We start from the raw sequence: 60948 nt of genomic DNA on the forward strand, positions 1-60948 counted from the left end.
AATCGGCCAAGTTTTCATCCATTGGTGGATGAGGGGGTGAGAAAAGGTGGTGTGTGCAACAATGAGAGGTTGGCCAGCCGAAAAATGGGGGTCTGCCATTTGTGGCAACATGGGTGGGACTGGAGGGTGTCAGGTAAGTGAAATAAGATACACGTGTTCTCACCACGGGAAGCTTCAGAAGCTGATTTCATAGAAAGCAGAGTAGTGCTCAGTAGTGGGAGGAAGCATGGCCAGAGATGGACACCAAAATGCCACTAGATGGGAGGAGTGAGGAGGAGAAGTGAGTTCCAGTGTCCACAGCATGGGACAACTGGTCGGCAATGACATATATTTTGCAAAGGGCTCGAAGAGAGCTGTTTGAAGGTTCCAACACAAAAACGTGATACATCCTGCCTGGCCAGGTTCGGGGGGCAAGTCACCAAACCCTTTGAGCCTCCATTTCCTTATGCATTAAATGGGATTCTTAATACCTGTCTCATAAAACTTACGATCCAATGTATAGAAGGCACTTTATTTTCCTTTCTTTTTTTCTTTCCACATTTTTTATTGGTGCCTTATGGACGTGCAAAATGATGTGATTTGTTGTTACAGATCCATGCATATCCAGATATGCTCACAGGACAACAGCGTGATTTGGACTTTTATTACCATGCCTTACTAAGGTAGGCTGGTCAAACTGGGACAGTTGTCAATGCTGGAATGACACAGTAACTGCTGCCCAATCAGCTTCCAGAGAGGACACTTGAAAGGGATGATCAGCCCAAGGCTGGGGGTAAACCATCTGTCATTGACAGCACTTAACCACTTCAAGTTGAGAGGTCAGAGGACAGCAGGTCAGCCATGTTATTCAGAAACGTGGGGTCAGTGCCAAAAGACACAGCAGGATAGTGGAGTAGTAGCCTTGGGGATCAGGGTCCTGGGGTGGGAGGTAGGCCTCAGCATGGTAGCATTGGTCTTTAGAACTGTGCACGTCTTGTTAACAAACATGAAATATTGAGGAGAGGGGCTGGGGTTGTGGTTCAGCAGTAGAGCGTGCGTTTGCCTAGCACATGCGAGGCCCTGAGTTTGATCCTCAGCACCACATAAAAACAAACAAATAAATAAATGAATAAATAAAGGTATTTTTAAAAGTTTTAAAAAAATATTGAGGAGAAAAACTGAAAACAAAATGAGACATTGAAAATCCCATGAGAATTAGAAAGCCCCAGGCAATGTTTATTTGGCAAATATTTTCTTAAATGACTGGCCATATGCCCAGCATAGGATGTCTGTTAGGGACCAACAGCCGGGTCACCCATCTTAGAAGCTCAGCCTACCAGGGAGACGGACATGAATATCCACAGCTGCAACAGGTGTCACAGACGACTCAGGAAGACAGCTCTGTCTGGGAGGCCTCTGCAATGGGAAGTGACACCCAAATTGAGCCTTTTTTCTCCTGAGTTCAGCAGTGAGGGAGGAAATGTGTGCTCCCTGCAGAGCCAGGGGTGTCAATCTCCTATCACCCCATCCTCTGCAAGAACGCACTGTTAGTCCCGCAGGCGTGAGCCGCCAGGTCCCTGTCCTGTGCAGTTGTCTAGTGTTCTGGAATGTTATTTAACTATTTTCCTCCCTGCACCCCCTCACCTCCCCTAGCAGTTAAGAGTCTGTTCCATGTTCAAAATTTGGTGAAATAAGACCCGGGGTTGTGGCTCAGCGGTAGAGCGCTCGCCTAGCCTGTGTGAGGCCCTGGGTTCCATCCTCAGCACCACATACAAATAAATTTTTTTTAAAAAAATTTAAAAATTGGTGAAATACATAAAATGTCTTGGAGAAGTTAGGAGGGAGGAGGACTTACTACTTCCCACTGCCATTGTCCCTTCCCTGGAAAGACTTGCTCTGGTTGGGGGAGGGGGGAGAGAAGGGAGAGCAGAGACAGGAGAGAGATCTGTGTTCAGGGGATCAGAGGCCACTATCCCCTGTGGCAGTGATCTGGGGGTCTGACACTTCCCCAGAAAGGAAATGGTTTCATGCAGAGCCTTGGGAGATGGGACCACAGACAGTCCAAGCCAGGTGGACCTGGAGGAAGCCCAGGGACAGGGACAGTACTGCTTGGCAGCAGCTCCGCCAGGGGCTAAGAGTCTGCTGCCCTCCCATGCTTGGCACCACTTCAGGTCCTGGAGCCCTTGGCAACATCCTGGGATGGGCCAGAGGGGGAAGAACGGTGAGGTTAAGTTCTCCTGCAGCCTGGAGAGGCCCGGAATTGGAAATCAGGAGGTCCCAGAAAATAAGGTTGTGTTTCTTATTCCAAAACAAATTAAAATGGAAAGCAGACTTCATAGATGTGTTTTTAAAGCTTACTGTCAATCATCCTCTCTAACATATTCATACCAGGCAGCAGAGGGTGGCTTTAGATCACATCTGCACATCAGCCTGCAAAACCTAGCCTGGGACCAACACCTTCACAGTTTGATGCACTTGACCTTGTCCTAAGAAGATGTGAGAGGTGGCCAGTAACCTTGGTCTGAGGTCACAGAGCTGCTCTAAGTCTCTCTTCTTCACCCCTTCCTCCATCCTCCTTGTGGCCTAGTCCGGCAGATCTGGCACTCTCGGCTCGCTCTTCCTATCTGTACCGTCCCTGCTCAGGTATCCTGAACTCTGACCCCGTAACTGTCCCCATCATCCAGGACATCCAGTGGCAGAGTAACCTGCATCGAGCACAGACTTGAGCAAGTCATCCTGAGCTCTTAAAGTTCTATAGCATAGAATAACGTCTGTAAATACTTTGGCCTGCTATTTAAGGGCAGGAGTTTATTCTTTCATCAACAAGCATTTATCTATGCTCCTGTGCTGTGTTCAGGACATGCTCAAAATGCCGAGGAAATAGAGACAAATAAGAGGCTGCCCACAAGAAATGCGTGCTCTGGTGGGAGACGAAACAAAACTCTGGGTTTGTTGAACCTGAGGAGCTGAAGGGCAGAGCCTGGTGTTGGGGCTGAGAGTCTGGACGGCAGCCAGCTTGCCTGGGATGCATTTGTGACCAGACTGTCCTGGGCACGTTATTTTCTCTGTAACAGGGAGTGGTGGTGATGACGTATCTGTCTAAAAAACCTAATGCAGAACCGCCGTGACTCTGAGACCAGGCCTGGCACACAGCAAGGGCTGCACTGGTGCTGGTTGATCAGCCACCGACGACTCCCTCCTGAGCATTCTGGGCCACCGCTCACACTGTTCCCTTGGTTTGCATCGTCCCTGATGGCTGAAATGTCACACAGTCATTAGGCTTCTCCGTGACGTTCTCACTCCGACTCCCCCTTGGACTTGGTCCTCCCTGTCTGCTTCGTGGCACCTGTCACGTGTCCTGCCCGCCGCCTTCTTTGTACGTGTCTCTCGCTTTCTTTAGACTTTGCATCTCTTGGGAGTCAACACACAAGGGAGATAGTGGGAGAATGGCATTTGGAGCCAAAGTCCCCTAAGTTCAAGTATCTGTTTTGCCATTTTCTGGTTGGGTGGAATCAGCGTTGACCTTTTTGAGCCTCATATTTGAGATCTTTCAGAAAGAATAAATACCCTGATGTTGGCTGTCTACCAAGGAGTACACCGACAGCTCCTGGGTAGAGGGTGCTCTGGAGACATCTCCAGTTCTGAAATGTTAGTGATGTATCATGAAAGTCGTTGTCGACACCTTGATTTTGACCCTCATAAATTAAGGTAAGCTTTTTAAAACTCCCTTTTATGTCTGGTTTTTTATTTTTTATTTTTTTGGTTCTGGGAATTGGATCCAGGGGCACTCTACCACTGAGCCACATCCCCAGCCATTTTTAATAAGTTTTATTTTTAGAGAGGACCTCACTAAGTTGCCAAGGTTGGCCTTGAACCTGTGATCCTCCTGCCCCAGCCTCCTGAGTAGCTGGGATCAGAGGTGTGTGCCATTGTGCCTGGATTGTGTCTGGTTTTACTGTTACCCTCGTCCCAGAAGCACTGTGGGACCAAGACTGAGGAGGGTGGACCGTGCCAGTCTCTAAGGTGCAAAGCTTGTTTTTCACGTTTGCCTCTTCCACTCTGCTTCCTGTTCCTTTGACATGCCTCTCGATGTCCCCTTTCTTCCTGCTCCCAGATTCTCTTCGCCTTGAGATTCAGTGGTTAGTCTCCCCCTGTTGGACTTTGTGTCAGGGTCATTTGCTTGGGAACTCTCTCTGTATCCCACCCTAGGTCGCCACTGCTGGTCAGGCCAAGATGGCACCCACTCCACCTTCCCATCCACCCAGTTCACCTCTGACGACTAAGGGCCTTCACATACCAGTCTCATGAGGTCACCGCTGCCTGCATGTCCTGTGCAGCAAGCCTCTGTCCCCACCCTGCTGCAGGGCTGCTGCTGCCCAGGGCCAGCCCTTCGCTGCTCTGGGGTCAGTTGGCTATGGCTCGTCAAGGCCAGAGGACTTGTTTTAGGTCAGCTCCTTGTTTGTAGGATTTCCTCACCCACACGCCTTTCCCCCGTCCCTCATCTGAGCCCTGCTCGTCTCAAGTGCCACATCCTCTGAGAATCCTTCAACAGAGAATTTCCAGGGAGTCTCTTCCAGGGACTCCGTATGGCACTTGGTTCTTCTGTTAACCATTTGGGAACTTAATTATGTACACAGTTTATTGAGCAGCATAATATGTTCCCTTTTTCCCATTCCTTTTTTTTTTTTAAAGAGAGAGTGAGAGAGAGAGAGAGAGAATTTTTAATATTTATTTTTTAGTTCTCGGTGGACACAACATCTTTGTTGGTATGTGGTGCTGAGGATCGAACCCGGGCCGCACGCATGCCAGGCGAGTGCGCTGCCGCTTGAGCCACATCCCCAGCCCCCCTTTTTCCCATTCCTTAATGGAAATGGGAATGACTCCAAAATGTTATAGTCACTTTTGAGGCTGAAAATTCAGTCTTAGGAGGCTGAGGGTGTAGCTCAGTGGCAGAGCATTGCTTAGCATGTGCAGGGCCTGGGTTCACAGTACCAAAACAAAACAACCAACCAAAAAACCCGAGACTCGGTCTAAGAAAAATTACAATATAATCTGTCTCCTCTCCCCCGCTCTCTGTCTCTCGCCCTCGCTCTCTCTCATGTCTCTGATCTCCTGGAGAGCTCCAGGTGTCCTACGTGGTTCAGAGCTCCTCTCCTGTTCCCCCTTGCTGCCAAACCAGAGCTACAACCCTCTCAGCTGCAGGTAGGGATGGGGAGACAGGGATGAGATGAGGGGAGTTTGGGGAGATGAGGGAGCAAGGGAGGGGGCGGCAAGATCATGGCCAGTCAGGATAACTCTGCCCCTCTTTCTTTCCTTCTGTGGCGTTGGCTGGGATGGAGCCCGGGGCCTTGCAGGTGCTGGGCCAATGCTCTACCTCTGGGCGAAGGCCCGGGCTGCCACCTCTGTCAAGGCTCAGCTCTTCTGACCTTGGCCTTATTACTTGAGTGCCCACCTGCTGGTGTGTGTTGGGGAGGTGTCTCTGCTCACCCCGAGGCTCCGTCAGCCTCTGTTTGATGGCAGGGACCTGCTGACCTGGTCTCACTGTCAGTAAGCATGGCTTTTCTCCAGGAGGGGCCTTCCTGGCCTGACCCCTGCTGCCCCTGGCAGCCATCAGCATTTCCACACGTTTCCTGGGGTGAGTGGTCTCATTACTTGGCTCCAGAAAGTAGCCGGGCAGTTTCAAGGCTCTGATCCCCATCCCTGTAGCACACGTGCCACAGGAATGACTGGGATGGGCAGTGTGGCTCCGTCATCTTCCCCACACATCACCCTGCCCAGAGTCACAGTGGCCTTTGGCCTTCAGAAACCTCTAGAGCAGACATCTCCTGGCCACTAACCTCTGTCCTTTAACTCCTGGAGAAGGTGGCCAGGAGCCCTGTCACCAGCGGCCGTTCATCTGCAGGCCAGTGTCACCTTGCAGGGCTCCCCAGGAGAGCTGTGCTGCTTTAGCATCTCCTCCCCTCACTATCCTACTTAAGCTTGATGGATTTGGGTTTTGCTGATAAAAATCAAGAGTCCTGGAGAATGTTCATGTTCATGTTCAATTCTGCAGGATTAACTTATTCAACATAAAGGGGGAAATGCAGGAATATTAGTAGAAAATTAAAAAGAAAACTTGTATGATTTTGGGGTAGGACTTGTTTTCCTAAAAATTGCACAAAAAAGGGCTGGGGATGTGGCTCAAGCGGTAGCGCGCTCGCCTGGCATGTGTGCGGCCCGGGTTCGATCCTCGGCACCACATACCAACAAGGATGTTGTGTCCGCCGAGAACTTAAAAAAAAAAAATTAAAAAAAAATATGCCATTTGTTAAAAAAAAAAAATTGCACAAAAAGCCCAGTGACCATAAAGGAAAAGATTTATCTACATAAATATTACTTCTGTATGAGGTACAATATCACAAACACGGAATAAACATTGGGCCAAAGGAAACATTTGAAGCATTGTAACATATAAGTCAGAAAAGAGTTAATATGCCCAATACACGGGAATCTCTTACAAATAGGAAAAAGAAATAATTTACTTAAAAAAAAGAGCAAACGATATGAACAGAGCATTCATGGAAAAATACAAATGATTCTGCTACTCGGGAGACTGAGGCAGGAGGATCGCAAATTCAAAGTCAGCCTCAGCAACTTAGCAATACCCTGTCTTTAAATTAACTTTTAAAAAAAGCGGGGGCCGTTAGAGGCGGTGGCCGGGACTGTGGCCCAGAGGTAAAGCACCTCTGGGTTCAATCCCTGGTACCAAAAAAGAAAACAGAAAAGTACAAATGGTTAACATCTTTAAAAAGAGCCTTAGCTTCCCCAATAAACTGGTAAATGAAAATTTAAAAAAGAAGCACACTTTTGACTATAGAATGGAAACCCCCAAAGCATTAAAGCTCTCCGGGGTTGCCACATCTGGCGGAGAGCTGACCTTCTCGCCCCCTAGTGTTGCCTTTGGGGAAAATGCTTTGACGTCTCCATTAACATTTCTTATGTCTGTAATCATTGTCTTGGCAATCCAATTGCAAGAAATCCCTCTACAGAAACGCTACGGAAATGTACAAAAGGAAGTGAAAAATAAGTGACAATCCGGTTGCCCACCCCTATGTCCAATACCCCTGTGCTAATCAATAGGGCTTGGCTAAAGAAACCCTATCAGTTCTGCAAAATGCTATGCAGCTATGAAAAAGAAGGGAGTGGGAGTGGGGCTGGGTATTATCTCAAGGCAGAGCGCTTGCCCAGCATGCATGAGGTCCTGGGTTCCATCTCAGCACCACAAAATTAATTAATTAATTAATTAATGATAATAATAAATAGTAGTCTGTGAATCAATAACATGGAAAAATGTCTACCATAATCGTGATTTTAAAATTTCCCTGTAGCCAGGCCTTGAATGCCTGTAATGCAGCTACTTAGGAGGCCAAGGCAGAAGGATCAAAAGTGTGAAACCAGCCTGGGTAACATAGCGAGATCCTGTCTCAAAATCAAAAGGGCTGGGGAAGTGGCTCAGTGGTAGAGCACCGGGGTTTAGTCCTCAGTACTGAAAAAAATAATTGTCCTGTGGCACAGTAAGTGTGGTGGGATACATAGATGAAGGTGTTACATAGCATAAAGGAGACATACTTGGGATACAGGATCAGAATACCTGGGTTTAAATCCTGGCCCTGAGATGTTATTTAGGTGACTCAGCTTAGCTCTCGGTGTCTCAGCATCCTCATAATAATGAGAATTAGTTAATGAACATAAAGCATTTAGCACAGGGCCTGGCACACAGTAATGCTGTGGAAGTGTGAGCTGTAATTGTAATACCAACATATGAACAGTGATCAGATGTGGGGTGTCACGGAGTGACCTTCACTTCCTGCCTCTCTTCTCTGTATTATTTTTAACTCTATGCAAAACCAAAAGAAGAAAAAAAAATTTGAGTCTGGAAGGAAAAGGGCCTCTCACTGCCAGAGGGTATTTATTTTCTAAGAAAAATGACTCTTTTTGGAGGACTAACTTGGGGCACAGAATCAGAGCTGCCTCCCTCAGTGGAAGCTCCGTTTCACTGACAGACTTCTGGGGGTGGCATGGTTTTAAACAAATGGAACAGCTGGGACGCGTCTTTGGCTCTAGGCCTGTGAGAGCCAACGCTGAGGCTGCTGGCCTTACTCACGGTCCGAGAGCGGAGCTCATCCCATTTCCACCTGTGCTCTCTGCTGACCGCTCCCTGCCCCACAGGAGCCGGGTGGCGTCCCTGGACTTTGGTTCTCCCACTGCCACTATCTCCTCCATCTCCCTAGGGTCCATTTCCCTCGGGTTTCCCAACCAGTGGTTCTTGACATCTCTGATCTGACACCTTCACAAGTGGCTCAGCGGTCCCAAGGCTCCCTGGGCTACAGTTTTCAGTCCCCCTCAGGGGACAGGAGGAACCTGGAAGGGTGCGACTCTTACCTGGAAGGCTTCATGCTGGGCTCCTTAATGAAGGAAGGCAGGGTGAGGAGGAAGAAGATCAGCGCGGCCACAAGCAAGGGCCACACTTGGCCCAGGCGACTGAGTCGACTGAGTCTCCGTGGGCAGGACCTCATGCTGGTGAGTGGGGCCCTATAGAAGATTTCTCCATATCCTGGGGCTGGATGTGAACAGGGACGGGCTCCCGCCCAGGCCTCCAGTCAGGGAGTGTGCACCCTGTCTTCACCGGGAGCCACTGTGGTGAGTGCGGAGGCTATCAGTCTCTGCCAGGGGAAGAGGAACCGCCTTCTCTGCTTTATGAAGGCTTATAGGCTGGCGTGGCTGCAAGGAAGAGAAACTCCTTTTGTTCAAACAAGTTCACCTTCCTTTGCTGTCTCTGAAGCCAATTTCTGAATGCAGAGCTTCAAGAGGACTACATCCATGAGAAGCAAGCGCACTTTATCAAGTTCCTTGATCTGATCGCCTCATTCCCAAATGGGAAAAGCAGAGGCCCGAGCCTCTGGGCTGTCCCAAGGACACTGTGAAATCACCACATGCAGTAGTGCCTTGTTTATGGGAGGCACCGGCTCTCGGTCACCGTGGCCTTTCCACCTTCCTCCTCCTCTTCTGAAACCTTGTGCACTCCGCCAGGCACCCACCGTGCATGGAACCCACCGTGTGAGGCTTCATGGGCCCCAGGGTGACTTGCGCAGCCACAGGAGGGACCATGGCCCTCCCCATTTCACAGTTAAGGAGACTGCCTCTGCCAGCCAGCGGTCACCCAAGACCACAGTGCGCTGCTGGCTCCGGGTCCCCATCTGCCCAACCCAGAGGTTGCATTCTCCACCGCTGCCCAGCAGCCCTCTGAGAAATTAGCACCGCCTTGATTTTAGAAAAAAAAAAAAAAAAGAAAGAAAGAAAAACAACATATTACTCTTGAGTGAAAATTACAACCCAGATCAGTGGGGTGGAATAATCCACAGTTCACTTCCCGGTTCTCAGGTTCCAGCCCCATGCTGCCAGGCGTGTGAGGTCCAGGAAAAGACATGTTTTAGGGGAACTGACTCTAGGCATCATAATTCTTATGTTTGATAAATCTACTTTTATCTCTCTCCTTTTTAAACTAAAACTTTCGACTTTGGTCTTGTTTGTAAACCATCCAGCAGGGCGTGTGAGAACTTCTATGCAGATAAGAGTTGTCAAAAGGTCATTTGCAGTGAAAAGTGAAGCAAGAAGATGATTGTCATTTCCTTTCACTCATGAGAGAGGCAGACCAAGAGAGAATGGTCGAGAGAGAGTGCAGAAGCTCAGGTTAGAGTAAGAACTGTTAAAAGGCATTGCAAACTGGGGCAAAACTGGTTTTTCCACATCTTCTGTAACTTTTTTCAAGCTGAGTTGGGTGTGAAGGGCTCTGGAGGGGAGTGGGACTTTCCCTGGAGGACCTTAAGCAGAGCTGGCTGTTTCACCCGAGTGGCCACCGCTCGGCACTTCACGGCCTCCCATCTTCACCTACAGACAGAGAGTATGTGTGTGTCTACGGCACCCACAATTTTGAGTTGTAAATCTCCGAAAGGCCAGAGGAGAGCAGCTCCTCTGGAGGGTTGCCCTGCACCAGCAAGTGTGCCTTGGAGTCATTCAGGGTGGGACTTCTTGAAAAGCGTCAGCCATTGGATCCTCTCTGCTCTGAGGGATATTCGATGGCTTAGAGGAATCCTGGATTAAGTGAAAGGCATTTCAACTTTTGGAAGGTTGAAAGCCCCACACTGGAGCTGGTGGGGTAGAGGAAGAAAATTACTTTTCCTCTGCCTTTCTAAGTTCTTGGAGGGGACCCCTGTCACAGGTGGCCTGTGACAACTCCAGCTTGTGTAGGATTGTCAACTCACATGGAAAATAGGTGCTGGGGAGAGGCGGGCAGAGGGGAGGCAGGGGGGAAATGCGTGGGTGCAGCCGTCACCTGCGGCTGGAGCTCCCTCCACCTGTCACCATTCTTTTTCTTTATAAATGTAATTTTCCCTTGAAAAGGACAACTTCAACTCTGCTCTTAGACCTTTTTCTGGGCCTGCTGTTTCTCAAAATAATCAGTGGAAAATAATTCTGATGCCAAAGAGGCATATTTTGAGGGGTGGGGTGGCATATTTTGGTCTTCTACCTTGAGGGGCTGTGCTCAGTGCCCTTCTTATGTACCTGATCTTCTCAAATTCTGTACTCAACCTCCTGAGCCGCTGGGATTACAGGCGTGCCCCACAGAGCCCAGCAAGAGCCTACTTTTAAAGATGATATCACAAGCAGATGTGTTCGATGTTTATCATTGTGTCTGGGCATCAGATGAGACACTATCTCAAAAAGGATGCAGCCCTATGTAAGCATCCAAATAAAGGCACCGATAAAAACTGTAAGAACCCAGAAAGAAGTCAGAGCCAGCAGTGTCTAAATAAGTGGTGTAGGAACCCGGCTCCTTTCTCAGTGGCTCTGTGGACCTAGACAGACCACAGGAACAAGAATAACCTGGGATCGGGGCTGGGGCTATAGCTCAGCGACAAAGTGCTCACTTAGTACATGAAGGGCCCTGAGTCCGGTCCTCAGCACCACATAAAAATAAATAAATAAATAAATAGATAGATTGTGTACAACTACAACTAAAAAAATAAATACTAAAAAAAATGATAATAACCTGGGATCAGTGAACACAGTAGCTTTCTCTTCCTGACCTTGGTGGAGGCCCGTGTCGGAGCTGTGAGCACGTCCTCTGTGCAGAGGTGACTGAGGGAAGCACCTCTGTCCTTGGTGTCCTTGCTTGGGGAGGGGGATACCGTCACATAACCAGCTTCACATTTTTCTTGGTCTGTAAATTGTCCCTGTCTGTGTGCGGTGTCAAGATCTGGATCTTCTTTAGGAGCAGTTGTGTTAGGTCACAGACTTCAGGTGCTGATGGGTCTTCTGTGATGGCTATTATCAGGCCCTCCTATGTCAGACTCTCCCTTCAGAGCCTCTCGGCTTGATTTTTCAGTGGGACTGACACAGGTGACTGCATCTTGCTTCTGATCACTCCATGAGCGCCTCACATTCCTGCCTTGTGAGTCTTTCTCAGGATGTCACCCATTAGTGTTGGGACTGTAAAATCAGGGTGTGACAATTATGCTGTGAAACACAATGTCTTGTTGGTGGAATGACGCTTTTGCCAATGTGAAATGTCCCTCTTTATCTCCAGGAGAAGATTTCATCTTAAAGTCTGTTTTGCCCGGTGCGGTTGCCATATGCACAGTAGGGTTTCATCCTTTTACTTGTAACCTATTTGTATCTGAATCTGAAAAGAGCACATCACGGGGGCTTCTTTCTGTGCCAGTCTGACGGCCTCTGACTTTGGGTCATTCAGACCGCTCCGTTTACGAAGCAGTGATATGGTGGGCTGACTTGTGCTGTTTTCCTTCCTTTCCCCCTCCCTCCCTCTTTTTTCTTCTCTCTTTCCTACTGGGGATTAAACCTGAGGTGGTCCACAACTGAGCTATGCCCCCAGCCCTTTTTATTTTTTGACCCATGGTCTTGCTACATTGTCCAGGCCGGCCTGAACTTGCAGTCCTCCTGCCTCAGCCTCCTAGTCACTGGAATTATAGGTGTGTGCCACCACACCCAGCTGCAATTGACTTTTATTATTTTTCTTTCTTTCTTCTTTTTGTACCAGGAATTGAACCCAGGGGTGCTCAACCACTGAGCCATGTAACCAGCCCTTTTATTTTGAGACAGGGTCTTGCTAAGTTGCTCAGGGCCTCGCTAAGTTTTGGGGGCTGGCTTTGAACTCACAATTCTCTTGCCTCAGCTTCCCAAGCTGCTGGGATTTTAGGCATGCACCACCACACCTGGTTTATTATTTTTTTAATTTCATATTTCTACACTGTTGGGGATTGAACCCAGTGGTATCCTACCACTGAGCTACATCCCCAACCTTATTTAGTTTGTATTTTGAGAGGGAGTCTCAGTAAGATACTGAGGTTGACCTTCAACTTGAGCTCCTCCTGGCTGTCATCCTCTCAGTCACTTGGATTACAGGTACGTGCCATTGCTGCAGTTGCTTTTCAAATCAGTTGAAAGAAGAACTGAGCACATATGTGAGCACGCTGTTGCTTGGCATCCCCTGCATGGTCGCCTCTACTGAAGTAGCATCTTTTCACATGGATCTGAATCACCATCTTGGATAAGTGTGTTCTGCCTGAAGAACTTCTTTTAGTATTTCTTATACACCAAGTCTGCCAGCAATTAATTCTCTTAGTTTCTGCTTAATCTGTGATGTCTTTGTTTTGCCTTCACTTTCAAATCATAGCTTGGCCTGATTTAGGGTTTTTGGTAGACTTTGCTGTGTTTTAAAAACATGTTTATATTGTCCTTAAAGCAAAGGGAGACAGTAAAACACCAAGTCCCTGAATGGCCCCCTTTCTGTCTCCAAAAACTCAGCCAAGTAAAGGGAACCCGAGAGCAAGGCTGGGCCAGCGTGTCAGGTACATTTGATCTTGAAGGACACTGGCTTTCTCTGTGCACAAGGGAACCAGAGTGAGTTGGGGCTGTCTGAGGACAGCTGCTTTCTTGCATCTATATCAGGACCCTTGCTCCTTGGGACGCTGGTCAGACAAGCAAGCTAAGCAAGTGGATGCTGATGACGTTACTACTTCTGCACCCTGACCTTGAAACACACATCTCAGTGGTGATGGCGCAGAACCGAGGGCCCTGTGGATGGATGTGGCTGCCACTGGGCCAGGCGCTGTGCGGGAGAGGCCGCTGCTGGAGGAGGTGCCAGGAGGGCAGCGGTGCCGTCCGTTCCTTCACCTCCTCCGATAGCCCCGACCTCTTGTAAGCCTTCCCAGATAAACCAAGCGTCTTGCTCGACGTCTCCAGGCTCTTATTTTGGCCTTTTAGCAACTGACCGCACTGCCCTGGCACAGTTGGGCTGTGGAATACCATGCTTGCAGCTGCTCAGGGCATCTTCGTTAATGTATTCAACACCTGGGTGCCTGCAACAGCAGTCTCCGGGCTGGGTTCTTCCCCTGCGTGTGGCCAAGCTCCTACTTCTTTGCGTGTCTTGTAATTTTTCAATGAAAACCTGTCATTTTAACTTATTATTTATTGTTTTGGTGCTGGGGACTGAACCCCCAGGGGTGCTCTGTCACCAAGCTACACCTCCAGCCCTGTTTTAGTTTTTGAGATGGGGTTTCGCTAAATTGCTGAGGCTAACCTCAAACTTGGGATCTGCCTGCCTCAGCCTCCCAAATTGCTGTATTACAGGTGTATGTCACTGTGCCCAGCTAAACAGTTTAGATGGCATGTTGCAGCAGCTCTAGACACTGCACCCTACCCTGTTCTGTGGTTCGCTATTATAACTGCTGTTTACTCGAGCATTTGTTTATTTAATTCTAAATAAATCCTGTGAAGTCTAATTTCTAGTTTGTGCGGAGGGTGCAGTTGCTTATGTGTCTGCTGGGATTTCTACCTGCTGAAGCTGGTGTAGAATTTCCACCCTACAAGGTGGCTCTGGGTGGGGAAGGGCTCCCCAGTTCTCTTGGCCACACCTGAATGAAGTGGAGTTTTTGCAACAGAGCTGGGAGGATGAGAGATACAGTGACCTTCCTTCCTCCAGGTATTGAAACTGTTGCCCTCCATTGGAGTTGAAGCGGGGGTGGGGGTGGGGGGGGCGGGGGAGCGGGGAGGTGGGGGGGTGGGGGACACATTATATTCTTGGCCTTACCAGCCTGGGGAGAAGGATGGGAATGGGTCATGGCTCAAATGTCACAGATATAGTCTCACTGAAATTCAGTGGATTTTCTCCACTTTTAGGACAATTGAAATGCTTTTTTAAATTTACATATTTTTTTACCAGAGGAGTGGGGTTTGTCAGGCACAATCTATAAACCTCTCACAGAGCTATTGCAAGTATTCCATTTTAACTGTGTGTGTGTGTGTGTGTGTGTGTGTGTGTGTGTGTGTGGTGCTGGGGATTGAACCCAGGGCTTTGTGTTTGCGAGGCATGCACTCTACCAACTGAGCTATATCTCCAACCCTCCATTTTACTTTTGTGGGGCCTGGCAAGGGTACAAAGGAGGGGTCAGATATCATGTTTGAACCCTTAAAAGGTTTCCATCACATTTTAGTCAAAAAATTTCAAATAAAGCAGAATTTAAAATGATTTTGAAAATGTAATTAAATCTGGTAAAAGTATTTTCATCAAAATGAAACTCTTCACAGCTTCAGTGTTTCCTGCCTGTCTGGTTGCCAAAACAATGAGACCTACCATTTGTATGTTATCTAGATCTAATGTAGCTGTGCTATTGTTTACTGAGGCCAAATGTTCCTTACAACTTACTGTGCCGATGCAGGGGCCCCTCCAGAGCCAGGCCTGGCCCATGTGGTGCACAGAGGCTACCAAGGGAAGATGCCACAGTCCGGCTGCAGCAAAGTAAGGCGGGGGGGGGGGGGGGGGGGGGTGACGAACAACTTCTGTACTTTGATACAGCAGGAGTGGGAGCTGTTTATTGTAGGACAGGAGAGTTATTTATACATTCCACACAGCTTATCTTAATTAGCATAAACTAGATACATCAGTCAACCAATAAGGAATCTCCACACTTAATGGCTCGCTGGCTTACTTCACAAACCACTCCCTCTGGCAAAATGCCAGGCACCATCCAGACTTGTTTACAGACCCTAACATTTCCCCCTTTTGTTTAATTTAAATAATGACCATAGTGGTTTTTACACAAACACCATAAATAATCTGCTACAAACAGAAGGGGAGGATACAAAATGCCACAATACCAAGCCAATTGATGGCTCCATGCAAGAAGCCCTTGGAAAAATTATACCAGCAATGACACCGTTAGCAAAGATACCAAGTTACAATTTGTTGTAGATTACAGTTTGTTGTCTTAGTCCAGGTAAAGCAGTATCTTAATAGATTAACTCACAGTCCAGGTAAAGCAGTATCTCAATAGATTAACTCACAGTCCAGGTAAGTTCTGCAGGCAGCTAGCTTAGATCACAGTCCAGGTAAGTTCTGCAGGCAGCTAGCTTGATCCGAAGTCTCGGTTCTCAGCAACACTGGAAATTCTTCCACCTTTGTCTTCACTGGCACTGGGACAAAGGCAGGAACTCCGGATGGCTAAAGAGAATCCTGTAGTATTCCACTAAGAAAACAACCTTCTGAACAATTTAGTACATTATCTCAAGGTTTTTTACATTTGAAATAAGCCTTAATAGTGCTCACTACTCATTAGCTTCCAGGTGTGGGAGAACCATTGTAGTTTAGATATTGGCATTGAAAATGACCAAACATCAGGGATGCCATGTGCGTCCTCGTCCTCGGGGGGAGCGTCCCGGACTCAAATTGCTTCCGGGCACAGGTTTGGATTTGGGCTCTTGAAGTGGTGTCTGGCTCCCCAGGCGGGGTGGGAGCCAGTTGTTGCCGCTTGGAAAGCCCTTGCTGCGCCATGACCGGCTCGCGCATGTGGCAGCTGCTGCTGAGCCGATTGATGCACCCTCTGGTAACGAAAAGTATTTAGTAATAGCCTTTTGCTTAACTTTTTTCCTGATAATCCTTCCTCCTCTGAACTTTCTTCTTTCTGACTAGAGTTCCTGGGCTTCCATCAACACATGCCCTAACTGCTCTTGGTTCCACTGGGATGCCTTCTTCCCTTAGTAATTTACTTCTCACCCCTTCCATATTTTCGTCACAAAGACAATGCAACATTTCAAGACAAAACAAGACACAAACATACTGTATCAATCTTTTCCATTTTCTCAAAATGACCATTTTTCCTCTCGTCCTATCTGCCTAGGGATGAGCAGATTTGCTCCTGTCCTATCTATGGACGGGCAGCTTTTTCTCGTCACTTACCCCCGAGTGTCCCGGGGCTCCCCGTACAGGCCACCATCTGCCGAAGTCCGGCTGCAGCAAAATGCCAGGCGCCATCCAGACTTGTTTACAGACCCTAACATGAAGATGGGTTTTGTTGTGTGGGTCAGTGGTGCTTCTGGTCTCAGAGGAAGGACTGAGAAGTCAAGTGGTCAGCCCTGCTGCTAGCTCTGCGGTGCTGGTCTCTGGAGATCCTGCAGGTCTTGAGCACCCAGACCTTCACCTTTGAGTTTCTGGACACAGGGCCGGAGGCCTGGAGGAGCCTTTGCCCTGGCGCCTGGAAAGTGTTAGTCACCAAAGCCCGTGATGAAGGTTCTAGATCAGCCTGCGCTGACGTCCAGCACTGGATCCAAGTAGCATAGATGCCTGATGTGCGTCAGATGTTTGTGATATGGGGCCTCCTACGTGAGGGGTGCAGGGAAGGAGTCTTCCTGCCCAAGTGTCAAGGTGATACGGTGCTAACCCCTTTTGGCATTTCCCTTTTCCCTAGCTAGAATGCCCCCATTCCTAAGACTATGGTATTTGTTTTTATCCTTGTAACAGACTCAGCTGGCATATGTAGATCCTAGAAGTTTCTCACAGTAACTCAAAGGCAAAATTAATGCCCTTTGGTAAAAAGAAAGTGAATTCATTGTGCCTCTTTGTTGTTTAAAGAGGGACCAGATGATTAAGGCTGCCCCAGGCAAGGATTCGATATTAAGTCAGCTGCCTGGTGTTTCTTCCATACAGAATGTTCTCCCTCCTGGGTGGAGATGGTCACAGGTGCAGCTCTTGGAAGACCAAGTCTAGGTGCAGCAACCCGTTGAGATCCCTTTGGGCTGCTGCGGCAGTTCTTAATGTAGATGGTCTCAGAGGCAGGAACTGAGAAGCTAAGTGGTCAGCTCTGTACCCAAGCGCCCCCCTGCTCGCATCCACAGTGCTGGCCTTCAAAGGCCTCTGGAAAGGTCAGGAAGGTCCTAGAAGACTTATTTGACAACATTTCCTCAGTCTCTGGTTGTTGTTGTAACTTGTTCTAAAGAATCCAATGATGACAAAAGAATCCAAGTTCACTTTCTGAGATTGTAGCTTACTTGCTTCTGGAACAGGGAGGCCATTCCACCTTCTCTAGGAGTTAATCTAATAGGAAGGTGGGTGTGCACACAGCTCAGCACTGTGGTAACAAGTTCTGTCTAAAAGAACCATGGCAATCAAAGCCTTTGCTTGTGAATTGATTCATTTCACATTTATTAAGAGATCACCACGTGGCTTCCTGGGTTAAGTACTATGAACTAGTGTGCAAATGTTACAGCAGAAAATACCCAGGGCCTCTCGAGCCGCACAGGAGGGGCAGCTACAGCTCAAGTGTAGAGACTCTGCATTCAGTGTTCCCAGGGCGGCCACTCATGGAATAATGTGGGCATCAGCACACGGGAGGCAGAGGGTGCCGAGCAAGCAGGAAAACTGCCCTGGCCACATCATCCAGCCCAGTCCCCACCAGTACCCAGAGAGGAGGGGTTGGAAATAGAAGCCAACCCCTGGTGTTAACCATCACAATGCCGGAGGTGCCTTTGTGGAGAGGTGTTCTGTGTTGGCAAGGGACTTATGTAACTCTATTTCCCCAGTAACAGGCACCTCGGATGCTGTGGACACAGTGATGAACCACACTGACCAGTCCTGCCCTATTGGGGCTTTTAGAACAGAGACAGGAGAATCACTGAACAGTTTGTGCAGGGGAAGAGCTGTGGTAGGGAAGCTGACCAGGAGGCAAGCCATGAGAAGCCCATGGGCAGGAACTGGGCTGAACCCAAAGGATCAAGAAATATCAGGCCCCGAGTTAAGAATGTGTTTCCTGCATTTTAAAACAAATACAAAGTCATTGTGTTTGGAGTGGGGCAGATGAGGAGAGAGGGTGGAGGAGGGTAGCTAGTGTTCCGGAAATAGAATGGAAAATCCAAGTCTCCTCCTAGCCCAGGAAACCTCTCCACAAAGGTGGGAGAGAAAGAAGACAATGGATTACTGAACACCTTGAACCCAGAATGCCAGGAGCCTCTGAGGCAGCCCTTGGAGAGACTGCAAAGACACAGGAACCCATCCCTTTCCATAGGCTCCGACTCGGCTCCTTACAGACATGCTTCTGAGGTGTGTGACTGAGACCCCCTGGTCAAGGGTGACCACAGTGACAGTGCTATCCAAGCCAAGGGAGGAAGATGGCCACCTATGCTTTGTCACCATTGGGGTGACATTGGCTTCAAATGTGCCTATAGCACACAAGAAAGCAAGCAGAGAAGGGGGAAGTGCTGGAGCCCCGCGGGCCTCTGTCTGGGCGGCCGGGCCTCTGCCACATGGCCCCAGGACATCAGCTCAGGTTCTGCTCCGTGGCCTTGGAGGGCACCGTTGGGCATGCTCTGGTCTCGCAGGTGTTAGCTACGTGAGGCCACGTTCCCCTCACCTGGCCCGTTGCCTGTCCCTCTCCACTCCCAGGGAAATAACTTCATTGTTTTTCTTGGCTTTAAAGTGAAATATTACTTTTAATTTTTCTTCTGTGGGCTGGGGATGTGGCTCAAGCGGTAATGCACTCATCTGGCATGCACGGGGCGCTGGGTTCGATCCTCAGCACCACATAAAATAAAGATGTTGTGTCCACCGAAAACTGAAAAATAAATATTAAAAAAATCTCTCTCTCTCTCTCTTCTCTCTCTCTTAAAAAAAATTATTTTGTAGTGGATGTGCAGCAACTGTACATATTTATGGGTGGGGCGCAGTGGTGGTACCTGAATACAGTGTATTTAAAAAAAAAATTTTTTTGATGATTCAGTGACTTTATTGATTGTTCAAAACATTAAGGAGCTCATGATATATCGTCTTTCATACATTAGACTCAACCGGGTTTTGAACTCCCATTTTTACCCCCAGATACAGATTGCAGAATCACAACTGTTACATACTCACAATGTTACATAATGGCATATTAGTGACTGTTGTATTCTGCTACCTTTCCTATCCCCTACTATCCCCCCTCCCCTCCCCTCCCCTCCCATCTTCCCTCTCTACCTCCTCTGCTGTTGTTCAATTCTCTCCCCCTTTTTCCCCCCCTCCCCCTTGCCCCTCATAACCTCTTATAATTTTGTGTATCATTGAAGGTCTCCTACCATTTCCATATGCTTTCCCTTCTCTCTCCCTTTCTCTCCCCCCATTCGTCTTTGTTTACTATTAGTCTTTTCCTCATGCTCTTCCTTCCTGTTCTGTTCTTAGTTGCTCTCTTTATACCAAAGAAGACATTTGGCATTTGTTTTTTAGGGCTTGGCTAGCTTCACTTAGCATAATCTGCTCTAATGCCATCCATTTCCCTGAAAATTCTATGATTTTGTCATTTCTTAGTGCTGCATAATACTCCATTGTGTATAGATGCCACATTTTTTTTTATCCATTCATCTATTGAAGGGCATCTAGGTTGGTTCCACAGTCTAGCTATTGTGAATTGTGCCGCTATAATCATTGATGTGGCCATATCCCTATAGTGCGCTCTTTTAAGGTCCTCAGGGAATAGTCCGAGAAGGGCGATAGCTGGGTCTAATGGTGGATCCATTCCCAGCTTACCCAGGAATCTCCATACTGCTTTCCAAATTGGCCTCACCATTTTGCAGTCGCACCAGCAGTGTACAAGTGTACCCTTTTCCCCACATCCCCGCCAACACTTATTGTTGTTTGACTTCATAATGGCTGCCAATCTTACTGGAGTGAGATGGTATCTTAGGGTGGTTTTGATTTGCATTTCTCTGATTGCTAGAGATGGTGAGCATTTTTTCATGTACTTGTTGATTCATTGTATGTCCTCCTCTGAGAAGTGTCTGTTCAGGTCCTTGGCCCATTTGTTGATAAAAAAAATTTTTAAATATTCTTTTAATAGACCTTTATTTTATGTATTTATATGTGGTGCTGAGAATCGAACCCAGGGCCTCACACAAGCTAGGCCAGCGCTCTGCCACTGAGCCACAACCCCAGCCCAATATATGTATTTTATGCAGTAATTGAAACAGAGTAGTATATCCATGACCTCAAATGTTGCCATTTCTTTGTGAGAATTTCCATAATCCCCTCTTCTAGCTAGTTTGGAGTATATATTTCATTATGGTTAACTGCAGACCCAGTGCTGTGTAATCTAACATCAGAATTTACTTTCTTTTCTTTTTTCCTTTTCGGTACCAGGGATTGAACTCAGGAGCACTTAACCACTGCACATCCCCAGTCCTCCCCCCCCATTTTTATTATTTTTAATTTTGAGACAGGGTCTTGCTAAGTTGCTTAGGACTGGCTTTGAACTTGCAATCCTCCTGCCTCAGCCTTCTAAGTGGCTGGGATTACCACTGTGTACCACCTGCATCGGCTTAGAATTTACTCTTCTTACCTAATTGTAACCTTGTTTCCATTGATTTATATCTCATCCTCCTTGCCCCAGTACCCTCCCTGGCAAAACTAATTAATTAATTAATGTTCTGAGCAAGCATCAAATAAGGGTAGGTGTTGGGTGAATACTGGTAGCACCTGGGAGCGCTGTTCTGGGCAGCGAGGGGAGGACTTGAGCACTTGCCCAGCAGGCACCCGGTCCTGTTTCCATCTGCAGCATCCCGGGAAGAAAGAGAAAGGTCTGGGCTCTGAAAGCGCCGAGTGAGCTTCTGTCTTACCAGAGAGGCGAGGCCGATTCCCCGCTCCCCTGGTGGAGTTAAAGAGCACCCACCAGAACCAGGAGGAGGCCCGCGCTTGAGTGAGACCTTGCTTTCAGCTCTGCTTGCTGGGAACTGAGGCTGCCTCTGCATCACCGCTCGTCACTCAGGAGAAAAGCAGCCCAGGATGGCCAGATAAGAGCGCAGAAGCCTGGTGTTCTGTTTTTTTTCCCATGATTTTGTTAAAATATCTAATTCTTTCTGAAAACGTTGTTTCGATGCCCCTACTTTTCCGTGGTCCGGGTCGTGCCAGCTTCTCACTGATTTTAGGGGATGTCCCTGTGTTTTTATAAGGCTTGCTTTGTTCTGCCTCAAAGCACAGACCAAGTATGGCCGGTGGTGTCTTGTGGAATGCTGCCTTTGTCAGTGGGGCTGGGGAGGCTTCTTGGGAGGACAGTCCAACATGAGGAGGACACCTGACCTGAGGAAGGAGGACAGCCCCACACGAGGAGCACGGTCCCTTCCCTGGCATTTACTTACGGATCGTGGACCAAGGCACCATTCAGAGCACCAGTTGCAAAGGAATCGCTTCCGCGGGAATCAGACCAGAGGGGTCTTTCCCTTCACTTTTCCGTGGCCTGCTGTCCCTGTGTCTCCCTCTGTGTAGCTGTTGGTAGGTCTGTGGAAAGAAGCAAACCCATGACATGCAGCTTTTTCTGTCTGTGATCTGGAATCACAAGTGGGCGTGCACACTGACGGCTGTGGGCTGACGCGGAGAGCCTGCTACCTGGCCATGCTGACACAGGGACAGTGCCATGTGCTTTGAGGAGCATGATGGGGCACCCTGTGCCATTTCTTGTGGCCCTGGCAAGTTACAAAAGCCTGGGTGTTTCCCCAGTTTCCTTAGGAGTAAGCATAAAGGTTAAAAGAGGGGCAAGACCCTCAGGCCGTCCAGTGGCTTCTGAACCAAAGTGTGGGGTTTTCTCCCTGGAGGTTGGGTGGTGGGCTGTTGTGGGGCCAGGGAAAATCAGGGACACCATCTGTCTAGGGCAGAGACCAACCCCTCATGAGATGCTGAAGTCCTCCGCCTTGGACCCACAGCCAGCTCCATGAGAGGATTTCCTTACCCTCCCTGGCCTGCCCTTCCCACGTCCTGCTCTCCACAGCAGGGCACTAGGAACTAGCCAGGCCTTGGCAAGAGGGGGAGCAGTGGGTACCCCAGAGCAAGGCCCTGCCCACCCCAGCCGTCCCTTTCTCTCAGCAGCAGCCGTCCCTTTCTCTCAGCAGCAGGCGGGGCCCAGCGAGGCTGGGAAGAGGTCTGATTTAGACGCACAGTGTGTTTGGAGCCCAACAGGTGTGTTTTAGCAGCCTGAAGTGACAAAGCTGTCCAAGACTCTGTCCAGGGACTGAGGGAGCTGGCGTGGAATGATTGGACGGAGCGGTTAGAGGACAGGAAGTGCTTCACACTTTGCCCCGGTGAGCTGAGGATTCTCGGTGAGGAACTTGGGTTCTTGTCTGGTCTCTCCTAACCTCTGTCCTCTGATGCCCCGTCCTCTTCTCCAATGCTGAAGTTCTGTTCTTAGGCCCTCTTCTCAGACAGCTCTGTAGTATCATCTAGAAAACTGAGAAGCCAAAAGGTGGGGGTTCCTTGGCACCACAAAGTGGCGCATACCTCTTCTGGACTTTTAGAAGCAAATGTCCTGTTCCCCTGGGAGTTGTGGCCCCAGGAATCCAGGACCCAAGACTGACTATCACCAAGTAAGTTTGTTCTGTTAGAGAATTCACAAAACAGGAGGGAGGATCAGTGACAGAGCAGCCACTCCCCAGGAGTCAGGAGCCTCTGCCCTACATCATGCGTAGCAGGAAGGACCTGCCAGCAGATGCTGCAGAGCTGGGCAGGCACACCGGACTGCCTGGACAGAGCATGTCCTCTGCAGCACTGAGTATTTACTGCTTCATTATAATCTGGTGGTTTTACCAGCTATCTTGTGTTAAACTTGGATCTGGCACTTCTCGGACGAACTGCTGACTCCCCAATTCTCACTATCAGTGACTGCAGCAAATTAAGAACATTAGGGGGCTGGGCGCAGTGGCACACGCCTGTAATCCCACGGTTTGGGAGATTGAGACAGGAGGATTGTGGCAAAGCAGCCTCAACAGCAAGGTGCTAAGCAACTCAGTGAGACCCTGTCTCTAAATAAATACAAAATAGGGCTGGGGATGTGGCTCAGGGGTTGAGTGCCCCTGAGTTCAATCCCTGGTACCAAAAAGAAAAAAAAAAAAGAATATTAGGTAAGAAAGAATGAATAATCCTCCTGACCATAAGATGAAATAGTCTGTTATTTAAAAAAAAATAGTAGGAAAAAAATCAGAGATTATGTCATAAGAATGGACAAGGTCCACAAGTCTCCCTCATTGACCTTTGTGTTGCCCAGGCATCTGAAAAACTGATCCTCACCAGCCTGACCGCTCTTCCCCCAGTGAGGAGGCTCAGGCACAGTGGAAGAGTCCCTCCTGGGTGTTTGCTGGCCCCTGCCAACTGCTGCTCCAGCTGAACCCGGCTCTGTCTCTGAGCTCCGTTTCCTACTGGGGAAGACAGGTCTTTTTTGGAGAAAAAGCCCAAGAGGACGGAGAACAGGAAGTGCACGCCAAGTGTGGGGTAGCGCTTATCCCAGAAAACAAGGAAGCCTTTGAAGACTAAGCCTATTAAGAGCTCACAGAATCAATAAACAACTGGTCTGTACCCTCCAAAATGCCAAGATCATGAATGACAAATCTGGTGGAAGGTTCCAGACTGAGGGAGGTTGGAGAGAGCCAAGTGAAGTGTAAACCGGGATCGGTTCCTGGAGAAGATTGTTTTTTCAACTAAGAACACTGGCAAAGTCTTCCCCACGATTAGATAACAGACTTCTGCATGTTGATTTCTGAATGTTGTTCACTGTGGTGAGGTCCCATTCTTAGGCACACAGGCCACAGCACTTCCAGGCAAAGGGGCACCATCTCAGGTCACTTAGTGCTGCATGAACAGAATTTATAAACAAGGTCTGGAGGCTACAAAGTTCTGGATGTGTGGAGGGGCCACACCTAGTGAGGGCTGCTTATCCATTGTAGCATGGTGAGAGAGCATGCATGTGCGTGAGAAGGGGCCCAGATTAACTCCAGCATCTACTAACCCAGTCCTGGATGGTGACCTTAATCCAATGAGGGCAGAGCCCTTCTGCCCTAATCTCTTCTGAAAGGCCCCCGCCCCTCCCACCCAGGGGTGGAGGATGAGGCTTCCAGCTCTGCACCTCAGGAGTAAGTTCAGCCATCTCAGGCACTCTTGGATGCTTAGATCTCAGCACGGATTGTACACATGGGAGAGGAAATGGTGAGACCAAGGTGGAGTGCGAATGGTCGAGGAACCGGTGGGAGCTGCACGGGAGTCCTTCACACTGTGCTTGCGACTTTTCTGTCTAAATAAGGTCCAACATTGTTTTCACATTTAAAAAATCACCAGGGGAGAAAAGAAGTCCATGGGAACCCACTTAAAATCCTATTCTTTTCCTTTACAGATAGCTTTGTAAGACCCCATAACTGATAAGGGAAAGTTCTTCATATAATTCCAGCTAAAAGCAGCAGGAATAAGAGCTAGCCATTGTCCCACCAACCATGGCTGTCAGGAATGCTGACGAGGAGATGGAGCTGTATTCTAAGGAGGGAACTGGCTGGCATCGCAGACTCCCCAAGCCAATCCTGGGTCACTGAATTCGGTACACCAGTGGGGCCCTCTTTTTGTGAATATGCCATTAATACAGACCACACACTTTTGTGTCTTTCTAAAATTCCAGAGTTTACTGAATAAATCACAGACTATACCACTTTCATTGGTGGCAGTTCTTCAAATACTGGTGTGTCACCTGGTAGTCACAAACTGGGCAAACACAGGTTCTTTTACTCCAATCTTAATTTCTAATATCTGTAACTTAAACCACACTTTACACCGATAGATAGATAGATGAGGATGTCACTGGATCTTGGTTAGAGAAAGGCTGGGAAGGGCTCAGGCAGCCCCAGGGTCCAGGAGGCTGGAGGAAGAGCAAGGCACAGAGCAGATATGGATGCAAAAAGTTACACAGTTGGGCTGGGGCTGGGGCTGGGGCTTAGCAGTAGAGCGCTCGCCTAGCACGTGCCAAGCGTTGGGTTCGATCCTCAGCACCACATAAAAATAAAAAATAAAGGTATTGTGTCCAACTAAAACAAATATTAAAAAAAAAATCACTGCAGCTGGATGTGGTGGCACATGCCTGGAATACCAGTAGCTTGGGAGGCTGTGGCAGGAGGGTTGAAAGTTCAGAGGCAGCCTCAGCAACTTAGCGAGACACTAAGCAACTCAGTGAGACCCTGTCTCTAAATAAAAAAATACAAAATAGGGCTGGGGATGTGGCTCAGTGTTTGAGTGTCCCTGAGTTCAATCCCTGGTACCAAAAAAAAAAAAAAAAAAAAGAAAAGAAAGAAAGAAAAGAAAAGCCACAGTAGGTGGTCAGCTGGGATTGAGAAGCTCCTTTACAACTGGTGTAGGACACAGAGCTGTCAAAGCATAGGAACTTGTTCTAGGCCAAGGTCGGATGGACAGCAGTTTCAGAGTGTCAGCTCGGGGTGTCCTCTTGGAGTGCATTATGCATGGTCGTCAGGGGCAGGAGAAACCACATGCTACTGAAATCCAGTGGGACCAGAAATCAGAGATTGGTCACTGTGGTGATTTCCCTAGGCAAGGTTTGTGATGAGTGACCTGGAGATGGGGTCAGGGTGCTGCTGTGTCCAGTCTTGGGTATTTTCTCTTTTATAGAGAAAAAAAGGCTTCAAATGATGTCCTGGTGTGTTGGATGAGCTGGTGGGCCTACTTTTTCTCATAGGGATATTTTTGTGTGTGTGTGTGTGTGTGTGTGTGTGTGTGTGTGTGTGGTGCTAGGAATCAAACCCAGGGCCTTATGCATGCAAGGCAAGCACTCTACCAACTGAGCTGTATCCCCCGCCTTCCCATAGGAGTTCTATACGCACATGTATCCATGTGCTTCTGATTAATTTGATAAATTCATAGGTGGTCATTTTTATCAGCATGATTCATTTACTTCTCAGTCTGTGCCTTCTGGTTGTGCCAGGCAGATGATGGCTATTTACTTGTACAAACCAAGTATAGAGTTACTCCTCAGCACTTAAACTGAAAATAGAGTAGCTTGTGGCAAACACTGCTTTTTGAAATGAAGTACCCCAGGGTTCAGCACAGCCTGACCATCTGCTGGTCTATAGGTCACAGAGTAACTCGGAGCAGGGCACAGCCTGCTCCCCACACTATGAAGAATTGTGGCCTCAAAACTGTGCACTGGATAAATCCAGCCTTCAGTGCTAAATGTACAGAAAATATAGGTCATGGGCGAGCAGGGAAGGCTGTGCCTGAGGACACCATCAGCCCATCCAGAGGGGTAGTATTCTAGATTCAGTGTCACTAGGAGAGGGAGAGAGAGGCTGACGTAGAGGTGTGCCACCACCTCACCAACTACAATGTGTGGTTCTTGTTTGGGTTCTGATTTGAACAAACGCACTCAAGACACTCACAAATGAGATGATCTTAAGGAATTGATACTTTTATCCGTTCATCTGTAATCAGGGTGTGGGCAATGGTATGGTGATTGTTTTTAAACTGCTTTTATTAGATTCATAATGATGTATTTATAGGCAAAATGACATGACGTCTTACATGTGGCCTCAGAAGCCCCAGGAGAGGCTGGGGAGATGGAAGAGGCGATTGAAGCCAAGTGGTGAGTGTGTGGGGTTTTATGACAAGATTCCCTTTGCTCTTGTGTGTGTTTCATTTTTTTTTTTTAAAGATAGAGTGAGAGGAGAGAGAGAGAGAGAGAGAGAGAGAGAGAGAGAATTTTTAATATTTATTTTTTAGTTCTCGGCGGACACAACATCTTTGTTTGTATGTGGTGCTGAGGATCAAACCCGGGCCGCACGCATGCCAGGCGAGCGCGCTACCACTTGAGCCACATCCCCAGCCCCTCTTGTGTGTGTTTCAAATTTTCCATATAAAAATTTTAAAGCAGTCCCTAACGATCTATTTCTAAATCCTATAATTTATTACATTAAACAGTAAGTAAATCAAAAACTCACAAGGAAATATTTAGAAAGTGCCCAGCCTTAGACAGTTGGAAAGCCCAGCATGAGGAATTATCTACTTGAGCTATGGCCAAACCAAATGTTTGCATTCTCTGTCCGTTCATCTGTAATCAGGGTGTGGGCATTCAGGTTACAGGTGTGATTCGGAGCCTCTGTGAACTTGGTACTGCCTGTACCCCAAATTTATGGCCTAAGATCTTCCATGATCACCATATCACATGTGATAACTTATAGCCCCACAATTGAAATTAGTTAAGTAAAATAAGTCTCAAACCATGGAATTGAAACAATTAAAATTATACCCCCAAAACAAAAATTAAATTTCATTATTTTGCCAGGCATGGTGGCACATTCCTGTCATCCCAGCTACTCAGGAGACTGGGGTAGGGACATCACCAGTCTGAGGCCAGCCTGGGCAACTTAACGAGTCCCTGTGTCAAAATAAAAAAATAACTCGGCACCTCTGGGTTCCATTCCAACACCACAGATTTCATTATTTCAAACCTCTGATTCTACCCATTTTCTCTCACCAGTCAAGAATTTAGGAAAACCACAGTGAGGCCTTCCCTGGTCCTAGCCCGATGGGCTGGTGTCTGCTTTGAGCCCCTCTCCTGAGACAGGCCAGTCATCAGGAGGGGAGTGTAGTGAGTGGCCCTACCTTCCCTGCTAAGTGGAAAGAAATGTCACTGGCAAGATCCAACCTACATCGTAGCTTTATAAAGTCAACACGAGGCCTGGAGGATGGGACGACTTCTGCCTGTCCTTCCTTTAATACACACACCCGGTTTCTCTTGGTCACTTGCCTGAATTTTTCTCAGAGATCAGGAGCACAAATGTGTGTTGAAGACACTAGTAGTTTGCCCCAGGTCCCAGCCCCCTTCCTGAGCCAGCTGTGTCCTGTGGGCCAGGTGGAGTTTCCAGGACCCGCTGTTCCTGCAAGAGGCAGAGCTGAGGGCAACTCAGAGCCCCTGGGACTAGCTGGGGCCTCTGCTGAGGCCAGGGCTGCAGGGCAGCTCAACTCCTGCTGTGAGGTCCCTGCTCCTCCCCAGCAGACCTCCTTAGAGAGCTGGCTTCCCGGGGCCCCTGACCCCCACAGCCATGTGTCTTACAAGATTGAGCTACGTAGGACATGACGTTTGAATCAGAGCAGGCATAGCACACAAGGAACACTAGTTGCCTTACACACCCAAGGCACTTTTTCTTTTCTCTCATGGTTACAGATTAAAAAAACAAACAAACAAAAATCCTCTCAAAAGATCAAGAGGAGAGACTGTAGTATGTGCTCATGTTGCCATCTCATCTTTCCTGGGTAATACTATACCCATATATATGTGTGTGTATACGTGTCTGTGTGTATGACACACGTTTTTGAGATACAATTCATACACATATGATTCATGTATTTGAAGTGTGCGACTCATTGGCTTCTAGTGTATTCAGAATTGTGCAACCATCACTAGTTTTAGAACACTTCCATTGCTCCCCACGGAGACACCTTGTACCCACTAGCAGTCACTTCTCTTCCTCCACTCCACCTCAACACCCACAGGCTTTCTTTCTCTGTAGACCTGCGTATTCCAGACAGTTCATGTATAGTAAATGGAATCTACCATATGTGGTCTCTGTGTCTTCTCCCCTTCGCATGCTTTCAAGGCTCACCCATGTTGCAGCCCATGTCGTGGCTTCATTCCTTTTCATTGGTGAATAATTTTCCTTTGTGTGGATATATCACATTGTGTTTATCTGTTCAGTAGCTGAGAGACAACTTGAGTTGTTTCCACTTTTGGGCTATTGTGAATAATGGTGCTGTGAATGTTTGTGTATTAGTTTGTGTGGACATGTCATCATTTCTGTTGAGTACCTAAGAGTGGGACTGCTGTGTCATTTAGTAATTCCATTTAACTTTGAAGCAGCTGTCACTGCTTCCCAAATCAGTGTACCACTTTCCAACCCCATCAAGAGCAAGCGAGAGCTCCAATTTCTCCACATTCACCAGGACTTTGTCTTTTTTATAATCTTCATCCATGGGTGTGAAGCTGTGGCTCATTGTTGTAGTTCTGATCAGCATATGACTTACATGTTGGGCACTTTTATGTGCACATAGGTCATTTGTGTATCTTTTTTAGAGAAATGTCTGTTTAAATCCTTTGTCCATTGTAAAACATCGGGTTAACATATGTTTGTTTTCTTTTGCAGGGGGATGTTGGCTCCTTACAGAGTAGTTGTAAAGATTAAGGGAAGAACACCTGCAAGACACACGGTACAGTGCTCTCTGCCTTTAACACAAACTCCAAAGTCAGTGAACCTTCCCGTGGCCTTGAAAGCACGCCAGCTCGGGTTGGCCCTGCATGACATCATCGGGCACAGCGCCGGGCCTGAAGACAGGCTCCATTAACGTCTGGAGTATAAAGGCTCCGACTCACACCCCCGATAATCACCCGAATCCACTGTGCCTTGCCCTCTTTCTTCCACTCCTCTCATTAAATCCTTTCTTCCTGGATCAATTCTCTTATTTCTCCTCCCCTGGCAGCTGCTTCCTCTCTGAACTGGAAGCGAGTCTGGGAACTAGACACCACCTATCAGTTGTGAGGTGAATGTGATCAAGCCTGCAGGAGCTGAATGTCCCATTTTGGAGCGTCACAAAAAGTAATCAAAGTCCTTAAAGGAGTGAGGCCAAAGACAAGAACCCTGATTGCCTCCGGGCAGCTTCACGGAGCACCGAGGCCCTGCCTGGGGCTGTTTGGTGGCCTGCCCGGGACCGGCGCCTCCCGCGGGCCACACCTGGGCCACCAGCCGGGGGCGAGTCCGACCTCGTGTCGCTCGGAGCTGCCGCTGCGCTCGGCGAGGCCCCGGGAGCGCGCAGGGCCTGCAGGCTCGCCGCCCTGCGGACCGACCAGGTGGACGGGCGCCGGGGCTGCGGGGGTGTCCAGCACGGCGCCTGGGACGCTCAGGCAGCGCGGGCCGACTGTCCCGCCGGCGGGGAGCCGCCGAGCACGCACCTGCCAGCGACGGCGACACGGGACCGCGCCGCGCGAGCTCGGCGGCCCGGACGCCGGCGAGGGCCTGCTGTGGGCGGGATCGGCCAGGCCGCGCTGCTGATTGGACGGCGGCTCCTGTCAGTCACAGAGAAAGCGGGGTGGGCCTTGGTGTGGCGCATCCGGGCCTTTCCACCGTGGCCGGAAGCGGGCTGGAGAGGGCAGTGTCCAGTGACAGTCTCGGCCTCGCGGCAGGTGGGCAGGTGGAGAACCGCTGCGGGGTGGGCCGGCCTGTCCGAGGGCGGGCGCGCAAGTCCGCGTGGTCGCCACGAGCCGGTGTCGCAGCTGGCGTGGTGGCTCCAGGAAGGCCCGACTGGGCAGCCTTCCCCAGAGTGGACCGGTGTCTCCTAGTTCGGCATCCCTCCCTGGTGCAGGAGTAGGTGCTGGCCCCAGCCACAGCCGGACAATCCAGAAAGGGCCTTTTCGGGAAAAGCTCAAGTTGGTCGTCCCCTAAAGCGGGCGGTTTTACAGCAGGTCGGGGGAGAGGAGCACCAGGCCCCTGAACGTTGGCTTGGGGCGTCCAGTCGTCAGAGTGGGAAGAAGGCAGACGACAACCACCAAGCTCACGGGCCTGGCCGTCAGAGGCAAAGGTCCTAGTTTGACATTTCCTGTTAAGGAAGGTGCAGAAATAGGTGCTGTCCCACAGAGGGACCTTTGACCTTGCAAACCCCTGTGTTACTGAAAACCAGAAAAACCCAGGAAAGTCTGGCACTGGGAAGAAGCGGCCTTGGAGACTGCTGCAGTCTGGCTGGGCACAAATCAGGAGCCACTGAAGCAGGAACAAACTTTATTTCTGAACTCCTCCAGCACACTCCACACACGCTCCCCTGGAACTCTCCCAAATGCCAGGCAGCTCCTCCAGGAACCACCAACCGGAAATCCCTCCTCCAGCACTTCCCCAACCAATGGGAACTCTCCAGGAATCCCCTAGAGCTCTACCAGAACTCCGCCAGAACTCAAAAAAGTCATCATCTTAATGGCTCCATGGCGTCACCTCTCAACCACTACTGGCAAAAAATGCCATGCATCATCCCCACTCGGCTGTGGCCCTCAACAACCTTTGACCTGGCAAACCCCTGTGTTACTGAAAAATCGGAAAAACCCAGGAAAGTCTGGCAGCACTGGGAAGAAGTGGCCTTGGAGACAAGCAGAGCACCAGGCAGGCTCTGCGAGTCCGCTTCCCCGTTGGCCCTCGGTGTCTTTTATGCCCTACAGACTCCAGGGTTCAAGGCTTCCTCAGGCACGTGACCTTGACTTCTCCCCCTCTTCAGGCAGCGCTGGTCCTGCCGCTGCTGCGAAGCATGAAGCACGCAATTGCAGAGCGGTCAGACACGCAGGACGACTTGGGAAGGGTCGCAATTTCAGGAGGAGCCCTCTCCGAAAACCCACTTCCACAGATGTCCGACAGCCAGGCCCAGAGTTCCCCCAGGGTTTTCCGAGTTAGCAAAAGACTAGAAACAAGATGTCTGTAAGAGTAGAAAGGCTGAGTACGCTGGGCTTGGGCACTTAAAAGAACGAGAAAGATGGAGGGTTTTCTAAGTGATAGGTCTCTGCAGGCTTTTTACCATAACAGAAAGAAACGCAGGAAGCATAAAGCCCAGCTGATAAAGTTGGTTCCTCTAGGAGAGAAGAGGTGTTGGTGTTGGTGATGGTGATGGAGAATGTGCTGGAAGTCCTCGAGGGAAAATAGAAAAGGAAAAAAAAAAGTGTCACACATCTGGTCCAGTTGTGCCAGGGCAGTGGGATAGGTTGCCAAGAGACCAAAGAAAGCAGTCCTATCCTGACAATGTGTGAGGCACAGGGCTTTATTGAGAAATGTTATGGGGAAGGTCCAGTGGAGGGAGACAGACAGCACCTCTGACCCCCACGGTGCTTCACCCAGCAAGGCCTCCCCTCCGCAGGGCCTCCTCTTCTTGGTGGTGGTGTCTATGGAGGCCAGCTGGGTGAGGGATGCGCAACCTTGCCACAGTGCCCTCAGGTCTGCCTGTGGGCACTGAGGGGTTTTTGGTGAGGCTGCGGAAGCAGGGACGGCATGGTCACCAGCTTGCTCTGTGAGCTTGTCTGAGCAGCGTCCCAAGGAGCGAGCGCCCTGGTGCACGGGAGAAGCGTCTTTCCACAGATAACCTGGCTCGCCTTGGTTCCCAGTGTGGTGAGGGAAGGCCAGCGCCCTTCAAGATGGTGTCTGGACATCCTGGCCCAGGCCTGCTCTCAGTGTCCCCTTAACTTGGGTTTTGGAGAGCGGTGCTCGGGGACATGGTGTTTTATTGTCCCTCTTTCTTTAAGGATGATATAATGACAATAATAAACCAAGAACAAAACAAAACTGAGACAATTGGCCATTATTCTTGTGGGGCTCAGCAGTAGACCCAGAAAGACCGGCCTCGGGGTATTATAATTGGCAATGTCATCGAATGGGCTAACACCCTGCCCCTCCCTCACCGCTGCAAGGGGAGGAGAAGGGAAACAACTTATTGACCACTTTCCCTGTGGTGAGAAGTGGAGGCTAGACATGAGCCAGGCAAGATGGCAGGCCTGCTGATGGCTGTGGTTCTGTCTGGGCCATCTGTCTTGCAGCCCTCGCTGCTGCTTTTCAGCAGTGCCTGGCTCCACGTGACTGACCCTGTTGCCTTCAGAAGGCCCGAGGCCTGCTCTGCCCAGACCGGGCCATGCTTCCTGATGAAGTCTGTCACGCGCTCCTCCTTCCAGGCCCAGAGAGCTGCCCAGAGTATAACTCAGGCTTTGTCGCGTACTCCAAGGACAAGCAGGTCCTTTGGACGACAACTTGGTATCATGATCAACTTGGGAAGAACAGGATGACCTCAAAGCATTTTTTCTTACTAAAATTATTTACATTTTCAAGTTTTAAAAAATCGAAAACCAGTACAGATGATCCAGGGTGGGGTGGGGAGGAGCATGGGAGTTCACGGCAACACCGCCCTCAGCTTGGGTGACTTCCACATGGCCACCAGAAAAGGTGACTATTTTTAGTACCGGAAGTGAGCAGCCAGCTAATTCTGTCCAGTGATGGAGGCACAGTGGAGATGGAGGAAAGGAAGCCCTGAAAGTGTCTAGCAAGCATGGTTTGGTAGACCCTCTGGATGGTCATGTGTTCAGAGGATGCTGCCCCCAGCCCCAAGCCCCAGGTGTCAACCAACCACAGTGGTCCCATGCCCCCCCCCCATGGTAGGCGGAATCATGAGCACATGACATACTCTGACCAGTTGGGACCTGAAGAGAGGTGGGAAAGGCATCTTGTCTCCTGTTCCTAGAGACAAGCAAGAGGTAGCCCTTCTCCTGCTTCTGGACCTCCTACGCCATGTTGCCACCATGAGGAAAGCTGGTATGCAACAAGAGCCACAAGGCGGGGACCCTGAGCGGGAGGAACTGCAGCTGGAGGCTGACCATCCTGGGCCAGCGGCTGCTCTTCCTGTGGACTCCTCTCATTTAACCAGCTGAGCTGGAGTTTTCTCTTTGCTGTTGAGCATCTGAGGTGCTACAACTGTAAGAAAGTTCCTTCCTTGTGCTTTTCCCCAGCCATGAGGATTTGACTCACTCACAGGAGGCACTCCTGCTTGGTCTAATCAGAAAAGAAGGGCCCAGAGTGAGAGGAGGAGAGGGGACAGGGCAGCAGAGCAGCAGCATACGGGTTTTGCAGCACAGCCTCGGGAGAGAGTGGGAAACCTAAGCCTCCCCTGCCACGGACATGCGTCGGGGGACAGGGAAGGGGACCTGAAGAGCAAAGGATTCCCAGGCCATAGGAAGCACTCACAGGCACAGATGAGAGTGAGTTTTTAAAAGGAAAAAAGCATTAATGATGGAACCAGGTAACTGGAGAGGAGCACCAGCGTTTGCCCCAACAGGCGGCTCGGAGCCCGCGCCCTCAGTAGAGAAGCAAGAGAAGAAGCACAGCAGGAGAGGGTCCCCGAAAAATGGCCAGTTTCTGGACATGTGCTCTCCCATGGAGCCACATCTGAGCACACAAGAGAAAGTTAGCTCTCCTCCCACGGCTACTGAGCTGGGTGTGTGAAACGGCGCTGCTCCTTGAACTTAGGTGCTAGATCAGTTTTATTTTATTTTTTATTTTTATTTTTTTTAAGAGAGAGAGAGAGAGAGAGGAGAGAGAGAGAGAATTTTTTTTTAATATTTATTTTTTAGTTCTCGGCGGACACAACATCTTTGTTGGTATGTGGTGCTGAGGATGGAACCCGGGCCGCACGCATGCCAGGCGAGCGCGCTACCGCTTGAGCCACATCCCCAGCCCTAGATCAGTTTTATTTTAACAAATAAAGAAACCAAGAGCTTTAGGCCTCTCCTTGGCATGCCCTCTGTAACTCAGCTGCTCCAGGGCTGCGCATGTTCCTGCCACTGGTGTGAGAAGCAAGACCCCTGGGCGCCAAGCAGCCACCACTGCCCCACCATCATCACCGACATTCACTCCTCCTGGAACCAGGCGCTCCCTCTGGTGTCCCAGGCATAGTTCCCGTAGGATCACTTGGCATCTTCCCAGCTCTTTCTGATAAGGGTCTCCTTCTCTGTAGAGCCTCCCCGCCTGGAAAGGGGTGTGTGTGTCAGGGAGCACACTGCCTTATGTTTCTGCAGTGCTGGGCATCTGGCCTGCGCTGGGCATGTGTTCTCCCACGGAGCCCCATCTGCACCCCATCCGCAGCCCCACATCCTGCTGGACATCTGGACTGCGCTGGGCACGTGCTCTCCCATGGAGCCACATCTGAGCCACATCCGTAGCCCCACGTCACAGACTTTATCCTCCTATCTATCTGCAGTGTCCTGTACGGTTCTCGCTGTATTATGTGTTCTCGAGTCTCAATTATATTTAAAGTAAGTTTCTCCCTCAATGAGTGAAACCCTTAGAGGAGACTAATTCCAATACCACTGTCTCAGCCCAGGGATCCCAGGGTGAAAGTTGGGTCTTTGAATTTGTCGTTTTGCCTAAGCACACTCCCCTACTGCCTGACCACACGACAGGAACTTCCAGAAATCCTTCTAAGGTACAGTGAGGCTGTTTGTCGTGTTATTAGAGGAGACACCCCAGCAGCAGGAACGGCTGTGAGTCTTCCCCACAGCACCCTGAATTCTCTCCACACCATGTGCGGGGCGCTGAGTGTGGAGCCTTAGAGTCAGCGCTCCGGGACCACTGGCCTGGGCCTGGTGGGAGGCTGCACTGTCTTGGAAGATGACCCATGTGACAGCAGGAACCTCACCAGCAAGCAGAAGCCACAGGGGTCAGGGGTTTCTTCCTTGGAAGAAAACAAGGCTGATTCCTCTAAGATGATATACAACTGGCAAGAACTGAGCAAAGCTGCATCTAATATACATCTGCACCTACTTTCTAAGACAAAGTTAAGCCTACAAAAGTCTGAAAGTAGCAAATATGTGGGCCAAGGGTCAGGGAACGGCCTGGCAGTGTGTCCAGGACACCCTGTGTCACATGGTGCTGGAGACCTGGTCTGCAGTGAGGGCTACATGTCATAGAGCCGGAGCTGCTCCTGCACGTCGCCGTCGGACATCTCGCCAAACGTCTCCTTGTTGTCCTTCATGAGCTTGAAGATGGCAGCCAGCTGCTCTTTCTGAACTCTGTCGAGAAGAAAGGACAAGAGGAAAAAGATGCTTCCAACCCAGGAAGGGGTGAGAGACCACCAGGAGCAGCTGGTGGGGTGGGACTGACCTCGCCCATTGGTTGCTGCCTTTGCTTTTCCAGAATGAAAAAACTAAAACCAAACCCTCCTAAAACGCAGGAGCTGGCTTGCTCCAGCTGCTCCACGCAGGCATTCTAGGTCTTAGGCTTGCTGCAGAGGTCTGGGGCCCCAAGTGTCACATAGGTTCACCGTCCTCAGTTTCCCTGTGGTCCTCAATTTCTGGTTGACTGTGCAGCTCAAAAGAGAGGCAAGGAGGAAGAGAACCGCTCCATTAGGTAAGGAGAGCTTGGTTTGGGGGGAGCCAACAGAGAAGGAAGGAAGACAGCTGGTCGGGAAACGGGCACATCCAGATGTGCATGCAGGAGAGTTGGGCAGGGGGCAGCAGCAGGGGCAGCTGGCATCGTCCCTCGGGATTTCCCTACACAGGAAAGCGCTGCCTTTTCTTTTTATGACCTCCCTTTTCTACCTTGCACAAGATGCCCTATGGCCTGCAGTGGCCCTGCCCCTCTTACCAGGGGAGGGCAGGGTGAAGATTAGCCTCAGTGTTTGCAAGCCGTGCTGTTATCTTCTGAGGCTCGGCCACACATCTGACCAGCACGGGGCAACTCCCACGGCAAACACGAGGGCCGGTGAGGCTGAGCAGGAGCCCGGACCGTGGGGTTCTTGTTCTGCTGCCCTTGCCTGCCAGCATGGATGGCCACTGCAGCTTGGTTCTGTCTACTCCAGTTTCTGGCTTCTGCTGCCCCTGCCCTCCACACCACTGGCCTGGCTCCTTGAGAGGATGTAACCATACTTCAGGCCTGGACCTCCCAGCCCTGCCCTGGAAGGGTTCTGCTACAGTCCTATCGTGGGTCCACCAGGGTGCAGGCTTCAGCAAGCTTCCGGGCCACCAGCCTCCTGCAGAGTGGTCTCTGGACCTGGCCTTACACTTATAGAATACACTCCTTCTGCCATAACCCTGCCCTCCTCAGCCCTGTCTCTTCCCCTGAGCAGTTGGATTTTAGCAGTTGGATGACCACAATCCCAAACCCCAGCCTCTTTTGTCTGGGAAATTTGCATCTATAGTCAGTTCTGGGAAGGGGCCTATCATAGGGACTTCGTACACTTCTGCACAAGGAAAGAGGTGCCAGGCACTGACAGGGAGGGTGGGGCGGAGTGCCTTGGATGGTCAGTCAGATGTGGACATCTCCCCAAACCGACAAGAGTCAACTTCATGTAGCTTTGGTGGCTATGACGGTTGTGTTTTTAACAGGGTAAAGGCTTCAAAATGAAAGAGTTAAAATAACCAGTTCCAAAGAGATTATTTAGATTATGTTTTTAAAACAAAGCAAACCGAAAAAACACACAGTAACTGAGATCACATCCTCAAAGTTTATTGGGCTAGGTGAGGGCTGAGTTCGGAGAGCCAGGCTGTCAGGTGCTCGTCGGTGCTGCCTGGGAGCCAGTCCAGACAGGGCTGGGCCCCTGTGCCTGGAGGAGTCCCTACTGAGTGTCAGATACTGCCCTGTAGGGACTTGTGAGGCATCTTGCCCATGTCCATGGCTCTGTGCCGAAGGCACCAACTGTGGCTGTGGCTCTGTTGCTGTCCTGCACCTACGGTGGCAGGCCAGGGAAGGCCATAGGAATGTACGCCCTGAAGCTGGGACTGGACGTTCCTGGCCTTCCACCCGTGGAAAGTTTTTCTGTAAAACATCTTAGCCAACAAATCTAAGAACTGCAGATTAGTTTGTTATAGTATAAATATTGTCAAATATAAAATTCCAAGAAACTACCTTGGGACTGATCTAATTTTCTGGTAAAGTCTATCTGAAAACTAGGAAAAGACATAGTCCAGAAGTCTATTTTAAGCTAACACAGTTATTATTGCTTCTGCCAAAGCACAAGTGGAGATTCTGCTGAGCTGGTAAGAACATCAGTAAAAAGGCCTCTTAGCAACAAGAGGGCTGGGCCAGGCCTTCCCCCATTTGAAAAAGAAGGGCAGCCGGAAAGCCAGGGCCTGGCTCTCTGCACCTGGGGTCAACATGGCGTCTCTTACACCTGGCAGAGAACGAAGGACGTGGGCTCTGAGGGAAAGGGGCATGGTGGGCTGGGGAGCATAGGTGAGCTGGGCTCTGTCGTCACTACTTAAAGTCTTTGGGGGTTTGGTTTCAACATGGATGAAAGGAGGAGGGCTGGGATAAACTAATTTAGAAATGTCCGAGCTGCTAAAATTGGTGGTATCATAAGTGTCAAAGGCATATAGCAAGTAAACTTGGGTAATAAGGTGTGAGCTCAATCTTTCAAAACCCCTTAGCTTAACAAAGTGACCACCATAAACGGGGAAAATCTCCAAACAGGGCAGAACCCAAGGAATTCCAAAGGACCCTGCCATAATCTGCCAAAGGCATTCCTGATTGGGGTTTATATCTCAGCAGAATTGTAGGCAGGTGACCCCAGAAGCTTTTAAGATGCCAAAAGGGAAAGCTTTCAGGAAGAGGCTAAGGATAACTTCATTATTCTTCAGTTCTGTAAAGAGAAATAGGGAGAAAAAGATAATGCATTTTACTCATTTCATCTTACAAGTTCCAGGGAAAGGGGGGCAGAGGGACAAGGAAGGAGAATGTTTGGAATTGCAGAAGGCGTGTTAGACGCTGGTTTCTCAAACACCTGGTACTTTGCTTCTCATCAGTTGCAGCAAGATAGTCTGCAAGGTGGCCAGAGCTGGCAGAGCCCTGGTTGGTCCCCAAGAGAGCATGTTCTGCCTCTGCAAAGCCTAGAAAGCAGCTTGCTGATCTTTGTATGGGTAAGTGAGCACCTTCCTATTACCCCAGGGGATATCTTCCTGATAGCCACTGACTGCGTTTTGTCCTTTCTTGGCCTGCTGGCACCCTAGGAAGTGCTTCCCCAGCAGGGCCACTTGGGAATGAGTTCGCAGAGCATCTGCAAGGGATATGATTATGTGCCTTTGGCGCCATCTCCTGGTGATCGGAGTCTGTGCATCTCAGGCGGAAGTTGAAATTCACTCTGGAAATCCAAGTCTGTCCTTGGTCTCCTACATGCTCCCAGGCACAAGAATCACAGTCCCACAGCCCTGGTTCCCCCACCACCTCTTCCACCTACCCACTGTGTCACATGATACCCCTTCTGTCCGTTTCCAGAAGATTCAGGACAGTCCTGCAGACCTTCAGATGCAGGAGCATGGGGCCTGGGCCCATCTGTCAGTTCCAGCACCCTGAGTGCCTGGAACATATGAGCTGGGTTCCACTCTTCCCTGGGACTAGCAGGTGGGAAGAACTGAGAAAGGGCCGACAGCCGTGCTTGGTCTTTTTCTTGCCAAGTTACAAAGCCAGCCAAGCCTTGTGCTTCACCAGCTCTGGGGGTGAGGAGGAGGCCTCTTGCCCGCGGGAGCTGTCACCAGCCTGCAAGCCAACCTTCCCTCCCAGCCACACTCTGAGCTGGAGGTGGCATCTCCCAGGAAGCTGTGGCTGGAACCAAGGAACACCCCCAGAGGCAGAGCCAAAGCCAGGAGAGCATGAGTATGTCCCACCCAGAGGGGACTGGAGATGAGCAGACAGGACAGCAGGGTCTAAGTCACAGCCACTCTGGATTTACAGACCCGACCACTGGCTGGCCCCTGGGTAGAGGGCGTTTTATCTGTGAGCAGTTTCAAGGGCACAGATGTCCAAGTAAGTGTCTGAGAACTCTCTTGGGCCCTCCTGCTCCTTGTCCTACTTGCCATGTCCTGAAATCCTGTGAGCATGCCAGAACCAGGGGAATGCCAGAAACAGGACCCGATACAGATTTAGGCTCTAGGTGCAGATATGGCAGCTGAGGTGAGGCAATTGAAGTCAGGGAGCTGCAGTATTTGCCTATTAACCAGCTGCCCCTCTGCTGGGCACCCTGAGTGCCTGGAACATAATCAGAAGGAGGCACAGAGTCTGGTAGGGAAGAATTTGACAGGCGAGGAGAGCATCCTGCTTGCCAGCCTTGGTCTCAGCAGTTTGCCGATAGCATGAGTGCTATATTTCCTAGGACAATTCCACGGCAGTTCCCTTGACTCGGCTGCCCCCAGGACTGTCTAGCAGCCACCAGCTCCCTCACCCCATGGGAGGTATCGTGCTGAAGATGAAAAGACAGAGCCAAATTGACCAGCCTCTGCAACCCCAAGCATCACCATGTGTGGAGCTGAAGTGGTGGGTGGCCCCAAGGGGGCCTGGGCAGCTGCGCACTGGGACCACATGCAGGGAGCAAGCGGATGCTGCAGGCATTCGAGCTGCAGGAAGCATGCGGGCAGGGGTGGGAATGGGACCAACAGGACCTCCAGCTCGCCAGGACCTCCGCCAGCCCCTCCTCAACCCCGGGCACAAAGTGGCGGCTGCGTTGTGCAGATGAGGAGCCAGGGACCCTCCCTCAGCCCACGAGCAGCTCCTTGGCACAATGTCCAACCCACAGAATAGCTGAGTCTGAATTGTGGAAAGCCCTGTTGGGAAATGGAGATAATTCTCTCTCTGATTCTGAGGCCCCAGCTCTAAACACGGTGGCAGTGGCAGCCTGGCCCTGCCTGAGGCCTGTGGCCCACTCACTGAGCTCATGTCCCCACTGAGCATTGACCTGAGCACAGGCTACAGCTGTGGCTTTCTTTGTCTGTGGCATCCACAGAGGCCTTCAAGAGTGGCAGGGGTATCGAGCCCTCTCTTCCTGGGCCACAGGCTTCTCAGCTCTGCAAAGGAGAGCTCCAAAGCGGCTGCAGACCACGGAAAACACGTGGACACAGCCGAGTCCAATACCACTGGGCAGGCATGGACAGGGAGTGGCCAGCTGCTGCCCTGGCTCTGAGGAGCACAGGCAAATCTGCGCATGTCCAGCCAGCCTCAGGGTTCGCCTGAACCACGACACCCACATCCCATAGCCACCAAGATCTCAACCTCACCAGGAGCACTAGGACCCCAATCAGCTGGCTCCTGGCCCCTCTGGGACTTAATTGGCCTCCAGAAACTTCTGCCCCTGGGAAAGGGGCCTTCTGTGCCTGCAGTTGCTTGGGCAAGACAAGAAGGAGAGCTCAGGGGGACAGGAAGGTGTCATTCAGTTATGAGGCGGCAGGGAGGGGGCTCAGACCAGTCAGTGGTGTTGGGGACACATCAGCAGACAGTGTGAGGGAGGCACCTAGTCTATGAAGTCATTCTCCTTACCAAAAGGATTTGCAAGAATATTTGTGGCTCAGGACCTAGGGAACTTGCTACAGGGAAGTGAGGTCAGAGGTCAGCTCAATCCTGAAATATAAAGGCAGCAACGGGGTCAAGAGGCAGTCCTCAGCGCCCAAGGAGGAGTCGGGGGCTCCCAGGCGGCTCTCCCTCCCACCTGGGCCTGCATGGCCAGGCCCTCGCTCCCAGCGTCGGGGCCTTCCTGCCCAAGTGGGAGAGCAAACCTGATGCTGGTGGGTGCCGGGCCCAGGAGCAGCCAGGGAGGGCGGGGTTCTGCTAGTTATGCTCACCAGAGGGCCCGGTCCCCCCCAGTCCCCAGGCTCATAAAGGGAGCAGCTCATTAACCAAAGGGCTGGGAGGCGCCCTGCACACAGGTGGCCGGTGGCAGGATGGCGTGGACGGAAAGCCGTGAGGGAAGCCCAGCGGGCGGTGGGGGTGCAGCAGCCCAATTCCAGAAACAAGCGGCCCAGCCGCCTCCCTCAGCCGCATGCAGCAGAGCAGAGGAGGAGCACCAAGAAGCCGTCCTCGGTGATGAATTGCCTTTGTCGTGGACTCGCGTTAGGGACAGCTGGACATGCTCTGGGCATTTCCTGACATCTCATTTGTTTTTTCATGTGGTGGTGGGGAAGGAAGAATAGAAGCCAAGGGGCTCCAGCCCTCCCCTTCCCACCAGGCTGAAAACCACCAAGACCGGAAAGAACCCCAAACTAAGAGGGGAGGGGCTCCGCGGGGGCGTGGCTCGGAGGCCGCGCCCTCCGGGTCCCAGGAGCCTCCGCAGGGCGAGCCCGGAGGGGCCCTCGCCTACCTCTGCTCCTCCTCCAGCTCTTCTTTGGTCATCATCTTCTTATACTGGTTTCCTCTCAGCTGCCCAGGGCTGTACTTAAAGGAGAAGGTCTCTCCTGTGGGGATGAGGGGCACTGATAAGAGCCTGGTGGGTCAAAGGAGGGCCCCCAGCCCAGGCTGTTCCCCCCCTTATTAGTTTGAAAAGCAACACTTCAGTCAGAGAAGCCCCGTTAAAGAGGGGCAGCGTGCACAAGCCCCGTCCAGCCCAGTCTCAGGGTGGACACTCAGCAACACTGTCCTCTCTCCCCAGCACCCACACTTAAGCCCATCTCACTCCTCCATGAAATCCTGCCATCTCGCCCTGGAAATGGGGACAAGATGAAAACAGAACAGCCAGAGAGAACTGCCCTCCCCACCTGGGGTGGCATTTCCCACAGGCCGGTGGAACCAGCCACTGAGCTGTGTCTGTCCCTCTCTGGTGAACAGTTCCTGCCAAGCCGCCCACTGCCAGGCTTTCCCTCAACCTCATCTCCACGCCCAGGGACGCTGCCCAGCCATCAGGCAGCAGCTGCTGACAGGCGGCCATGGCTCACATCAGGAAGCAGCGGTGCCAGGTGGGCCACGGGGACCTGCCCTCCTGGGCTTGGGAGTGCCAGCCAAGCACATTCTCCCATCCCTCCCCCACAGTTATTAGAGACCTAGAAACACAACTGGCCCCCGTGGCAGTGATGTGGGGGCAGCTGTGTCTGGAAGGGCACAGCCAGCAGTGTCCCGAGAGCACACCCACAGCTGCCTGCAGACAAGGGCAGCCATCCAGGTCTGGGGGCACAGGGTCTGGACATGTGACATGGGGTGAAGGCAGGCTAGAGGAGGTGAGGGTGCAGCGAGAGAGGAAAGCTAAGTATCCTATGAAGGAAGCTGCCTGGACCCCAGACTGACTGGAGAGCGGGGGCGGCCCGCGGTTGTCACCTCTAATTTCCATCAACACCTAAAGGACTGGGTGGGGGAGCAGCTCGCAGAGGCTCCTCTTCCCAGCTGCTACTCTACGAGTGTGTCCCGCTGTCCCTGCAATGTCAGGTGGTTCCTCTTCTGTCCCACAGCAGGACAACCCAGGTCACTGCTGTCTCTCCCCAGTGGTGGCATGTGTCAGCAGGCGGGTTGGTGTGGGCACAAGGGAAGGAAAGGCTCTCGGATTGGGGCGCCTCTGGGCGGAGAGAAGAAAGTTCCGGATGTCGGTCCAGGCCCTGAGCACTCTGCAGGGCTATTTCCTTCATCAAACCCTGGCCCAGGAGGAGAGGCTGGGCGCTCCTGTGGGACACCTCAGGGAGCAGTCGCTACATGTGTACAAGGATTACTTTGCTCTTCACTCCGTCCACAAATACTCAAAGAGCCCGATTCCAGGTGCTGGGGAGACTGCAGAGACACCCAGCAAACAAATACATGTAATTAAAAGACATGATTTAGCTGGACGCCAAGGCCCACACCTGTGATCCCAGCAGCTCGGGAGGCCGAGGCAGGAGGGTCATGAGTTCAAAGCCAGCCTCAGCAACTCAGCGAGGCCCTAAGCAACTCTGGGAGACCCCGTCTTGAAATAAAAAATAAAAGGGCTGGGGCTGTGGCTCAGTAGTTAAGCAGTCCTGGGTTCAACCCCTGGATTAAAACAATTTTTTTGCAGTTGGTCCCAAATGCTCTGCAGAGGACAACATAGGTGGGGAGGGCTAATCAGGCGAGTCTGGGAGAGGGAGCCGGGGGTGTGTGGTGGAGACGGCCCAGGAGTCTGCCTGGAGGACCTGACAAAGCATGGTGGCAGGAGCAAAAGGGGGGGGGACGACACGGGAGGCTGTGTGTGTGGGAGAGGCAAGGAGGTGGGGTGAGCTGGGGCCAGGTTTCCGGGGAGCCCTGTGGACTGAGCAGAGAGGGCAGGCCGCACTGCCTCCTGCCCATCAGCTGGCTCTCCCCTCGGGCTCTGCTTGCCCACAGAAGGTACCGAGCATCAGAAGCTTCCGGGGTCCCTGGAATCGGGAGCTTCTTGAGGCCAGAGTTTGGAGGCATGAGGCCAGGGATCTAGAAGCCACCCTGAGCCACTGCGATCATCCTGAAGGAGGAAGGGGCCTGGGTCCCTGGTTATCCCCTAAAGCCTGTATGTCCTGTCGCCCTTGTGACAGCAGCTGCAGCTGCAGATGGAACTTGCCACCAACCCTCAGTGTGAATCCAGAAGAGGCAACTGATAAAAACCAGTGAACCTCAACACAACTGCGTTGCTGTTTTAGAAAACCGAAACGCGAGGCAGCTGCCGGCCTGGCGCTCCTGTAGGGTCGGCTGGCCTTGCTGGCAGGTCTGATTGGCTCCACTTTTACTCAGCCACACAGAACCATCAACTTGAAATCACAAAAAGGGATGAGCCACACACAGCTGCATCTGATTCTGTGAGATCAGGAGGGCTGGATGTGGAAGGCCCCAGGGAGGGCCGGGGGTTCTGTCTTCCAGTCTGTTTGAATCCCTGAGTTGCTTAGGAAGCCACTTTAGCGACACTAACCAATAACCCCGGGAGCTGAGCTGCTGGCTGCAGAGGGGCTGGGTGTCCACCCGAGCTTCCTGACAGCGGGCGGCCAGCCCCCCTCCCTCTGCTTTGTTAGAGACGGCGGGAAGCCATGGGGACAGGGGCTAGCCAGGGACAGCAGCTCAGATAAGGAGGGAGGGCTCAGGGACAAATACGGTGAGCTTGTGTGTGAGGTGGCCTGCCAGGCCTCCCCCTGTGCATGCCCAAGGGCCTGTGTCCCCAAATCACTAACAATCCTGGTCCCACCCGGAGAGCCCCAGTTGCAGCGAGTCCCTGATTGGAGATGATACAGAAGGACCCACATCCGAGAAGGAGGTCCTCCCTGGTGGGGACAGAGGTCCCCCGCCCACTGCCAGATGCTCACTGAGTCCCACATTCCTGAACCCCCTCTTTCCACCGCTCCCACTAGCTGGGGAGACACAGCCAGTTTCGCTGTTTAAAATGATAACATATCGAAAACACAGAAAAGCAACAGGGCCTCCGGGCTCCTGCTCGCTGTGCAGGTGTAGCAAGTGCTGACATTTTGCTGTCTGTGCTCAGCTTCTTTTGGAAAGAAACGCAATGTGGCAGATCAGCAGGGTCCCCACGCACTTGGTTCTGACTGTCCACGGCAGGGAATGGCATGGCTGGGAGGCCAGGGAGCCCCAGCCACTAAGAGGTGGGGTGGTCCCTCCCGTGCCTTCTGTCTGCAGAAGGGTGGCCTGTGAGTGGTTTCTGTCTTGACAAAATGGGTCAGAGATACTTGGAGAGAAAGGGGACATACTGAGCCTGCTCTCGAGAGGCAGGGGAGATGGCAGAGGCTTGCCAGGCTGTGCAAGGTCCTGGGTTCTATCCCCAACACCACAAAAACAAAACCAAACAAAACAGCAATATAGAGTCAGCTGGGTGAGGTGGTGCACACCTGAAATCCCAGTGGCTCTGGAGGCTGAGGCAGGAGGATCACAAATTTGAGGCCAGCCTCAGCAACTTAGCAGAGCTGTAAGCAACTTATTGAGACACCCATCTCAAAAAATAAAAAGGGCTGGGGATGTGTGGCTCAGTGGTAAAGCGCCCCGGGGTTCAGTCCCCAGTGCTAAGAACAAAAACAGGCAGGACAGAAGCCAGGGCCTCCTGGACCCACACACACTCATATTATAGACAGGAAACTCCGGGAGGTGGTGGCGGGGGGCAGGGGGCAGGGCTTTGGCCAGGCCATCATTCCCAGGCACCCCCTCCTCAGACCCCCAGCGCTGGGTACCCACAGCACGGCCTGGACCTAACCGGGCCCTGCAGGAGGGGCAGAGACTGCGGCTCAAGGGAGTCTCACTCACCGTCCTCAGGCCCTGCTGGGGGAGGGTCCTTCTCACTGTCCGAGTCCTGCTCCTCCTCCTGCAAGACAAGGGCAGGGGTCAGTGCCACAGGCAGCGAAGGGGCTGTGGCCAGCTCTTGGGGTGTGTGAACACTCTCAAGAGACGAGTGAACTGGTGGATGGGGCCAGATGGCCGCCTTGGGAAATGGTGGCAGAGGGTGGACAGAAGATGGGGGAAGAGGCTCTAGGTCCAGTGTAACCAGGTCCCCTGAGCCCAGGAACAGGGCTCCTTTAGCCTGTGCACCTCAGGCCCTTGACCTTCCCCAGGTGCTTGTCTGGGAATTGAAGGCCATTTTGCTGAGTGGGCCTGGGACCCCCACCCCCAAGGCAGTGAGCAAATTAGAGGCACAAGAGCAACGCTGGCCAGGCCGGGGCCGGGCCTTGGCGCAGCTGCGTGGGAAATCGAAGGCCCCGCCCTCCAGGCCACCTTCTGGGCCTGGCCATCTCCATGTCCACTTTCCCAAAACTGGAGCTCCACCTCCTCAGCTCCGGGTCTCTCCCACACAGAGAAGGCAGGAGGTATGTCCGGGGCGGCCTCTGTGGGAGGAAGGAGTGACTTCAACTTGCAGGAATGTTGGAGGATGACAGGGACATACCATGGGCCAGGGGGCAGGAGGGACCTGGAAGCCCAGAGGGCGAATGTGGAACAGCACAGGTCTGAGAGCAGAGTGGACAGGCATGAGCTGCCCAGCAGTGAAGAGCAGGCTGCAGCCCCGGGGGAGACACCCCCAAAACACAGCTGAGCTGGGGGGCAAGCTTTCACAAGCCCCTGGTGGTCAGAAGTGGCCAGCACCAGGGCCTGAGCACCTGCCTGGGGGCACTGTCTCTTCCACTCAGCAGTGTGCCCAGGGCCACCTAGGTGCCACCAGGTTGCCCCCTGCACAGGTAGGGACGTGTCCAGGCTGTCCAAAGACCTCCTGAACTCTACAAAGGGAGTGTCTCCGTGGCTGGGGTTAGGTAGGCAGGCCTCTCCAGGCGCCAGGAATGGGAACCCCCCTGGATGCAGCACCCCATTTCTAAGGGTCTGCCCTCTGGACGGGACTTCTATCCCATGATGCCGTGCCCAGCAAAACAGGCCATAGCCGGAGAGAGCAACGGTTCACCCACTGAGTCTAGCTGGGTGAGCTGGTGCCCGTGGTCACCAGACGCTAACTGTTCCCTGTCTTGCAGGGCGTGTGGGCCCGGGGCACCGGCAACACTCCCGGAGAGCAGCGTGTTAGGGAGAGAAAGCAAGCAGCAGCAGCCGGCCAGCAGCCCTCGGGGCGTGTGTTAGGGTGCTGGTGCTCCTAAATGCAGAGGGGGAGCTTCTGGAACCCGCCGCCACCTCAGGGAGCAGAGCTGGGGCGGGCTGCCTTCCTTTCAACCTTTACATTTCAGAATAATTTGAATTTTCTAATTATGTGCATGAGTTACTCCGTGAATTTTAACAATGCTAATGGGGTCTCTGGGCAGCGAGATTGGGGCTATTTTTTTATATGCCTATCTTTTCCAACAGAGCAGGCAGGGATATGACTGTAACATGATAAAAAGCAGGTTTGCTCTGTGCCCCAGCTCCTGACACACTGCTCCGAAACCCTGACCATCTTCTGAGTAACAGAAGTAGCTCTGTCCTAACGTTTGGTCTTGGGCCCCAGCTCCTGATGCAGTGCCCTACATTCCTGGGAGACCCCTGGACACCGAGCACCTTCTGCTCTCCTAGTTAGCTCTTAGTGGCCCCTGGACGGGACTGATCTCCAGGAAGTCAGAGCCACAGTGGGACACTTGGAGCCCTCGGCCCCCACTTTTCCTGAGGCAGGTGGAGGCAGCGATGGGCCTTGCCTGTGTGGGGAGAGCAAAGTCCCTAACATCTGGGGTGTTCTGGGCTCCTGGACGTTCATGTGGGGAGGAAGGCACAGCCCAGCTCCACAGGGACGGGGCTGCTGTGCCCGGCACCTTTGGGACCTTGCCCTCTGTGCCTCCTTCTGGTGGTTCATCTGTCACTGTACCTTTATCATAAACCCTTCAACGTGAGGTGCTTCCCAGAGGCTGTGCCCGGCTCAGCAGACCATCCAACCCGAGGAGGGGGTCTCGGATGCCCTGATTTACAGCCAAGTTGGAGGAAGTGTGGGTCTCCCACTTGTGACTTTGCAACTGGCATCTTGAAGGTCTGAGGCCACCTGCAGGGTCTGCCGAACCCCACATAAGGAGTGCCGAGAGCTTGACTATAGGATGCCCAGTTGGTGCCAGGACAGTTGGAGAAGCGGCTGTCACAGGCGAAGTGCCTGTGAAGTGCTACTGAGCACGAGGTAGGCAGCTGTCCCCCCAACACTGACACGATGCCTTCTTTTTTTGGGGGGTGGGGAGGCTACTGGGGATTGAACTCAGGGGCACTGGGCCACCAAGTCACATCTCCAGCCCTATTTTGTATTTTATTTAGACGCAGATCCCCTCTGTCTCAGCCTCCCTAGCCGCTGGGATTACAGGCGTGTGCCCCCACTCCCAGCCTTGGATGCCTTCTTTAATGACAGACAGACGTCACCCTAGTTGGGGAGGGCCCCAAAAGGAGGATAGAGAGGAGGCCAATTCTCCTATTAGGTGCCAGGGACACAAAGATAAAAAGAAAAATAAGAAAGGATGAGCATAGGTCCTGTCCTTAGGGTGCTCTGGGCCCATGGGAAAGGCCTGTGAAGACGCAGCGGAAGCCGGAGAATGAGAACGATCCCAGAGGGCCTGGGGGGTGCTGCCTTCGGTCCTGCAGTGACGGGTGTTTTGGGAGGGTCAGCAAACGGCACTCTTTGGAGGCACCCCAGGGCCTCATAGAAGAGCCAGGCTCTGCACTCCAGCACTTACCTAGGCTTTTAGAGAACACAGAAACAGTGATAGGGTTCCTTTTGCGCGTGTGTGCGGTGTTAGCGATGGCGCCCAGGCCTCAGGCAGGCTGAACGTGTGCCCTACCACTGGTCCCCCTTATTCTTTTTCACAAAACAAAACACCCCTCCCTATTGCATCTGGCTCTTATTTTATAAAAATGTGTGCACAACAGAAAAATGGAAGGCTGACCCAGAAAAAAGAAGTGGAGGTTTCAGAAGCAGCACAGTTAAGACCAAGATGAAGACCCCTCAGGAAGAGGGCGCATTAGCCTCGGGCCAGAGCTGTGTGCTGTGACGGGACGTCTGAGGGAGGCCCAAGGAGCAGTTCCTGGGGACTGCACTCTCTCCTTCCTTACAGAAGGTCCTGGGGCACGCTGAGTTTTGCAGACTGTGTTCAGGACTCTGCGAGGCATTGAGGTGACACTCTGGGGCCTGAAGGAAGGGGCTCAGCTGGGCCTGCAGAGAGCAAGGACAGTCTCAGAGGGGGGTGGCACTCTGATAGGGTCTGAGACAGGGGTGCTGACAGCTGTCGTGGGAAGGGGACTCTGGGCAGAGGGCACAGCCAGGCAAAGGCTCGGAGGCCCAGAGTCCAGGGTTTTCCAGCAACTGCATGAGCCTGGCATGACTGCAGGGAGGTGTGTGGCACGAAAGGGTCAGAAACCAGGGGACAGAAATTCGGGGCTTGCGCCACAGAGTTCTCAGGTGGCACAGAAAAGGGTTCAGGTTTCTTCCTTCAGGAAGCCCGGAGCCTCCCGAGCTTTTCAACAGGGAGAAGCAGGAGGAGAGTTGCGTTTGGAGCCATGCGGGGAGGCGGGGGGGGGGGGGCAAGATGAGGCAGGAGGAGCCAGAAGAGGCTCCCAAGCTGGGGCTGAGACACAGGCTGCCCAGCCTTCAGAGCAGGATGGCCGCAGCAGGAGAGCCCCAGGTGCCTCTGGGTCTCAGGCACAGGCGTCTCCTGGAGGCAGCAGGATCTCTGAGAGGTCACTCTGGGGCCTTCAAGGAAGCAGGAGGGAGCAGCTGCTCAGGTGCTAATTGTGAAGCTCTCAAAAGACCACTGGTTCTTATTTTTATTTTTCTGAGATGGGGTCTCGCTGTGTCACCCAGGCTGGCTTTTAACTCCTGGACTCCCACCTCCTGAGTACCTGGGGCAACAGATGTGGGCCACTCTGCCAGCTCCCAGCAGTGACTTCTCCTCGATGCCCTAAGATTGTTGCCCACGTGTCATGGGCTGAACTGTGTCCCCCCTCACTCCCACTCATATATCAAAGCTTAACCCCAAGTACCTCAGCCTGACAGCAGAGCTGGCCCTCAATCTGCAGGGCCCCATCTACCAATTCAATCAACTGTGGATTAAAAATATTTGGGGAAAAATTGTGCTTGTATTGGACACATATGGATGTTATTCACTAAATAATAAGTCTAACAACCATTTACACAACATTTACATTGCATTAGGGATTATAAGTCATCCAGAACCAGGTGCAGAGACCCATGCCTGTAGTCCCAGCCTCTCCAGAGGCTAAGGCCGGAGGATCACAAGTTCAAGGTCAGCGTTGGCAACTTAGTGAGACCCTGTTTCAGAATAAAAAATTTAAAAAGGGTGGGAATGTAGCTCAGAGGTAGAACAAGCCTGGATTCGATCCCCTATACCACAAGAAAATGAATTAATTACCAAAATAAAATCATTTTTAAAAAGTGATGAGTTGGGTGTGGTAGCACATGCCTGCAATCCCAGCAATCTGGAAGGCTGAGGTAGGAGGATGGCCAAGTTCAAAGCCAGTCTTAGCAAATTAATGAGGCCCCAAGCAACTTGGCAAGACCCTGTCTCAAAAATAAAAATAAAAGGACTGGGGATGGTTCCATGGCTAAGAGTCCCTGGGTTCAATCTCTGACACTAAAAAAAAAAAAATCTACAGATGACCTAAAATAGACAGGAAGAGGTTTGCAGGACATACACAAGTACTATGCCATTGATATAAGTGACTTGAGCATCTGCAGATTTTAGTGTGGGCCAGGCCCAGCACAATCCCCCGGAGATACTGAAGGATGCATTTAGGGACAGGCCCTTTAACAAGTGATGAAATGAGGCCACTAGGGGGTCCCTAATCCAGGAGTGCTGTCCTTACAGGAGGAAATATGATCAGGGAGAGAAACCAGGAATGTGCACAGACAAAAGACCATGTGAGAACACGGGTCCGGGGTGTGAGGGAAGAGAGGAAGGAGCTATCCTGAAGCCAAGCAGAGGCCTCAGGAGGAACCAGCTGCCACACCTTGAACTTGCACTTCCGTGCTGTGGACCTGTGAGAAATGACGTTCCTGTCAAGCTCCTGGTCTGGAGTATTCTGCTGCAGGAGCCCTGGCAAATGAATACATCATGCTTCTAGGGCAAGTAGATCAACTTCATGAAGATTGTGAGTAAGTGGCCCCCACTGAGACAGACAGCTGACACCATCCTGGCTGGTCCCCAAAGTTGACCCGGCTGACCCCACACCAATCTCCACATGGACCAGTCTCGTATTGTGTTACTGAATAGAGAGCAAGTCTTGACTTATGTTCTGGAATAACTTTCCAATTCAGCTTTTTCTTCCGGTGGGGGCAGGAGAGGCAAAGCAAAGGGAAGTCCCTCCCCACGGCCTCTCGTGGCCAGAAGCCCCAGCCAACTTCCCAGGGGCCGAGGGCAGAGAGAGTGGCAGAGGGGACAGGCAGGCTTCTGGGGCTCAGTTGGGAGGCTTCTCACCACTGAAAGCCAGACTCCTGTGCAGCGGGGTGTTGCCGTTTATGGCTACCTGGGCTGACCCCAGGGGGCGGGAGGCTTGCAAGTGAAGAGAGACAGAGAAACATGTGTTGAGGGGTGACAGGGAGATGAGATTGAGACAGTGTCTGTCTGCTGCCAGGGGAGATGGCTGGGCTCCTGCAAACAGGATCCGCTGGGGCAGCCCCAGAGCTGCCTCCTGCTGTGACGGTACCCACGGGGCTGGGTATCTGGATGATTTTAAAGGACAGAGCCCCACTAGGCGGGGGGAGTGGGAGGCTGTTCCCCACTCTAGAAGGGGTGTCTTTCCCTCCTCGAGAATGGGCAAGGCAGGTGGGAAGGCGGCCGTGGGGAAGGCTGCCTCTCGGGTGGCCGACTCTCCCTCCTTCCAGAAGGGTTGCATCAAGCCATCAGTGGGTTTCTCCTCTGCGTTCAGGGGGACACTGGCGCCGGCTCTGGGTAGAGCTCTTGCCATTCTCTCCCCAAAGCCCCAGGAAATAATTCCCCACCACCCACTCCAAACAACAGCTCCAGGCGGAGAACGGCAGCTTCCCTCTCCAAATCCTTATCTGCGTGACCAAGAGCTTCCCTTTAGAACAGCAGTTGCCCCAGGCTGGCCCCTCAACTTGCTTGGCACCTTTGGCACTGCAGGTGGCCCCGGGAGGCTGATTCAGCCTGCTCCCTCTTCCACCTGATTTCCCAACTCTCCCTTGCTTGGCGGTCTCTGGGTCTCCCTTTTAATCCCCTCTTCGGCCCCACACCGCCTGCCTGTACGGACTTCCGTCCTCAACTCCAGTGATCCCTGGCTTTCAAGTTCTCAGTCTGCAGCTGAGTTTCTTCTGCATCAGGTTCCAGGAGGTCTGTCTCTGGGCTTACGGAGATGCATTCTCATCTTCCACCATGGGAGGCGCCATGGGACTGGCCAGCGGGCTGGGGCTTAGGCTGCTTCTTTGAACCATGGCCTGGGGCCAGGATCTGTCCTTTGCAGCTCACCTGAGGGCCTTGAGGACCCTGAGGGTGGGGAGCAAGGTCACAGGACCTGACATGGAGGGCTTTTAGCTTAGAGTCTGCAGGAACACAGCAAGGAGAAGGGGAGGAGTAGGAGAGGCTGGCTCTGCTTTAGCTCTGCATGTGGAGTTTCCCTGTAAGGTTAAGGAAGGAAAAGGCATCCAGCACTTTAGGAAATGTTATAAAATCACTGATATCGTGTGGCTTCCACCTCAAGCCAAACACATGCTGGTGAAGAGACCTTGATGAACTGCCGACCGTCCAGTTTCTGAACTCCAGTAGCACAGGGGACCTCGTGACCTCGCGTCGTGAACAGGCTGCCTCTCTGGGGTAGGCACCGTGGGCAGGCTCCCAGTGGAGCTAGACCAAGAGCAGGAAGACAAAGGCCTCCTTCTTGCCACCCAGGGCGGAGACAAGGAGGCAGAGGTTTCTTGTGTTTCTTTTTGTGGTTTTTGCTGCCTGTTCATTCAACAAGAACTTATTCGGTGCCCACTGTGTGCTGGGTACCTAGGGATGCAGTGGTGACTGGCGGGTAAGGCCCGAGCTCTGGAACAGACATTGCACAGCAGCAGACAATGTGCACCAAAATAAAGATGACCTCACCCTGGATTAAGTGCCACCAAGAAGGCCAAGTAGGATACTGCGCTGGAGAGCGAGGGAGGAGGGGGTGGGGCGACTGTCCATCTGCCAGCGTGGCCAAGGACATGGAGATGTGCCAGGTGAGCAGGACTCCTGTGAAGACCCGGGCTGGAGCCAGTAGACCCCTGAGGGTCTGGACGTGGGCGCCAGCTGAGCGCCAGGAACGGGGCTGCGGCTGCATTAGCAGAAGAGGCGAGGGCTGGGGGCAGAGGGGGGCCAGGAACTGTGTGCAGGGGAAGCCAAGCAGGGCTTTCAGCTGGCAGCTGGGATGTCATTTCTGGGGGGGGGGGGCAGGGGCGGCCAGGTAGAAGGAAGCCTGGGGGGAGGACACTGGACAGCCCAGGGAGCCTGGGCCTGGAGTGGCAGCCAGCAAGGAGAGCTGGGCTCCGGAGACCCCTGACAGGCAACAGATGGGACCTGAGATGGAATGGCTGCGGGTGGGGGGAGGGAGGAGAAGACAAGGCCACTCCTGGGCTTGTGGCCGAGCAGAGGAGACAGCCACGGTGGCAGCCAAGATGAGAGGAGGGGTCTGGGAGGGAGGGGAAGGAGGGCACAAGGCGGAAGAGAGGGAGCCGCTCACAGGCGGGGGACAGGAAGACAGTGGTGCCCGGAGTGTTCTGGAAGGCAAGCACGGTGGGCCAGGTCCTGAAGACCTTCTGATGAGATTACGGCATGAGCTTTTCCAGGGGGGCAAAGAGTAAAGGGGAGCGCTGCCCAAGGACAGGCTCAGAGTGTGGAAGGCCAGGAGCCAGAACCAGAGGGAGAGGAGACAAAGCGCCATGGGTGGGCTGCTCCTGTGACCAGCGTCCCCACCCCCAGCGTTGAGAAGTCCAGACCAGAAGCCCATCCTGGGTTCCCAGTGGAGGCACAGCCGCCGGCCTTGAGCAGACGCCCACTCGGACCAGCAGGGCCTGCCAGGCTCCATCCCCGTGTCACGCTGGGCGGTGCTCCCACGAAGGGTTTAGAGGACATCGAAAGCTTCACACCAAACAAAAGAAACCAAAAAGGTGCCCTGGGCAGCAGTCTGTACTCCAGCCACCCTGTCAGAAATCACCAGGGCGAGCTCCAGTGTCCACGTCTGGACGGAGGGAAGGAGGAGGTTGGGAAAGAGCTAAAGGATCCACAGGGCAGACCTAAGGAGGTCGGAGAAGGGATGATTTTGTTGTGGAAAATCAGGCTGAACAGTCTGAACATGTCCAACTTTGAATATATTAATACTGGTGGCCAGCTTTTAAAATATCTTGTGCCGGGCTGTGACTGTGGCTCGGTGTAGAGCTCTTGCCTAACATATGTAAGGCACTGGGTTTGATTCTCAGAGCCACATATAAATTAACAAATAAAATTTAAAAATTTCATCAACAACTAATAAAAACGTTTAAAGAAAAATATCTTGGAGTCCACAACCAGAGGACACCCCAGTCTCAACTGTCATAAGGAATTAAAAAGGTTTCCTGGGAGTTGTCAGTAGATACCATTGGGTTGGGGTATTTTCTTGTCTTGAGGTTTATCTCAAACTCTGGGTCCTCAGGAGGAGCCAAGTGACGCAGCACACACCTGCAATACCAGGAACTTGGGAGGCTGAGGCAGGAGGATGGAAAGTCCCAGGCCAGCCTCAGCAACTTAGAGAGACCGTCTCAAAATAAAAAATAAAAAGGGCTGGGGTGTAGCTCAGTGGTAGAACCCCCTGAGTTCAATCCCCAGGACCCCTTCCCCTGACACACACACACACACACACACACACACACACACACACACACAAGGCTGGCAAACAGCTCAGAGCCAGGATCCTACACCAGGAGGCTCCGAGCCTGACTATATCTCCTGGTCCACTATGTGACCTTGACAGTGGCAAGTCCAGTGTGCCCAGGCTCAGGTGGTTCATAAAGCTCTGACCACTAGAATCTGGAGGTTCCCAAGAGCACCCCCATCAAGGACCCAGGGTTCTCACCCCCTCACCCCCTGCCCTGGCTGTGGCCTGAGCAGTGTCTCAGGGTGGCTTGAGCAGTGCTTGACTTCTAACCCTCCAAGGCCAGGCACCTTTCTTCCGGAGACACAGTCTTTACAACTTAACTCGTTTTCACTAGGTAGAAATTCTGACAGCTGAATTTTCTGTGTGCCATCAAGACTTTTTCTCTCCGAAAGAACAGAGGTGAGCTATCAGAAAAGCCCCCAGACTTCTTTCTTATATGGAAAAAAAATTAAATGAGTTTAAACAACTTTACAAAAAACACCCTGTGTTTCCAGCCCCTGGAGTCAGCCCGTTCAGTGGATGGACACAGGGACAGTTACTATTTTCTTTTCTTTACTTATTTAACATTATTTTCTAATTAATCGAATGTCTTAATTAATGAATGTTGGATTATTTCCAGTTCTGTTACCTCGGCCAATCACTAGGCCTATTATGGACTCAACGTTTGTGCACCCTGCTCCCCTTCCCAATTTGTACATTGAAGCCATAACTCCCAGTGTGTGTGTTGCGGGGGGGGGGGGGGGACTTTGGGAGCTGATTAGATTAGATCATGAGGCTGGAGCCCCTGGGGTGGGGTGGGAGACCCCATCAGAACATGAAGAGACACGAGAGCCTCTCCCCTTCTCTGGCATGTGACGATCCAGTAAGAAGGTGGCGTCTGCACCATAAGAGTCCTAGCTAAAGACCCAATCTGCGGACACCTTGACCTTGGGTTTTCCAGCCTTCACAGATGTGAGAAAGAGGTGTCTGTCGTGTAAGCCACCAGACTAAGGTACTGTGATATATCAGCCCAGGTTGACCAAGGAAAGAACCCAAAGTGATAGGAACAAACTGCCAGATACCTACTTGGCCCTACCACCTGGGTTGGTGAGAACAAGGTGAGACCGCACTAGTATCACAGAGGCCAGGAGGGACTGTGGAGAAGGGCCTGCCTGCCCTGACCACTCTGGGAGGGACAGAGAGCAAAGTGGCCAAAGCTCAGCTAGGAAAGGAGACATTGGACCTAACTTCAGAGGAGCAAACCAGGCAGAGCCAGAGGACCAGGACAGACAGAGGGAGGCCGTGCAGCTACCAGGCCACCACGGCTGCTGTGTCCAAACAGCAGAGCCCTCCTGGGGAACGCTTACTGGGCTGTTTTTCCAATATCATATTTATATCTTGAAAAATTCCAAGCCTTCAGAAAAGTTGAAAGAACAATAGAGTAATGAACACCATACACCCTCCACCTCAATACACCAATTCTGCCATCTTTGCTCTTTCTCCATACACACCCACGTTTTATGTAACTATTTGAATCATGACAGTCAGGATTGGAGACATAAGCCACGGTACCTGGCTTCTACTCTGTGTTTGAGCAGAGCTGGAACCTAAGTGCCAAGATGTCTGAGCTCTGGCACAGACAAAGCATCTGTTGCTCTTGCCAGGAATGGCCCTTGACCCCTGGCGCATGATGCTGGCGGGGAACCCTAGGACACAGAGAGGGCCCTGCTGGAAGCCCTACTTCCATTAAGTAAGAGACCCTCCCGGTAATTTTTTTTTTAAAACATTTACTTTTTAGGTGTAGATGGACACTACACAATGCCTTTATTTTTTTATGTGGTGCTGAGGATGGAACCCAGGTCCCTCCTGTGCTAGGCGGGTGCTAGGGGAATGCTCTACCGCTGAGCCACAATCTCAGCCCCCCTCCCGGTAATTCTAAAACCCAAACCTACGTGGAAGCACCAAAACCCTGCTACTCTCGGGCCTGAGGAGAAACCAGCTCTTGTCCTTGATGTGGTTGGTTCACAGTCCTTTGTGAAAGCGGTGCTCCGGTCATCTGTCCTACACTCCCTACTCCACACTCATCTCTATAAGAGAAATGCGAGGGCTCCAACAATGTGATTCCACCCTCTCCTGGGACTCCCTGCCCTGGCTGCTCTGTAGAGGGGAAGGGAAGGGAGGGGAAGGGAGAGGCCCTCCCTGCTGCTGGTCTGGGCTGCACTGATCCCATCTCCAGTTCTTCAGTTCATGCTCAGGGCCTCAGCCCATAAATGGTCCCTTCCTGCCACTTGGTCCTGTGGAGGGTGCCCAGCACCGGGGGGTGCTGTCGGGAGTGATCTGCAGCAGCAGCTGAAGGCTGGCTGCTACCCTGGGCTCCAGAGCCTTCTCAGTAATCAGCTTTGTGAGTCAGAGGCAGCAGCTGCCCCAGACTGCCCAGGCCTTGCTGGGAAAGAAGAGGATTGGATTAGAAGGAAGCAGTTAATGGAAAATGAAGAGGGAGGGAGGGAGGGAGCTCACCAGCAGGGCTTAGCGTGCCTCTCCCTCCCTTCCTGGGCAGTGACTTCTGGGCTAACAGCAGGTGGGGTGCCCTTGCCCCTCCAGCCCTTCTCTCTGGGTTCACTTAGGGAGCCCAAAGGAGGCTGCCCCTGTCCCCTGCCCCTTGTGTTATTTTCCCAAGGGGCCTTCTTCCCAACTGTCCCCTAAGCTCCTCCTCATCAGAACAGAAAACCTTTGGAAATGTCCAAGTCAATTTCGAGACAATTTCTAAGCAGCGGCTTCAGTTCATTCCACTCCTGGGATGGGTGGGGAGGACACACAGGTGTGGGCCAGTCCTGATCCAGGACCTCGTGCAGAAGGGGAGCTGGTCAGCTCAGAAAGGGCTGGGGCCCTGAATCCAAAGGGGACCAGACCTCTCAATAAGGAAGATGACTTAGGGAACTCTCCACAAGGTGGATTTCCTCAGGGCAGCCGGCATCAGGTCTGCTCACACTGTGTACTGTCCTTCAAGACACACAGTGGACCTCAGAGAGTATGCATCCACCCAGGTAGGGCAAATTATATGAGGACCCCTATTTTTATTTCCTGTTTTTTTTTTTTTTTTTTTTTTTTTTTTTTTTTTTTTTTTTTTAATGGCACTGGAGCCTAAACCCAAGGGCATCCTACCACAGAGCTACAACCTCTCCCCTTTTTATTTATTTTGAGACAAGGTCTCACTAGGTTGTTGAGGCTTCCCTTGAACTTGTGATCCTCCTGCCTCAGCCTGGGATCACAGGCCTGCACCATGCACCACCTCATCCAGCTGAGGGCCCCTATTTCCACAACACTATTGAATCCACTACATTACATATCATATGTGCTGACAGCCCAAAAGCCCTGTGGAAAGTTAAAGAAGAAGAGCTGTATCCCAGAGGACAGGAAATGACTGTGTGCCATCAAAGGACATTGGCATCCAGTCTAGAACCTACTGCTGGGTGATAAAGGATCAATTCATAAGTAGGGCTGATAGAGAGCCAGTGATGTCCTGAGAATAGTCCCATGAGACCACGAGTGACGCAGGAGTCCCAAACATGGGAACAAATATAACACCTATGGCGGCATGTCTAAGCCCCACCTGCCATTAACTGGGTAAGGTATCCAGCCTCCCCCTGCAAGAGCATCATGGCCTCCGATTAGCTCAGACATACTCCACCTTCCCCAGGGCTGGTTAGAAGCCACTCCAATGACACAATTAGTCACCCACTTGTCAAGCAAAGCGCCTGCTCAGAGGGGGTCTGGAGAGCTAGAGAGAAATGCCTGAGGGCAGTCTCTGCTTCCTCCTCTCCCCTCTGCTTCTGTCCAGTGTAAACCACTGTGTCCAGCAACGGACAGAGTGGGCATCGCAGATCTGCTGACAACACTAGAACAGCCTGCTGATGGTTTCCACTGCCGGGCTGTGTCCTCTCCTCCAAAGCAAGGAGCTCAGGAATAAGAAGAAAGTGTTACAATTAGACTTGGAGGTGGGGGACTGGCCTGGTGGCCGAAGCCCATCTGAGGCTGAGAATTCCAAGGTTGAGCAACCACGGAGGATAAGGCGAGACCCTATCATCTCAAAATAAAAAGTAAAAAGGCCGGAGCTACAGCTCAGATAGTGCACCTCTGGGTTCTCTCCCCAGTACTGGGAAACAACAAAACCCAGTGGTGGGCCAGTGGTGGAGGCCCAGGCCAGCTCAGGCCAGTGAAATCCTGATAACAAGGGCACGTAGGTTTCCAGCCTGAAGAGGTGCATCTGAGAGAGAACGGGGCTGGCTGGGGAGGCGGATGAAGTTAGCCTGGGGTAAGACAGTGTGGTCAGGCAGAGCTGGTGGCCAACACTAGCCAGGGCCTGTGGCAGGGACGCTGAAGCATATTTGGGGACCCCCCAGGAGGCAGCGTTCACACCACACAAGCCAGACTTGTCTGCGCCCTGGGAAGTGGGGTAGGGGATGTGCCAAAGCCCACAAGCAGTTTGAAAATGACAATAAAACCAGCGATCAGTGTCTTCCTTTCCGTCCCCTCCATGGGCCTCACAAAACGCCACAGTGATTCTGGAATCTGGATTTCAAGTGGGCCTAAAAAGAGGCAGCTTTTCTCTTCACCCTCCAAAAGTACTAAATTGTCAACATCCCAACTTCTACTGCCCGCCTTGAAATAAGCCGCGTGCACGTGGATGCGGGAACAGGGGGCGCGGGGGCGGGCGGACGGCGGGCAGCGAAATTCCAAGCGCCGTAGGAGGCCTGGGAGCGCCGCTGCGCGGAGCCTGGGCTGGTGCCGGGGCGGCTCCCGGCTCGCAGGGGCGGAGGTCGGGAAGAGAACGGGCACACAAACTCCGCCGGCCGGCCACCGGCGGCACTTCCCGGGGAGGATGGCGAGCCGCGGACTTGGCACGCCGGGACCCGCGTTTCCTGCCGGCCGCCGGCTCTGCCCCTCCCGGTGCGACCCGCCTGGGGCCTCGCGGCCCCGCTTCCCCGGCTCTGCGGGTCGACAGGGCCGGCCGAGCGGCCGAGGGTCCCGGGTCCCTGGGTGGGAGGGCGCCGCGGGCGCGCCCGGTGCGTACCTGCCTCGCCTCCGCCGCCTGCTCCTCGGCCTCGGCCGGCGCTGATACGGGCTCCCCGGGCTCCGTGGGCTCCCCTGGGCCCTCGGGCAGTCCCGGGCCCCCGGGAGCGGCCGCCGGTTCGGGGACGCGGGGACTTGCCGGCACCGGGGTCGCGGGCTCCGGGGGCGCGCCGGCGGGACCCGGGCTCGCGGCCGCCCCGCGCCGCACCAGCAGCCAGGCGAGCAGCAGCGCCAGCGCAGTGGCCAGCGCGGGCAGCGCGGCCAGCAGCTCGGCCGGCGCCTCCATCGCGCCCCCGCCGCGGAGTGCCCGCCCGCAGAGACCCCGAGGGAGCCCGCCGCGCCCCGCCGCCGCGCCCCGCCCCAGGGCGGAGCCGTCGCCCACGCCCCGCCCCCGGAGCTGGGCCCCTAGAGGGCGACTCTGGGGGACTGGAGCCCGCACCCTTGGGAGGCGCAGGAGGGCACACTCTCTGCCACCCCCAGCCTGGGCAGGCCCACGCCTAGGAGCACGATCTAACTGTCCCACTGTCCTGGCTCTGCAGTTGGCAAACCGGTGTGAACCGCTCCCTGCTCAGGTCCCTTTGAATGTCACCCTCCTGCATCACAGCATCATTTCAGCCCTGTGCGGAAGTTCACCTGAGAGCACCCTGCGGGGGGGGGAAAGCTGGGAGGCAAGTGAGGCTCACGGAAATCACCGACTGCCTCCTGAGACAAGCCAGCCAGCAGGCGCCGGGCTCCTGGCGCTGGCCACGTTTACGGGCGCGTCCACAGCGGCTTTTACTCCTGGGCATTGACTTAGTGTTTCCACAGAGGACATCTCAGATCTAGGCCACAGAATGCTCCCTTCCAGACGGAAGCCAGCAGCCTCCACAGCCTCCCAGTGCGGTGGCTGCCCCCCAGACTCTGGAATCCAGCTCCTGGGTCAACACCATTCCCCAACTGGCTTCCTCTTGGTGTATTTCCTGATGTTATGGGTGGAGAGGGGTGGATGGAATGAGGGAAAGGAAGGATGCTTTTTTTTAAATTTCTCCTCCAAAACCTTTCAGGATAGGTTAGAAATAGTGACCAAAAACATTTCCCTCCCACTCCCCACCCCTTTAGTTATTTCAAATAAACACAGGCCAGGCAGTTTGTCTGGCACCAGGCCAAAAATGCCCTCGGGTCAAAAAGCAGGGTTCCAATTAGGCACCAGGGCACATGCCTGCAGTTCCAGCACCTGAGTCAGGAGTTCGGGACCAATCTAGGAACCATAGT

The 60948-nt window shown here is 52.2% G+C and overlaps 2 protein-coding genes across 5 annotated transcripts in view; both read right to left on the reverse strand.

Moving 5' to 3' along the window:
* Nucleotides 1-9001, reverse strand: part of ST6GALNAC1 (ST6 N-acetylgalactosaminide alpha-2,6-sialyltransferase 1) — a 19736-nt gene extending 10735 nt beyond the window's left edge. Inside the window, exon 1 of the mRNA XM_081272180.1 lies at nt 8401-9001. Coding sequence (XP_081128306.1) covers nt 8401-8534 — 134 coding nt within the window. The 5' untranslated portion in view covers nt 8535-9001. The remainder of the gene's footprint in view (nt 1-8400) is intronic.
* Nucleotides 9002-34336: 25335 nt separating this feature from the next.
* Nucleotides 34337-60060, reverse strand: MXRA7 (matrix remodeling associated 7). 4 transcript variants are annotated; one of them, XM_081272532.1, is made up of 5 exons: nt 59699-60060; nt 45613-45670; nt 41765-41858; nt 35586-35717; nt 34337-34674 (listed from the first exon to the last, which is right to left on the reverse strand). In XM_081272532.1, exons 1-4 carry the CDS (start codon nt 59981-59983, stop codon nt 35603-35605), a joined length of 552 nt encoding a protein of 183 aa, XP_081128658.1. In that variant the 5' UTR covers nt 59984-60060; the 3' UTR covers nt 34337-34674; nt 35586-35602. The 4 variants fall into 4 exon arrangements, with proteins under 4 accessions (XP_081128658.1, XP_081128657.1, XP_081128660.1 ...); XM_081272533.1 differs by lacking the exons at nt 34337-34674; nt 35586-35717 and adding exons at nt 38213-38284; nt 40948-41028 and having other exon boundaries at nt 59699-60058; XM_081272531.1 differs by having other exon boundaries at nt 34337-35717.
* Nucleotides 60061-60948: the final 888 nt, after the last annotated feature.

Source organism: Spermophilus citellus (genome assembly GCF_964194105.1).
Source record: "Spermophilus citellus genome assembly, chromosome: 17".
Classification (NCBI taxonomy): Eukaryota; Metazoa; Chordata; class Mammalia; order Rodentia; family Sciuridae; genus Spermophilus; species Spermophilus citellus.

Excerpts from the sequence above, each read along its gene's own strand:
- MXRA7 (XM_081272532.1), bottom strand. The coding sequence starts at position 59,983 with ATGGAGGCGCCGGCCGAGCTGCTGGCCGCGCTGCCCGCGCTGGCCACT. Across the intron at positions 41,859-45,612 it reads CCCAGCAGGGCCTGAGGACG|GAGAGACCTTCTCCTTTAAG; the intron begins GTGAGTGAGACT and ends TCATCCCCACAG. Across the intron at positions 35,718-41,764 it reads GAGCTGGAGGAGGAGCAGAG|AGTTCAGAAAGAGCAGCTGG; the intron begins GTAGGCGAGGGC and ends TCTTCTCGACAG.